General features: G+C 39.8%; 3 protein-coding genes across 3 annotated transcripts; 1 reads left to right on the forward strand and 2 right to left on the reverse strand.

Moving 5' to 3' along the window:
- The first annotated feature begins 2,458 nt into the window (after positions 1-2,458).
- On the forward strand, positions 2,459-31,330 carry CLEC1A (C-type lectin domain family 1 member A). The gene is made up of 6 exons (XM_075553349.1): positions 2,459-2,576; positions 15,644-15,742; positions 17,768-17,944; positions 26,897-27,048; positions 29,972-30,090; positions 31,180-31,330. Exons 1-6 carry the CDS (start codon positions 2,459-2,461, stop codon positions 31,328-31,330), a joined length of 816 nt encoding a protein of 271 aa, XP_075409464.1.
- An 8,815-nt stretch (positions 31,331-40,145) lies between these two features.
- On the reverse strand, positions 40,146-50,495 carry CLEC9A (C-type lectin domain containing 9A). Its single transcript, XM_075553350.1, has 6 exons — positions 50,405-50,495; positions 48,642-48,722; positions 43,802-43,948; positions 42,381-42,532; positions 40,913-41,031; positions 40,146-40,257 (listed from the first exon to the last, which is right to left on the reverse strand). Exons 1-6 carry the CDS (start codon positions 50,493-50,495, stop codon positions 40,146-40,148), a joined length of 702 nt encoding a protein of 233 aa, XP_075409465.1.
- A 4,827-nt stretch (positions 50,496-55,322) lies between these two features.
- On the reverse strand, positions 55,323-64,675 carry CLEC1B (C-type lectin domain family 1 member B). The gene is made up of 6 exons (XM_075553351.1): positions 64,612-64,675; positions 63,902-64,000; positions 62,945-63,064; positions 62,620-62,771; positions 58,785-58,882; positions 55,323-55,479 (listed from the first exon to the last, which is right to left on the reverse strand). The coding sequence occupies exons 1-6, from the start codon at positions 64,673-64,675 to the stop codon at positions 55,323-55,325; spliced, it is 690 nt and encodes a 229-aa protein (XP_075409466.1).
- Between the last annotated feature and the right edge of the window lie 7,414 nt (positions 64,676-72,089).

Consider the following 72,089-nt stretch of genomic DNA (forward strand, 5'->3'; position numbering starts at 1 on the left):
CCTTGGGGGCTGTCATATTCCTTGTATAACCAGTGTCTATGAGCATCATAGTGCTTACACCATGGACAGTGGGGTGGAAATGTACTCGAAGTGCTGCCTACCTAGGACCATAAAACCAGGTTTATTCTTACTTTAGGTTCCCTACAGTGATTGTTTAGCATCCCTTCCATACGTGAAGTTGCTCCTCCCCCTTTACCATACCCACCAACAGAAAGATCAGTGCCTCTACTGGAAGGTAGTTGCTCCCTTCCCCTGTCTTAATTTGATTTTCAAGTAAGGTTCTCTCATTTCTATGGAAGGCCTGTTGTTTGGTCACACCCTTGTCTCAGAAAGTATTGACTCTTTTGAAGTTCTTTTGGAATTTAACTGTGAACTCTTGTTGGCAAGTGTCGCTTATCTTTTCAGTTGAATATTTGAACTCATTTGGAGATAGATTCTATTTTTAAAATGTTGTATTAGGGGCTCATACAACTCTTATCACAATCCATACATACATCAATTGTGTAAAGTACATCTGTACAATCATTGCCCTCATCATTTTCAAAACATTTGCTCTCCACTTAAGCCCTTGGCATCAGGTCCTCTTTTTTCTCCCTCCCTCCCTGCTCCCCCTCCCTCATGAGCCCTTGATAATTTATAAATTATTATTTTGTCATATCTTTCCCTGTTCAACATCTCCCTTCAACTCCTTTTCTGTTGTGCATCCCCCAGGGAGGAGGTCACATGTAAATCCTTGTAATCGGTTCCCTCTTTAGAGTCTATTTTTATTTGAATACTGAGTACTTGTTTTTTGTAAGCTGTATAAAATACACAAATCACCCAAGCAGGAAATACTGTCTTCTTGGATTTGACATTGTGTCATGTACACAGTGTAGCCTGTATTGATATGTTTTATGTACTATGTATAGAGCCCTAAATATGGAATCAGGGCAACTTTCTAGACCAGGTTGACTAGAGAAAGAAATCCAGAGACACTCATATGTGTGTAAGAGAGTGCTTTATATAAAAGAGCAATTGTATTTTAAGAAAACATGCCAACCCAGTCCAGATCAAGTTCATAAGTCCGATATTACCCATATGTCTGATACTAGCCCATAAATTCCTCTTTAGATTCACATAGCACATGCAATAGTGTACAATGTAGGAAGATCACAGACTGGTGGGTGAAAAGTCTTGTGGATCCAGTGGTGGTAGAAGCATTTCCAGGGCTCTGGCTGCCGTCGGTGTGGCTCCATGTAGCTTGTCAATAGTATTGTATAACAGAAAGAGTGTGTGTCCCGCCTCCCAGGTGAAAGAAAGCAGAATCCACATGAGAAGGAATCATCAGGCATCACCATTTGATTGATAGGCTGAACTCTACCCCTTGACTCTTAATGTCCTCGAGTTGACATAGAATTATGTAACTACCACAGTAAATGAACTTGAATTTCTATTATATCATGGATTTTGTATTTACTGGGGAAAAAACATACATCCTTTGTATTTCAAGGGAATCATAATGCCTGGCTCTATTGGAGTCCTTTCTTGTCCTCAAAAGCACAGCACTATGTTAGACACTGTGTCAGTGTTGTGCTTTAACTTCAAGTAGCATCTCATACATAGGTGGAACGCAGACAATTTCTGACTAGCTAAATGAAGAAATGGGAAAAAAATCTTGAGTATAACCAGAGCGATGTTTTTGTGTTCTATAAGATCGTGACTATCATCAATAAACTGCAAGGCTGGCCTCTTTTTCTCAATTCAATATCTCAGAAAGTATGGGTGCACATTTCTGATTAACAGGTTCCTGTACAAAGTGACCCACAGGGGATCGATATGGATTGGCATCGACTCAATGGCAGTGAGTTTGGGTTTGGTGTTTGGTATCATGTGAAATGAGCCCTGACAGTACTGTGAGCTAGGCAGCAGGCTGTTAACCAAAAGATCAGGGTTTCAAACCCATCAGCTGTTCCCAGGGCGACCAATGAGGCTTTCTGCTCCTACAAAGATGTACAGTCTCAGAAACCAGGGAACATTTCTCGTCTGCCCTATAGAGAGTCGCCATGAGTTAGAATGAACTAGATGGCAGTGGGTATATTGGGAAGGAATCCTGGTAGCATTGGGCTGCGTGCTCATCTGCTAATTGAAAGGATAAAAGTGGGAACCTCCCAGGCTGTGTTCCGCTCACCCAACATTGTCTACTTTAGATTCTATAGCTCACTGCCATGGCCACACACATCTCAGAGACAATATTCATAAAAACACTTGCTATTTCCCCTCAGCCAGACCTATTTGGCATTCAGGGTATGAGCTCACTGGAAAGGGGCTGGGCCTCAGCAGGCAGGAACTTGAGCCAGAGATTCTCCCTGCTACTTTCAGGAGAGGCAAACATTGGGAATGTCTTTCAGTGCCTGGGCTCCTAGACGCTCTCACAATACCCACAGGGCCACAACTCTGTCTTAGCCCTGCCAGCTTCCAGATGCATGCCAAGTACAGCAGCACAAGGGACATGCTAGATGATGATGGGGGCACCACCCTAAGCCTACATTCTCGCGCTTCTACAGTGACCCGACGCCTGGAAGGACCTCAGCAAGCAGGTACGCTGACTCCCTGAGTCCAGAGAGAACAGAGCTCTTGAGAATAGCGAGAGCTGAGGATACGTCTCAGTGAATTGTAGAAATTGGAGGGAAGGAAATGCTTTTATGGTTTATAGTCATTGTGTGACTGTGCACACTTGATAATCTGTGTGCCACATCTATATCCATCTGAACACTGAAGCTGAGCGTGCACAGACGTACCTTCTACTGAGATACCGTGACTGGCATTGTAAGGACACATTGCAGCAGAGGATTTGTTGCTTTCTCTATCATGCACGTTTAGCATATAAACATGAGACTGTATAAAATTAAAGCAAAATCTTCCCCTTCCCGCCTCCCAGTGAAGAACAAATCTCATGTTTCTTCTTACCTTCTGGTATCTGATTAGGAAATAGAGTTTCATTAAAAACTACCTTTTGTGTAATTTTGAACTTAACAGTGTCAGAGTGAGATTTCCAGAAACATGGTTCTTTGTTATAATAATCCTACACTTTGAAGTTACTAGTCCTTGAGATATTCATATCACCGCAGGTGGTCAGTTTTGTCATCTGTGATATGAGATTAAAACAAATGCTTTCTAATGTCCCTTCAGCTCCGATGTTCTGTGATTTGATCATAAAAAAGTGGTCTCAGATGAAAGTATACCTAATCTCTATATCCTTTAGCTCTATTAAGTCCTCCAGAATATTAGTGGCATGATGGAATCAAATTATGATAATATTTTATTGATACATTCAGTCTTCAACTATTCATGTCTTAGTAATGAAAAGTGTTTCTCCACCCCCACCCCCACCCCCATTGATGGAGAAGAGAAAATTGGCATTCACAGTGAAAGGGCTTATTTCTTGGGTAGCTCAGTCAATCTAAGATGGAAATTTCACTTGAACTATAGTGAAAGAACTTTACACTAGCATATAAGCAGGTCTAGTTTCTAATAACAAGTATACTAATTACTAAGTGTAAACTGAAACAAGTTATTTATATACCCTTGGGTTTTAGGTGCCTTATTTATAAAATATATATGATGGCAAAAGCTTATTATGTCCCACATAGTTTTCTTCATATTAATTTGAACTACTGTAAATGAAAAAGGAGTATGGGTGATGTCGTGGTTATGCATTGTGCTGCTGAGTTCCAGGGCAAAAGTTTGAAACCATCAGCCATGTACCTGGAGAAAGATGAGGCTTTCTACTCCTGTAAAGAATTCCAGTCCCAGAAACCAAAAGGGGCAATTTTACTCTGTCCTATGGGCTCGCAATGAGTTGAAAATGATTCTTTGGCCGTGAGTTGGGTCTTTATTGTAAAGCAGAACTAACCAAACCTCTGGTACCTGTTGTTTATGACAGCAATGGTGGTCCAGTGATAGAATTCTCACGTCCCATCTGGGAGAGCAGGGTCCAATCCCTGGTCAGTATACCACATGCTCAACCCTCATGTGCCTGTCAGTGGAAGCTTGGGTGGTCCTATGGTGCTATAGAGGTTTCAGATGACTTCCAGACTAACACAGACTGGGGAGGAGGCCTGATGATCTACTTCTAAAACCCAGAATGGATCACAGTGGTCAGATCAACAACAGATTATTGGAATGACACAGGAATCGTTAGCAGTGTGTTCTGTTGTTCAGAGTCAACACGAGTCAGGTCCTACTCAAGGACAACTAACAACAACAATAAATATTTAATTTGGAAAAGTATGCGAAGTGCTGGATGCATCAGAGACACTAAAAAAATGCGCGTTTTCTTTCACTCTATTCCATTACCAGGATTCCTAGTGGTTCAGAGGTTAAGTGCTCAGCTTCCATCTGAGGATTCAGCTGTTCGAAACCACTATCTGTGCTGTGAGAAAAGAGATGGAGCAGTCTGCTCCCAGGACAATCAATCAGAGCCTTGGAAACCCAGGAAGGTGTGCTACGCAGTATGATAGGTTCACAAGGAGGAATTCACCCTGTGCCAATAGGCTTTTCTGGTTGTTTTTTCTATTTCTTGGCAATTCCTAAAGCATTCTTTTCTGTTGATAGAAGTTTGGTTCCTAAATTTACCCTGTGGCAATAGGTTTTTCTGGTTGTTTTTTTTTCTATTCGTTGGCAGTTCCTAAAGCTTTCTTTCCTGTTGATAGAAGTTTGGTTCCTAAACTCCCAGTAAGCTGTCCGAGGTCCTAGGGAATTTCCAGTGTTCTTAATGTGAAGCAGAGTGACAAAGGCAGGGATGTCAGCTTCTGTGGGCACAGGATATGTGTAATAGGGTACGCTGTGCTTTCTTCCAACAGCTCTTGCAAGGGGTCAGTTCCGTAGGGTGTGGCTTGGAATAGCCTGTGTATAGCTTCATTTTTCATCTTTGGCCGGAGGCAGGAACTCCCCCAGAGGTTGGTGATCAGCATTACCAGGGAACAGGGTGTACAAATGAATTATGCTAAGGGTGGAGAGTGGAGAAGGAGTCAGAACATGATAGAACACTAGCTCCAGCAGCTGGCTGTCTCTTGTAAGAAATGGGAATTGAAGCAGTAGGGGTGTTTTCAAAAGGGCACACATCTGGAAACGGTTATCTTCCACTACATGTGTGATACCTTGTTTTCATTTAAAACTCACGTCCATGGCTATTGAGATGATTTTGATTCATAGCAACCCTGCAGGACTTAACAGAACTGCCCCTTGGGGGTTCCACAACTATCAGCTGTGACAGAAACAGACTGCCTAAGTTTATACTTACAGAGTGACTGGTGACTTTGAAACCCCAACCTGCCCCACCTGGCTAGCAGCCCATGTGCCACTAGGCCTCTTGGGTGTTATTATAGGGACCTATTTCTTTCTTTTTTAAAAACAGTTTTATTTTATTTTATCCACATCATACAATTTCGCAGTTCAATCATCACCAAGGAGAGTTATACAAGCTTTACCACAATCAAGTGTAGGACATTTTTTTCTCCCTGTACTCATTGTTATTCACGTAATATTTTTTTCGATTTTGGCAAAAAATATACACATCAAAACATTCACCAATCCAACAACCTCTACATGTATAATCAGTGACATTGATTATCTTTGTGTTGTACAGCCATTATGGTGATCCCTATCCAAATTCTTCCACCGCCATTAAAATGAACTCGATGTCCCGGAGTAAAAGCTCTTTCTCCTTCACCCATGGTGACCATGGTGTCTTTTCTTTCTGTCATTTTTAATAGTAGCTTTCTTAAAATGATATTAAAATGTTATAAACTTCTATAGTTAACCCCTTCTAAAAAGAATTATACATACATCATCACAATCAGCTCTAATGCCCTCTCCCCATTCTCACACCCACTGATAGCCCGCCATTTCCCTTCCCCGCCTTCCTGGTAAACCATTGCATCAGTTATTGTCTCTATGCACCCAGTCCTGCGCTTCCTAATCTGGGACAAACACCCAAAACAATAAATAAAAGGACAAAATAGAAATAAGAAAACACCAATAATAAAAAGATAAAAATGACAAATAAGAAAGAAAAATTCATCAGCGATATTATGAAAGCTAGAGAAGAAATGTATTTCTTGGAAGAATCAAGAAAATCTGAGCATAGAGCAAATTCAGGCTGGGTCAAGAGAGAGGTCAACTGACTATATATCATATTGACCATAATCAAGTTTACAATGACCTCTGTCTGATATCTGAGAGTAAATCTGTCTTTGCCTGTGGCCAGAGTGATCTGCCAGAGGCTCAATCTGACTACATAGTCTTTAGATGGATTTTGGCTCTGTAGGCTGCTACATCTTGGCTGTTCACAATTTAAACTCTGATACTTTTGCTTTCATCATATTTGAATTTTGTTATTGGATGACACAAGCTGATGTGTTTTCCGTGAGAACTTCCTTGACACCTCACTTTCATGGCTGCTTGTTTGAAGACAAGCCTTTAAGCCCCCTGACACTATTCCAATTGATAGCCAGGCACCATCCGCTTTCTTCACAACACTTTCTGTAGCACCCTTACCTTCAGTGATCTCCTCATGAAGGTGAGTATGGAGCAGGGCAATGTTATCAGCACTAACTGCTCTTAGATTGGGGATGGAATTAGGTGGGAGTCCAGAATCCATCTGCTTGTCCCCAGGTACAAATGACTCTGGTTTACTTTGGTGGTCATATAATGACAAAAACAATAAACAAAACCAGAACCAGCAAGATCATCATCATCATCATCAAGAGCAACCTATCAAACAAAGAAACAAAACAAACACAAGAAATAAAAAACAAAATAAACCAAATAGGAAAACATTGTCAATTGTCCCCTTAGTGTATAATGTGATTGCATTGATAACAACAGGAATTTATCCAATCACATAAAATTTAAGGTACTGTTGATATTAGGGGTGTGTGCAAGTCCAACTGAAACCTGCAATCCATCAATTGCTGCTTTGTACAAATTGATTTATTAATGGATTGAGCTCTGTTTACATTGAGCATGGGGATTGGTGCTAGAGGAAACTTTCCTGCATCATCTTCTACAAAGGCAGACCCTTATGTCTCAGGCCTAACCTTGTCATATTAATGCCAGTGGAACATCAAGGGACCAACTAAATGGTGGTTCTGGGTCTCCTTTCTTTGGGGTGGCCACCCATTGCATGCTCTGCCATCAGGGTATTTCAGTCCTAAATTCAAGGGTCTAAGTAATGTTGAGGTAAGGCCCAGTCTGTTCAGTCAGCCTTCCACATTGACTCCTTCTGGTGTGGCCCTTGGGAGATGCTATGTTCCCTGTAATACCCACATCTAAGGTCATCATAGTGCCCAGTCCATGGTGCTGATGACTGATAGTTGAGTAGTGACATATTCAAAGTGTCTGCCCATAGAACGAGATTTATTCTCCCCTTAGGTTCCCTGTGATCATGGTTGCTCCTCCCCATTTACCCACCAAATCTACTGTAGAAACATCAGTGCTTCCTCTGGAATGCAGAAGCTCCCATTTCCTGCTATTTATTTCTTAGATAAACAGATCTGCTATAAATTTACTGATAAAATAACGAGCAAAGATATCACTCTGGGGATTTTTTTGCAACATGAATTATTCAGCCTTAACCTAAAGTTGTGGCAAATTAAGATTGGATGATCTAAATTTTTTTCCCTTTGGAGTTAACGGAAAGAAATTATTTTTCTTTCTTTCCTTTATGTGTATAAAATATCCTTGAATCAAAATATGTTGAAAAATTCAGAAGGTGGAAAGTAAAAATGAAAGTCAATATCCTGTTATCATCTTTCCAAAGACGTGTTTGGAGTGATGTCATGCCAAGTACATTCAAAGTACTCAGAATCGAGTGCTATTTATGATATAATGGATTTTTATGAGACAGCTTGTTGTCCAACACAATTCTCTCCTAAGAAAATAGAGGGACTAAGATGCTACAATAAAAACGTGTGTGTTTCCACAGATAGTTTGCTCAGTCCTAGCTTTATTGATAGAAGTGGAGAGGAAGTCAACGTTTTCACAGAGGGAAAGGCTGCCAAGAGGAGCTGGTTTTGACATATGGCAGGAATTGAGGGGTGATATGAGGGAGCTGGGGGATACCAGGGACAAACAGACACAAGAGGGAAATCAGGGTGGTTAAAAATAACCTCCAGGTCTTCAGAAAAACATAAGTAACATTCTTTGGTTCATTCTAGACTTTGAAGGAGCAATTGGAAAGAAGTAAAACTGGAAAGTTAGGAAGGGGGAAGGGGCTTTGTTGTCCTATTGAGTCTATGTGTCTATGCATTATATAAAATTGAAGTCTTTGGGGGATTTTAAACTGAGAGTAACCATCAGTTCGTGTCTTGGCTGCGATGGGGAGGACGAATTCAAAGACCATGAACCTGAAGGAGCTGATAAGTGGTTTTTGACTTGTTGAGGCCTGATATTGCAGGATTATAATCTGAAGTAATATGGTAGGAATCTGATATGAAAACAAATGATGAGGAGGTGGAGTTGATAGTATTAGAGATGGGCTGCATGTGAGAAGATAAGGGAAGGGAGGCCTTAAATTGACATAGCTCTGCCTGGTGTGATGCAGATGCTGCTGCCATTCATTGGAGAAGGAACTATGAGAGAAATAGAAAACACTATACATTTACTTTCATTTGAGGTGCCTGGGAGTGGAAGGGCACGCAGAAGTCAGAGCTGCGTACGTATAGGGAGTTTGTGGTTTTATGTAAAAAGGTAAAAGGACCAAAGTGCCAGGAGAGAATCTGAGGGAGCGTCCACGATGGAGAGGAAGAGAGGCCTATCAAAGTTACCGAGAATGATTCTCAACCTGTGGGTCACGACCCCTTTGCGAGTTAAATGACCCTCTCACAGGGGTCACCTGAGTCATAACAGTAGTAAAATGACAATGATGAAGCAGCAGTGAAAATAATTTTATGGTTGGGGGCTCACCACCACATGAAGAACTGTCTGAAAGGGTCGCAGCTTGAGGAAGGTTGGGAGCCACTGAATTAGCATGATAGAAGAAGGACCAAGAGGGCAAGGCAGCAGACAATAAATTAGCAAGAAATCAAGAAAGCAGCAGACAATACCTTTGAGAATAATAGATGGGTTAATGTTAATAAAGAGGTCAGTGGGCTTTTTTTTAAGGTTCAAGTAAGCATCAGGCAAAAAAAATTATTTTGGCAGTAAGGAGAAAGGAAATTATCGTGATTTTTTTATTAGTAGCAGTTGAGAAGGTGAACTAGTAAAGTATGCTGTGCAATTTACTTACTTTCTTTCTTTTCTGAGAAACCTGATTGTAAAGATAAGAGGTGGTTACTACTGAGGTATTACAAGGTTGAGAGAGAGGGCTTTTTTTTTTTAACTTGTCAAACTCAAAACTCACGGTCATTGAGTCAATTCTGATTCATCACAATTTCTGTAGGGCAAGCTAGGAGTCCCTGCGGGTTTGTGAGGCTACCAAGCTTTACAGGAGCAGAACAGACAGTGAGATCAAACCACTGATTTGTGGCTAGCAGCCACACTGGTAACCTACACCACACAAAGTCCTTTATTAAAGGTCATTTTAGAGCTTAAAAATAAATGCCGGCACACTCTATCTTAACAGGATAATGGAGAGAAAGCATGGATTGTTGTTCCCAAATCCACGCTGAAGGTCAGATGTGACCCTATTAAAAGGACATGAAAAAGTGCTTGGGTTAAAAAAAAGGCAAACAAAATTTAATTATCAGTTCAAGTTCCATCTTTGCCCTGTTCAAATCAAATGCCAATATTATTCCATTCCTCCTCGATTTTCAGCTCCATTTCCTCAACTAGAGCATAATCCCCTAACTCAAATCTGATTAATGCAAACCTATGGACTACTATGATATATGGATTAACTCCCAATTAATAATAAATTATTACATAAAAGTATCTTTAAAGCATATCCATTAAGTACCAAACATGTAGGCACAGAAGCATCCCTGTTTCTGGGGTGCTTATGCAATGAAAGTGATATTCTAAACCAATAGTTGTAATAAATTTTATTTAAAGATATTGAAGACATGGAGGGGGCACTGATGCGCATAGGAAAGAGTGACTGAACAGCTGACTGGCTTTAATGATGTGGGCTTTCCTAGAGCAGGTGCTGCCTAACCTGGGTCTTCAGGGCTGAGGCCAGGTTTTCCGGACAGAAAGAAGGTCACTGGGTGAACATCTGGTTACAAGGACCACATGTGCAAAAATAAAAGCTGAGTGTTAAGAACTAGCATGGTGTACGTGTAGAAGGATAGTGTTTTAAGAAGTAAAGTTAAAGACAAGAATTCGCTTAGAAGAGGAGGACATGTCAGTTTGGGATTAAATTTACATCGGGATTAAATAATTCATGGATTTATCTACTGAAAAGGCCATTGAGCTGAGGAATGAGATCCTCAATGGGAAGAGGCATATGAGGAGAATTTGGGAAAATGCTCTAAAAATGGGACTTTATACCCTGGCAGCATGATCAAGTGTATATCTTAGGAAATTAAATGGAGGATGTATGGCTTAATCCAGCTGCTACTGAGATGAAAGTGAAAAGTTGGATATGTAGCATAACATAACGTCTTTTCGATTGTGCCATTTTGTGGACTTCCGTGATGACACTGCCAGGCAGGGGAGACCATTACCATGAGATTTGTTCAGCAGGGCGGCAAAATGACTTAAAATTCTCCTCTTTGGAATCAGAATGCTCGGACAACACTTATTGTTCTGTCCGTTGTTGCCTTTGCGACATTGAACAAGTTGATTATTTGGTGCTCACAACGTTGCATCCAAATTAAGAGCAAAACTGCTCCCTTTTGGGATGATTTTTAGGAGAGCCCAAAACACGTTTCAGCATGTAGAACACACTCAGTAACATTTTTAGTAGTACCTCCGTGTCCTGAGGTATAGCTGCCCCTTCTAGGACTCAGTGACCACACTGTCAACTGGGGACTAATGGTACTGTTTATCTCTTAGAGGCAAGAGGAGAGATCATTCACAAAAGGCATTTAGCTCCAAGACTCAAGGATGTTATCAGTTATTAATAATAATGCCATTTTTAACTGTCTCTCAAGAAATGTAACTACTTGATTGAATTATAAAATCAACTTACCTATGTTTGGTGCAAATGGAAGAGAGAATACATCTTCTCATTGCTGTGAGCTAGACATCAATGGCATTCTAGAAAGAGCTCTTACATCCTGTGTCTGTGCTCTTGAGAGAATGGGGAAGATAAGGGGCACTTTTTAAATGGCATGAAAATGGAAATCGCTTGGAATGCCCTTTGAAGGGAGGCGGACCTGGATTTCCAGGCACACGGACTAGCGCCCTCAAACTACCGAATCCGAAACCAGGGAGAGGTAGACTTGACTTGGGTGAGGCTTTCAGTGATGAAGAGAAGCTGCTGTAGAGAAAAGATTTTAAAGTTAAAAGATTAACAGAAGTCAGCTGTAGATGATCAGTGTCCTTTGATTGGAAAGTGTTGAAAACACAGCGATCTCAAAGAATCACATAAGTGTTTTTGAAGTGGGTGCCTTGGCCACCAAAGTGTTAGACAAGATCAACAGTTATGAACCACCAGCTGCTCCCTGGGAACAAGACGAGGCTGCCTGCAACTCTTTATAGATTTACAGCTTCAGAAACCTAATATGGGGTCACTGTGAGGTGGAATAAACTACATAGGAATGTCTTTGTTGTTATCTTTGTTGTCTCTGGGAATTCTGATTCGTAAGGAATTGAGCTGGTAAACACAGAAACCTCAGGATCAAATCCTGGCTCTGTCACTCACTAGCAATGTGGCTTGAGCAAACTATTGAAACTCTGAGTCTTTTCAAGTTTTAAGACCCCGTGCATTTCTGACATACCAAGAGATAATGTCTGCGTCATGTTTTGTCGGCCCTGGGCATAAAGGAAGCCAAACGTTTCCCTCTCTGGTGCATGATGCAGCGTAAATACTTAGAATGACATCTCTCTTTATCTGTACAGTTTCATGTAACAACAAAGGAGTGGGTATGCAGAATTTGACCCTAGGAGTATAACCTTTTCTAGTATGGTTACCGTAATAGGATACAGGAAAGGGATGTTGGTTTTCTCTATATATCTAATTATTCCTGGGGATGTTTAAACCATTCCTAGGCTTGTCCACACCTCTTTGCTAAACATGCCTCAGGAGACAGCAAAGCGTTCTCTTCCCCAAAATAAAACCATAATAAAGCCAAACCAAGCGGGAGCACATTTTTGTGCAAATCTGTCTTGTTCTAGGGAGGGGTGGTCCCTTGAGGGAGACCTCCTTAACATCCAGGGCATTTGGAAGAAAACTCTCGGAAACAGTAGACCCAGAGCAGGAGAAAAACATCGCTCTCAAGGGAGAAATGCCATCAAAGAGAACTAAGTAAAGGAACTTTGATCTCGTAGGCTTTGGCTGAGACCTGGTTTCGTAGGAAATGGTCACACCAGTTTAGCAACTCCCTGGAGTAGTCTCTGCAGATGTCTGTAGATGAGACAAGGTGGAAGCCAGTGGGAGGGGAAGGGAAGGGAGAGCAGCCATCCAAATCATCCAAAGTGGGAAAATCTCTGAATTTAACCAGGAAAAGAAGAACCTTGGAGGGGAATTTGAAACAATGAGGAATCATTTGAAATGAAACATTAGTATGAAAAGGAAAACATTCGTAGGAGTTAAGCAGTGTCTCTTTTTCTGTCCTAGAAAAATACACCCCATTGAAGAGGCGTGTATTGGTTTTTCTCCTGGATGTAATATAATCTCTATTGAATAACATTCTCAATGTCCAGGCCTCATGTCTGAGTCAAGTTTGGATTCACTCTCTTTCATCCTTTGGCCACAAAATTACCTTAACACCTGGATCACACAAGGAAAAGCACTTCATTTTAACCATTGAGAAAAACCCCAAAGCCAACTCCCTGCCATCGAGTCCATGCTGATTCTTAGTGACTCCCTGGGGTTTCCGAGAGGTAACTCTTTACAGGAGGAGACAGCCTTGTCTTGTTTCCTCAGAGCTGCTGGTGGTTTTGAACTGCCGACCGTGCGGATTGCAGCCTAACACATAACCACTATGCACCAGGGCTTTTTAGGGCTTGATAATTAATTTTAACGGAGTTCTTCTTCTCCTTTAACTTCTTTATACTATTTCTCTTTTGGGCCAGGAGAACATTAAAGAGACAGGGTTCTTTGTTTTTTCTATCTTTACAAATAAGCTGGAGAAATTGTATATGTATCCGTATACGTTGCCACGGAAGCCATTCTGATTTATGGAGACCCGTGCACGGATGTTAGAACTGTGCTCCATAGGGTCAGTGTCTGGATTTTCAGAAATGGATTTCCACGTCTTTCTTCTGAGGTGCCTGTGGGCAGATTCAAACAGGCAAGCATATTAACTGTACCGCTCTTTATAACAGACATCTTGGTTTATTTATTAGTCCAACATTGATTTAGCTCTTATATTTCAGCCAAAGCTTTCCATTCCAGGATACAGTAGCAATTAAACAACCTATGATTCTTTTAAAGAAGGGACAAGAGATACAACTCAAAAGAAGCAAATCATAGATGTCATGTAGTTGATGGTTGGTGCAATGGAGAAAAAGCCACTGTGGACAATGGGGTCCCAGAAGCACTGTGTCGAAGGACATCATGCACATGGTAACTTTGAAGGGGCCATGCAGAATTTAGAAAAGCCTAGGGTTTGTGAAGAGGCCTAACTTCAGCTAGATTCTGCCTCTGTTTCCATTCCTTTACATTCTGATGGTGCAAAATGCCTCGAGGGCCAACGCATGGAAAGGAAAATTTGACCTCTACCCTAATAGGCTACTCAGAGGAAAGGAGAGAAAGCAATTCTCTTTCAGATCTGTTCGTAATACAAACTCTCATACAATGAGTGTATAGAAAATAATATGGCTTGGCAATGTGTTTAGCTGAGTCTGCCCTGTGCTGACAGAACAAACTGCTAAAAACATCAATAGATTTTAAAAGTCAAAGTATAAACTTTCATTTTAGAGAACGCTCTGTCTCTTTAAAACATACACACTTTGTTGTTGTTGTTGTTAGGTACCATAGAGTCAGCTCCGACCCCTAGAAACCCTGTGCAAAACAAACAAAGCACTGCACAGTCCTGCATCAACCTCACCAGTATTCCTGAGCTCAGTGATGCAGCCACCAGGTCAGTCCAGAGCTTAGGAAATGTGCATCGTGAAGTTTGGTTCTCTGGCTGTCCCCACTGGGGAACTTCCAATCTCAGGGTCCAGAGATAAGCTGATCTCTCTCTCTCTCTCTCTCTCTCTCTCTCTCTCTCTCTCTCTCTCTCTCTCTCTCTCTCTCTCTCTCTCTCTCTCTCACACACACACACACACACACACACGCAAAGCCTTAAACCACAAGTTACTTAAAGCACAGAGTCACCTCAAAAGAAATGGAGCAATCCCCCCTGGAAAGGTGAGAGGGCACCGTTGCCTCGACAGTAGTTGAGATACTCTTCGCTCTGCGGTCACCCCTGAGAGTGGCGATGAGGGCTTCGTCTACGGGAAATACTTGCATTATTTAGATGACACTTTCAAAGGGGAGGGGATTGCCACTCTGCAGATGGTCAAGCCACTTGCTACTTAGTTCCTCCTTGAGTCTCCTCATACATCTTTTCTTTCTGTTTTTTTCTGGGCTGCTGTTCTGGTCAGCGTGTCTCAGAATGATCTTCCAGGACAGTCCTGGATCAGAATTTTGCGGAGGCCTGGCTTCACAGTGAAGGTGGTTACCACGCCCGTCTCATAGACCCCATTGCTCATCACTTGTGTCACAGGGCCCTTTGTTCATCCCCTTAGCAGAGAGGCAGAAGCTGCTCTGTCCCTGTTATTAATCTTTCTCGAGTTAAGTACTCATCCACCTACTCATTTGAATATGTATTCATCCTTCATGTGTCAGGCACTGTTTACAGTGCAGACAATATACTGTGGTGAACAACACTAACCAGCCCATTACCTTTATGGAATATATATTCTATGAAGAGGGGACAGATAGAAACCAAACAAATAAAAGCCATGTAAATATCACCAAATGAAATTAAAAATCAAATGTAGAAAAAGATGATATGCTATAAAGGGACTCATCACCTCACCCAGGCATGTGTAATGAAGATGGAAATTGAGTAACAGGAAGTAGCCCACCAATAGTTGGTGGGTGAATTAATGAGTGCAGAGAATGCAAAGGTGCCAAGACAGATAAAGACAAAATAAAAATTCACTATAAGCAGGGCATTTATCTGAGAAGAGACAGAAACTGGTCAGAAGTTAGACCGGGTACAGGGTCATACAGTACTAATTCTCTGTACAACTATGGAGTTACCCATTTCTAGCTAATCAGTTCTCACAGCACATCTCTAATTTTGACGAAAATAAGGTTTTGCAAGCAATCATATAAAGATAATAATATATAACTTGATCCAGAGCAAAATTGGACTTAGAGAAGAGGAGGCACGGGTGGTATGAAAAACACACACAAAAGAATCGAGTTATCCGAGAGAATTTGGCATTGAGCTGATGACAGAGGGATGTTCATTTTCCATTCATTCTCTGTTTCTGTGTAGAACCAACTGCTCCACCTGCTGCTGTGAACTTAGATCTCTATCTCTCTTGTTCCTTGCAGATCACAAGGCTCCTTCTTCCACCTGGCGACCCATGGCCCTGACTCTGCTGGCTTTGTGTTTGGTGCTCTTGATTGGCCTGGCAGCCCTTGGGCTTGTATGTAAGTTAGGGCTCTGATTTAGGGCATGATCCTGAGATCAACCCAATTAATGGATTGTTTTTACTTAAATCCTGGAGCCTGGGGACAATTTGATGCAGCTGATTCAAATGGTACTGATTTAAGCGAAGACTCAAGTCCAGGAAGAAGCATTGAATTCCAGTGATCACTAGACAAGTAGGCCCATCCATCCTATTTTGAGTTAAGATTTTTTTTGTGTGTGTCTGTTCACACATATTTAAATTGAAAATAAGTTTAATGAATCCATGACTTCACCTTCTTCCTTATCACCAAAGAGCGGGACTGCTGTAGGATTTGCTCTCCTTATCATGGCTCAGTGGGCCAGTGCCAAGAGACAAAGTTTTACTTAGATGCCATCCAGTCAGTATAAGGAAGGCAGCGGTTCGCAACATGTGGGTCGCGACCCTTTTGGGGGTGGAACGACGCTTCACAGGGCTCGCCTAATTCATAACAGTAGCAAAATGACAATTATGAAGTAACAATGAACATATTTTTATGGTTGGGGCGTCAACACAACCTGAGGAACTGTATGAAAGGGCCACGACATGTGGAAGGTGGAGAAGCACTGGTCGAAGGGAAGGCGGCCTGGTGGGACAGTGGATGGCTAACCACCAGGTCAGCCGGGAAGCATGCTGGGACCTAAATCATTATGCTGTTTGCTCAAAGGGCCTGGAAGTTTACAGACTCATTTTTGCAGGAAACTTCTGAAAATAAGAAAATAAAGATGGTAAAGGCCAGTGCAGAAATTTTTACTTTTCACCCTAGCAAAGGCAAGGTTTGCCTCATGAGATTGAGTCCCAACATCAATGTTTCCTAAAGAGTCGAACAGAATGGCTCAGGAAAGTAAGTCCTAGAAAGTGTTTTTGTTTTTTCCCCTTTGGGAAAAAACATGCTTTTTAAACGGAGCAATTTGAGTATGCAGGAAAAGTGTACAAAAAAAGATACAGATTTTCATCCAGCTTTTCTCCTTCCTCCACAGTTTCTCCTATTATGAATATCTTGTCTTTCTGCGGTACCCTTTTTACAGTGAATGAACCAATCTTGATACATTGTTATCTGAGGTCCATAATTTACCTTCAGTTTCCTTTGTAGGTGTGCCTGTACTTTCCTATGGGGTTTGACAAATGTATAACGTCATATATCCATGACAGTTGCATGTCGATTAGTTTCACTGCTCTTAAAATAGTTTATGCTGCACCTATTCATCCTTTCTCCCCTATCCTTGACCTTTGGAAGACAACTGCTCTTTGGCCAGATGACTTTGCCTGTTACCGAAAGTCATATAGTTGAAATCATACAGTATGCCTCTTTTCTGAAATAGTATTTTTAAATCTATTAACATGCAAAGTATGTCTTCCATATCTTTTTATAGTTTGCTCATTTCTCTTTGTTGATGAATAATACTCTATTGTGGGATGGACTGCTCTTTATTTATTCTTTGACGTGAAATTAGTGTAGCTTCTGCAACTTTCTTCTATTTAGTATTGCTATTTGCTTTCCCCATCTTGCAAGTTTTAGAGCTTTTGCTGTTGTATCTTATATCTTAATATTTAAAAATAAATATATCTACACTAGTTTCATGTTTTTCTCTCAAACCCTTTATTTTCTTTAATTAATTTTTATATGATTAACTATTGCTTTACAACTAGCATTTTATCTTTTTAAAGAAATGTAATGATATATAAGTTTGTGAGTTTAGCCTAAGTAATCATTTGAGAATGTGCATAAAAATATTTATTAAGCAGTAACATTATCTACAAATTTACTCCTGAAATCATATTCTACTATTATGACTCCACATTTTCAGGTGAGAAACCAGATTTAGAAAAGTTAATTTGCTTCACTTCATAGAATTTATTATGTATTAGCACACAGATTTGAATTTAGACAATCTGAGATCCTGCAGTCTGAAATCTTAAGCAATATAATACTTATCTTCTCCATATGTAGAAAAAGACAAATTTATGACATATAAGCTGCCCAGTCTGACTTGGTGACTTGGATTAGTTTTTCAGTTCTATCAGCTATCCATTTCTCAGCAAGACAGCATCACTCAAATGGAAGAAAGATTGGGGAATCTTTCCCAACAGTTGCAATCTCTTCAAACCAAGAACCGGAAGCTTTCAGAAACGGTGCAGCGTGTGGCTGAAAAACTCTGCCGCGAGCTTTATAACAAGACTGGAGGTAAGTGGACCAGGGTCACCAAGTCTTGCCTTTGGCCTCACAGTATCCTCCAATGGAGGGTGAAAAATGTTATCAGTGTATATGACAAACATGCATTTTTTCTTTTTCTTGTTTTTTTAAAAATACTTTTATTGGGGGCTCTTACATCTCTCATCACAATCCATACATTCATCCAGAGTGTCAAGCACATTTTGCACATATGCTGCCATCATCATTTTCAAAGTGCAAAAAGCAGGAAAAGCCAAATAAAACAACAAAGGAAGTCAAAACCAACAAAATAATGCCAGCAGCAGCAACAACAACAACAACAACATAACAATAACAAAAAGAAAGCCACTGACAAAAATGGAAAAGCCTATAAATAGTTCAAGGTCTGTTTTTTGGACTTTACAAGTGTTTTCCAGTCGAGTCTGATGGGGTGCCATACTCTGTCTCCCAAGTCTATTTTTGGTCTTCCCTGGGAGTTTCATCATTCTACTCGCCCTACTGCTCTGCTGCATGCCATCAGTGCCTCCGACACTTGTTACTTTCTGAGTTTCTTGAATTGAGCTATTTTTGAGGGTGTTAGGTGGTATCTCAGAGTTGTTTTAGTTTGCATTTCTTTTATGGCTAATGATCAGGAACACTTTCTCATGTGATTATTGGCCATTTAGCATTCTTCCCTTGTGAAACTTCTGTTCAGGTCCATTGCCCACCTCATTAGTGGGTAGTTAGGTTTTTTTCTAATTGTAAGCTTGCAAAGTATTATAGATTTTAGTAATAAGGCATTTCTCTGATGTGTTATTGAAAAAGATGTTTTCCCAATCTGTGGGATATCTTATTACTCTCTTTGGTGAATTCTTTCAATGTACACAGGTGATTTATCTTCAGTATATTCCACTTGTCAGTTTGTGACTCCTGTATTTGTATCCTTCCCTATTTCTAATAGACTATGTATTCCCTGTGCCAAGGTTCTCAGGCTTGTCTCATTTTCCTTATTAATGGCCCTAAACATTTGCAGTTTTACCTCACGATCTGTGATCCACCTTGAGTTTAATCTTGTGCATGGAGTTAGATAAGGGTCCTACTTCATTTTTTCTACAAATAGATATCCATTTTTTTCCAGCATCACTTATTGAAGAGGACATCTACTTCTCATTTGATATTTTTTAACCCTTATCAAAAATCAGTTGTCTGGATGATAATGTTTTTATTTCTGGGTTTTCAGCTCTTTTCCATTGGTCTGAATCACTGTCGTTATATCAATACCATACTGTTTTGACCACTGTGGCTGTATAATACATGCTAAAGTCAGTTAAAGCAAACCCACTTTGTCCTTCTTCTTGAGGAGTTCTCTACTAATTCTGTGCTTCTTCCCTCTCTCCATATGAAGTTGGTAATTGGGTTTTTCCAATTCTTTGAAGAAGGATGACGGTATTCATATTGGGATAGCATTAAACTTATATAGAACCTTGGGCAGAACTGACATCTTTACTATATTGAGTCTTCCAATCCATGAGCATGGGATAGTCTTCCATTTGTTGAGGTCACTCTTGGTTTCTTATAATAGTGCTCTGTAGTTTTCCTCATACAAATCTTTTGTTTTTCAGTCAGTGATGTCCCTAGATATTTCTATTTGTGTTTGTCTATTGTAAAGGGTACTACCTTTCTAATTGCCTCTTCTGTGATCTTGTCTGACGTATACAGCATTCCAATAAACTTCTGTTTGTTGATTTTGTATCCTGCCCCTCGGCCATATTCCTCTATCACTTCCAAAACTCCACTTGTGGAGTTTCAGGTTATTTTCAATATATAAATTCATATCGTCTGCAAATAATGATAGTTTCACCTCTTCCTTCCCCATTTGAATACCTTTGATGTCTTTTCTTTGTCTTATGTTGTTAGCAAGGACCTCCAGTACGATGTTAAATAGGAGTGGGGACAATGGGCATCTTTGTTTGACCCACTTTTTCAGTGCAACTGTTTTTATCTTTTCTTAATTGACTACCATGTTGGCTCTTGGTTTTTCATATGTAGCTTGTATAATATTGAGGAATTTTCCTTCAATTCCTATCTTCTTGAGTGTCTTAAACAGGAATGGGTATTCAATGTTGTCGAATGATTTTTCCACATCTATCGATATTATCATGTGGTTCTTAGAATTTTTCATGTCAATGTGGCGAATAATACTAATGGTCTTTTATATGTTGACCCATCCCTGCATCCCTGGTATGAATCCCACTTGGTCATGGTGAATTATTATGTTTATATGCTTTTGTATTCTATCAGCTATTATTTTATTTGGTATTTTTGCATTGATGTTCATTAAGGATATTGGTCTGTAGTTCTCAATTCTTGTGACATCCTTTCCCGCTTTAGGTATCAGAGTTATACTAGCTTCATAGAAAGAGTTTGGGAGTTTTCCGTCTTTTTCTATGTTCTGGAAGAGTTTGTGTCAATTCTTCCCTGAATGCTTGGTAGAGAGTTCTCCTGTGAAGCCATCTGACCGGGGGATTTTTTTGGTTAGTAATCTCTTGATAACCTTGTCTATTTCTTCTATCGCTATGGGTCTGTTGATGTTCTCGACATCCATCTGGGATAGTCTAGGGGGGGATTGCTTTTCCAAGTATTTGTCCATGTCTTCCAAGTTGTTAAATTTGATACAGTACAGGCCTTCAAAGTACTGTGTAATTATCTTTTTTATTTCATTAGGGTCTGTTGTAATTTCCCCTGATTCATTCCTCATCATTGCTATTGAAATTTGTCCATTCCTTTCTTTGGTTAGGTTTGCCAGTGGTCTATCAATTCTGTTAATTCTTTCAAAGAACCAGCTTTTAGCTACATTATTTTTTCCATATTTTTATTGTTTTCCCTCTCCTGTATCTCAGCTCCGATTTTTATTATTTCTTTTATTTTCTTATTAGTAGGATTGTTTTGTTGACCGCTCTAATTGGTATAAATTTTGTGCCAGCACATCAACCATAATTTTTCTCTTCCTTTTTCATGTGAGCATGTATTGCTATCAACCTTCCTCTCATAAATGCCTTTGCTGTATCCAAAAGATTTTGGTAAGTTGTATTTTCATTCTAATTGGTTTCTAGAAACTTCCTAATTTCATCTCTGATCTGAGCCTATATCCACTCCTTTTACAATAGAGAGCTATTCATCCTCCTATTGTTTGCCCTTGTTTTCCTCAGCATCCTCTTTTGATTTCAAGCTTTATGGCATAGTGGTCGGAGAGAGACATCTGTGTAATCTCTATGTGCTTGAATTTACTCGTTCGGCTTGTGTCCCAGCATGTGGTCTATCTTCAAGTGTGTGCCATATTAATTTGAAAAGAATGTGAATTTTTGCATGTGGATGGAAAGCTCTGAAAATATCCATCAGGTCAAATCTTCCAATTGTGCTGTTTAGATCTGTAGCTTCCTTCCTATATTTCTTTTCCTGTCATCTGTCTTTTTCAGAGTATAGTGTATTAATGTCATCTATTATAATTATTGAGTCTATGATTTCTTTTCTCAGCTTTTGGAGTGTTTGATTTATGAATTTTGTAGGTCTCTCATTGGGCACATCTATTTAATATGCTCACTGGTTCTTGGTCCACTGTTCTCTTGAGCATTATATAATGCCCCTCCCTGTTTTTTGTTATGGCTTGTACCTTGAGATCAATGTTGTCAGAGATCAAGATTGCTACCCCTGATTTTTTTTTTTTGCATCGCCATTTGCTTGGTATATTTTTCTCCACCCTTTAATTTTCAACCTGTTTTTGTCTGCTAGCTTGAGATGTGTCTCCTATAGGCAGCAGAGCAATGGGTTATGTTTTCTGAGCCAGTTTGTTAGCCTCTGCCTTTTAACTGCCTGAATTCAGTCCACTGATATTCAGTGGTATTACATCCATCTGTGTGGACTCTGTGATGTCATCTTGTACCTGTTGTGTTGGGTGTTTTCCTGCCTGCCTATCTTACCAGTTTGTGGTGTGTGTGCGTGTGTGTGTGTGTTTCATTCTTGCCTTCCTTCCACTGTTGAACTAATGCTATCTTGATGGCTGTTTTCTCTTTGCTGCCCTCTTGTTGGAGTTGCTTTATGTGATGGTCTCTTATTTGAGCTCAGTTAATGTTAATATTCTGCCCATACTGGGTCAGCAATGATCTTTTGTAAGGCTGGGTTTCTTTTTATGTATTCTTTGCATTATTCCTTGTTGGGAATACTCTTACTTCTTCATCTATCTTAATAGATAATTTGGTCAGGTATGGTATTTTTGGGTTTGCATATTTTCCTCCAATTTTTGGAATATGTTACTCCACTCCCTCCTCTCCTTCATCCTCTCTTCTGATAGGTCTGATCACATTCTTATTTGTGTTCCTTTATAAGTAACTATTTGTTTTTCCCAAGCTGCTCTTATTATGATTTTCTCCTTTACCTCATAGTTGGATAATTTAACTATTGTGTCTTGTTGACTTCTTTTTGGGATTCAGTGTGGCTGGTGTTCTTTCAGCTTCCTGAAAGGTTGCCTGATTTTCATTTATTAAGCTGGCAAAGTTTTCCTCTAAGAATTCCCTCACTATTTTTGCTGTTGACTTCTTTGTTGAGTCTTGTTCTGGTAGTCCAATTACTCTAATATTGTTCTTTAGCTTCTCTGATTGTCTTATTTGATTATGTTTCCCGTTTGCTAAGGTCTGCTTGGTTAACCTCTAGGTCAGTGGTGTGATTCCTCTGCATCCTCAAGTCTGTTGGCAAAGTCTGTTAATTTGCTTCTGGATTTTCTTATTTCATCCCTTAAGTCTTGTATTTCCATTTGGTGCATTGCCTTTGTCTTCTCTATCATTTCATCCTTTTTCTGTATTACTTCCTCATATCTTGTATGACTCCAAGAAACATTCTGAAAATTTCTTTCTGTGGAAGGTCAATGTCTGCTTCTTCTATGCATGTGATTAGGTTCATGACTTCTTTGGCATTGTCTTTAGTTTCTCCTGCTTTTCATTGAGGCTGTTGGGGTTGGTTGCTGTTTATGTGTTATTTTAGAGGAGCCTTGTGCCATCTTCCAGAGTTGAAGTTGGGGGACTCATATGAGTGATTCTATGAACTATCTTCAGGTAGCTGCACTGGGGGGTCAGACTACTGCTATATCTTCCTATAGTTTCATTCTTACCATAGGCAACCAGTATTCCACTGTTTGGAATGTGAGTTGGATAGTCCTCTTATGGGAAGCTGGTCAGGTGGTTGTAGGCCCATGAGGGTGATGTTTCACTTGCTGATCTCTCAGTAAGCCATAGTGGTATGTCTCACAGGGCTTGGAGTACCTTGGGTGGCGTGTGGTGTTTCCCTCTCCATCTGAAGTGCCATGCATGGCGTGTGGGTGTACCCTCCTTCGTGTAGAACACCATAGATAGCAGGCAGAATTATCCTAGTCATAGAGATAGCTGTGGACATTGGGCAGATGTTCCTGCAGCAGAATGGAGCACCACAGATGGTCAGTAGGAGTTCCCCCAGTCACTTGAAGGGCCTCAGGGTGTAGGGAGGAGTTCCCTCACCCCCCAGACATTTGAAGGGGAGTTTCCCCCGGCTGCTGGGTGAAACATACAGTTTTTTTAATTTACTGCTTGACAAACTCTATAGTGTTCAGCTCTCAGGATCATAACCAGATGTTGAAATCACGTGGTTAAATTATGCATGAATTACATTATGTGAATGGTGTTGTTGTTGTTAGGTGCCATTGAGTCAATTCTGACTCATTGCAACCCTAGGCATAATATAATGAAACCTTTCACAATCCTACCCTGTCCTCAAATTTATTCTTCTGTTTGAGTCCATTGTTGCAGCCACTGTGTCAATCTCATCAAGCGCCTTCATCATTTTTGCTGTTCCTCTACTTTTCCAACCATGACATCCTTCTGTAGGGACTAGTCTATCTTGACAACATGTCCAAAGTGTGTTAGATGAAGTCTCACTATCCTTGCCTCTATGGAACATGAACTGTATATATTTAAATATGAGTATATTTAAATACATATTTAATATATGAATTTTAAAAATTGCCATCAAGTCAATGCAAAGCATAGTCCCTATAGGATAGGATAAAACTGCCTCTGTGATTTTCCAAGCCCGTAAGTCTTTGTGGGAGTAGAAAGCTGAGTCTTTGTCTCTGGGAGCAGCAGGTAGTTTCGAACGGATGATCTTGCTGATTGCAGCCCAGTGCATAGTCAGTACACCACCAAGGATCTAATACATGAATCATTTTTTTTAATTCAGAGATTTTAAATAGAAGAAAGTAACTTAGAAGAACTGAAATAACACTGCAAGTAAATAAAGTATGGAATGTTTTCCATTTATCTTGGTACATAGAGATATAATAGTAATTCACACTTCATAATGTGGTCATAAATTCTTCCCCTTAAGAAGTTAACAATCTCAATTACAAGTTGACAAATGTAAGACTTATAGAGGGTTCAGGTAGACTGAATCTAATTTATTATAAATGAGAGAACACATTTGAATATAGGTAATATATGATTTCAGAGCCTGAGGTTTAAACATAATATTTAAACTCAGGACAGTGTGACTGGGTGACCCCAAATTGTATTTCAATAAAGGCCACAAAAATCGCAATGCCAAATTGGAGTTGAGCTAGTCTTTAATGAACAAAATGGGGGGAAAAAACAACCTAGAAGCAATATCTAAGTCCTATGTTTGACTGTTTTTTTCTCTTAAAATTAGTGCTTCTCCTTTTTGGGAGGTTTGGGGGTCCATAGTTGTCTATTCAAGTCAGCCTACTTGATACCTTTAACATAGGTGCATAGGAATTGATAGGTGCTTTCAAGTCTCCATATTTAATTATTTTTCTGGAACTCTAAAATAAGTTAAAGACTCCTCGTCTTCCAGGCATCTCTTTCATCACAAGCAAACTTTCTAATTGTGTGGCTACCCAGTAAATAATACTACTATTGATACTTCTGTCAGTGGACCCATATTTCCCCCCACATAACTATTGACCTCACTGGTCCCAATCTTCTGTCTGACAATGCTTAAAAATTTTTTTTCCAACATAACTTATCACCAGGAAGTAATCTAGGTTTTTCTAAAACAATGGTCTTTGACTTTTACACCCAATTGTATAAAAACAAAACAAATCAAAAGCTGCTCAAATAAGCAATATCTAAATTAAAAATATCTAAATAAAAAAGATATTTTCAAATGTAGTTATGAAATTGTACATTTTCATACAAATTGTTTATACATTTAGTTAGATACTAGTTATCAGTTTTATTTTACCAGTTTCCCATTCTCACTTCCTTCTTACCCATCATATATATATATCTTCCTATTCACTCATCTACTCATCAAATGTTTAATGAGTGTCTATTGATACATACAGTATAAAATATATGACGATTTCTGTTCTCCTAGAAGTATTATTCTGAAAGAATCTAAGTTGTCAAAAATAGCATCAGTCCCAACAGAAATTAGCATTTATAGAGTTCTTTATACAAACATGCGAATATACTAATTGGATTTTTTATCCTTTATTTTTTCTTTACAATTCTCCTCTTAGGTGAAAGTATTCCCAGTCCCGGTTTGGGTTTTACAAAGGCTTACGCTGGTCTTCACTCACCAATGATTCTACCTAGGTTCACTCTTTTCCTTCTGGTTGAATTTTGGGGCAAACAGGGTCTCAAATAGCTCAAAAGCTATTGTCAGTTTGGTTTATCATTCAGGTTTTAATATGTGAATGTTTGGAAACTAGATGGCTGTTGGAATAAGGAATTATTATAATTATGGCAGAGTTTTCACTCCATCATATGCTCACAATATTTTCAATATCAAGTTCCTAACTGTCAGCATTCCAAGGTCTTATACCCACATACGTACTGAAACTATAGCTTGTAGGACTTAAGGCCTTTATCTGCCACCTTTGTGCACACAGCTCATCTCATCTTCAGCTAGTACGAATACTTCTCTGATATCTACCTTAATTTCTGACAGTGAAACAATGGGCTCAAACAACAATGATTGTGAGAATGACACAGGACAGGTAGTGTTTCAGTCTGTTGGTTCATAGTTCCAACTGTGACTTGAAATTGACTCAACAGCACCTAACATCACCAACAACACCAATAAATCCATGCTTGGCATTTAATTTTGTTTTCAAAATTCTATTTATTATTTGTGTTTAGAATGAGAATAGGACCCATATCATGTAGGTCTATAATAAATGTGTGTGTACGTTGTTTATTATTTAATTTTTTTCTTTGTAGAGAACAATGTAAAAGGGTCAAATTTGAGTGAATGGACAACAAGGAAAGCAGACAATTTTGATTATATACATAAAAGCCAAATACTATAACCTAAGAGTGTAGCCAGTCTCCCTTCCATTATTTCTTTCATGGATCACTTTTAGGATGAGATAAACATAATATTAAATGCATCTGGGTAGATTCACCATAGCTCTTCTTTCATCCATAATTTTTGTGCTATAATCATATTTATAATTAGTTGGGATTTAATACATGTATCATATCATTCTATATATCATATATTTTAATTCATGTAACTGTACTTGAAGAAGATTTTTTGGAAGAAAGCAATAGAAACATAAGTTGTTTATTAAATCCAATGCATATTGACTTTAAAAACACATGAAAAGCTGTTTATGCAACTGAACATCATATGTACATAATTACATAAGCAGAGGTCAGGTAAGTTTCAGTTATTTATTACTCCATTGTTTACTTTCTGCTTTTACATGGGCAATATGTGTTTTCCTTTTTACTGTATACTCAGCACTAATGGGGATTCCTGGCCTATAGGAGCTACTCAGTTAATATTTGCAGCAAATGTTGCCTTGATGGTTAAATACTAACAAAAATGGGAATACATTCCTTATTAGTTCATCAAGTACTATTGCATTTCAAGAAAGGAAAGACTACAGATGCAAGTAGACAGGAACTCTGTTTCTGAATTTTGTTTCTTTCCAAGAACACAGATGCAGCCCTTGTCCAGAAAAATGGAAGTGGCATGGGAATAAATGCTATCAATTTCATAAAGAAAGCAAGAGTTGGCAGGGATGTGAATATTTCTGCATTTCTGAGAACTCTACCATGTTGAAGATAAACACACAAGAAGTTCTGGTGAGTAGGTCCTGGGGCTTTGTGTGAGAAATTCTCATTCTGGCAGGTCTTAAAAGAGCTAGGAAAGATTCTTAGGAACCAGGGATATTAGACCACTGATTCTTCCACTTACTAGTGGTAGTCCAGGCCCAAGGTATATGCTCATTACTTTGCTTGATATCGTCCATATAAAGATGAGACTGTTCACTCCCTTAATGATTTACAATCTTATAGAGCCCTAAGGAGCAGGTCTACTCTGCCCCATGTTGCCATTATGAGTTGGAATTTACTCCACAGAAGTGGATTTCTAGGAAGGGAATACTATCATGCAGTGCCAGAAAGATAGAAGCAGAATTATTTTCTATTATAAAATGAATATAGCCATCAATTGAAAAAATTAGCTGAATTATCATGATAATCATACATTTTGATTTCTATCATGTACAGCTTAGGATTAACTAGTTAAGACAAAAATATTGTGTAAATACCAACTCACCGTGACCCAGTAAGTTTTACAGGTTGAACATCTTGGTGGGAGCAGAGAGCTTCTTCTGCAGAGCAACTGGTGGCTTCAAACTGCTCACTTTTGGGTAGCACCCCATCGCATAACCCACTAGCCCCACCCCCCCTCTGTGCTCCCTCCAAAAACTGAACTCATAGTCACTGACTTGAGCCCTACTCATCGCCACACTGTAGGACAGTGTAAAACTGCCCCTGTGGGTTTCTGAGACAGGAACACTTTACGGAAGAAGAAAATCTCCTGTTTTTACTTGCAGAGTAGCTGGTAGCATCTCTAATTGAATTAAGATATGTCATTCACTTCATTGAGTGACTAAGAATTTTTTAAAAAGAATACAACATAGTATATTTTCTTTTAAACTTCATAGTATAGTTGTAAAAATCTGTCAATGGAGCATTAAAATAATAAATAACATATTCTGTATTTAGATCAAATAACAAATAGCTACTAAGTTAAGAATATGAAGAGGCCTTTTAAAGAAAAATAGGACCCCTAATTCTAATATATTGTATAGAGACCCCTTTATTAAGTCTTAACCAGAACAAAGACAAGGAGGGAGCCCATGAGCATGAAGTCATAATGTTATCCAGAGGAATTGTAGCAACATGGCTAACGATAGATGATAGAAAACAAAGTACAAATCACAAGATCATGATTGGCAGCAGATCAATTGATCATTGTTGCAGGCTGGAGAATAAAGCTGACCCTCTCTGGGCTGGCTAAGCCACACCCAACACACTGCCATTGAGTCACACTCTGACTGAAGGCAGAGCTTTCTACATCATTGGTTTATGGTCAGAGAGAGCTTATTCCTTGTGGGCTCAATTGAAGTCACAATAACAGCAGAACTTTCTACATTGCTGATGTGTGGTCAAAGAGAACTCACGGTAGGCTGAATCGAGGCCAAAATAATGGTGTTAGGGCTTCCATTGCAAACTCCAGGATTCTGCAAATCAAATGCTTACAATGTAAGCTCTAATAGGATAGAATGAGGAGCCCCGGCAGCATCGTGGACATAAGTTGAGCTGTGATCCACATGGTTAGCAGTTCAAAACCACCAGTGACTCCACAGGAGAAAGACAAGGCTTTCTACTCCCATAAACAGTAAACAGTCTCATCATAGGGACAGTTCCGCCCTGTCCGATAGGATCATTATAAGTTGACTCTCCACAGTGAGTTTGACTTGGAACATAGAATAAGACGAGCTGGAAGGGAGTAAATAATTCTCTGAATTGCACTGTGCATGTTAGAAAAGGAAACATTATAAGTATTCTATGCCAATATATGTCAGAGAAATTTTTATTTTAAAGTTATCTTTCCTAGTTTAATAAACCTTCTTTCAGATTCTTTCTTCTTTTGCACTAAAATGCATCTACTGCTTTTCAGTTTCCAAGCATTTATTGTCATGGGCGTCCATAAAGTTTACTGCCTGTCTTAGTTACCTCGAGCTGCTACAGCAGAAGTACAAATGGGGGCTTTGGGAAAACAAATTCATTCTCTCACAGTGTAGAAGCTGGAAAGCAGAATTCAAGGCACAGGCTCTGGGATCAGGGTTACGCTTCTGTTTTTCTGGGCCTGCTACTGACTTCGAAGCTTCTGTTTCAGGGTGCTCTGGTGAATACGTGGCATGTATCATCCCTCTCACTGTGTGCATGTTGACGTAATCTGGTCTTCTACATTTCAAAAAAGATTTACTTAGAACACATCCTAAGTTGTTGAATGTAAAATTGTTGAACTGCTTTGAAATTTTCACCTAATTCACCATCAAAAAGTTAAAAAACAAACACAAAAAATCCTTACACAAATACTGCCTCATTAACATAACAAGGAAAGTCCATTCCAAATGGGATTTAACTACAGGCTTTAATTTAGAAGTTAGAACTCATTTTTTGCCTGGGGGGGGGATAAAATTCAATCTACATCACTTCTTAGTCCTTCCTTTTTCCCACCATGTTCTCCTATTTTCCTGAATAACTCCACATTTGTCTGTAATTCTGCCTACTATATTTTTATATTAATTTTAGCATTTAATGCTGTAAATAACAGGTCAAATATAAATCTTGCCAATATAGCAGATTCTGCGGCTGTCCACTCTAGTAAATATTTTCAGTGCTTAGATAGGATCGCTATGATTCAGAGCTTACTCATGGCAGTGAGTTTGGGTTGTGTTGTACGTGTTAATTGTTATAGTTCTTTGTTTCCATGTGTTATTAGCTAAGGTCCCAGGCTCCCTGGGCAACAGTAACTGCTTTAACTTGATGACTCTCTAACTGACCTAAGCGCACGCTTTTCCTCTTATGAGGGTTATTATTTATTTAAGCAGGACCCATGTTCTTCTCTTAAGAGTTGGTGTGTCCCTCGCATTGCTCAATAGACCTGCTCTGACATCGGGAAGCTAAAGGTTTTCTTGTGTGCCTCCCACAGGAGTTTGCCATGCCTCAGAGCTTCTCTGAGTTTTTCTACTCTTATTGGACAGGGCTGTCCCGCAACGGCAGTAGCAAGGCCTGGTTGTGGATGGATGGAGCCCATTACTCCTCTGAACTGTAAGTCTTCAGACTATCTTCTGTGGATGGTATGTAATAGGGAGTGATTTTGTTTGAATGACTGAGCTCAAGAATTTTGGTTGAGTAAACATGAATCATCCATCTATTTTGTACTGTGCTTGTTGGTTTAACACATTCATATTCTTGAATCACCTATGAAGCAACAAAGGAGACAGATCCTCAGTGTTAGCAAAGATATCAGGTACAGTTCTCTGGTGCTTTCAAATCTGTGTGTCTCAGGATCTGAAGTCACTAGGAGTGTAATTAGGAGTGTTTGATTTACCTTTGAATGAGAGACATTTAAGAAATACAGGGTGAAGAGGAGGCTGCAAGAGAATGTGGGAGCTTTTTCTATAGATGAGTTCAATGAAATACAAATTTTACTGAGACTGCTCTAAGATCATACAGCTTGTCAAATACCAGAGAGATCACTGGACCTCAGATGTCTTGGCTTTTTGTGCAGTGAAATTTGAAACATAACTCAAGAAAAGACTCTTGGATGAAATTGAGTTATAATATAAACAGTAGTATTTTGAAAAGCTAGTTTTTATAATGATTATTTTATCAAAGACACTTATAAAGTAGATTTTAGAAGTGTTCGCGGAATTTTTGAAAGAGCAATGTGATTTACAAAGCAAGAAGTGTATTATAATTTAAAACCCATGTTTTAACAAACACCTTTCCGCTTTACATGCTATATAGCAGTTATTCCCCCAGGGGAAAGACACATTTCATTTAACCTTTCTTAGTTTAAAAATTAAGTAAATGGAGTCACAGAGAAGGTAGGTAACTTTCCAAATGCAGGAAAAACATGTGATGGGTTTATGTGGGAGTATGTATCTTAGATTTAGTTTAAAATAACTTGCTATTTTAAAGAAACAGCATGTAAATGGAGGGTTAAGAAGAAAGCATTTTATGATCAATCTTTCCAGTAAATTAATTTTGAGTCACTAATAAGACAGAATTAAGACACTAAAATGATAACTTTATCATCCTGAGAAGATTGTCCATGTATTTGTGGGTACTAGATATTTTGCTTCAGAAATAAATTGTGACTAAATTGGATTCCCCCCCCCCCCTTTCCCGAAGGTTTGACATTGTAATAGACGTTGCCAGCTTCAGGAGCAGGGACTGTGTGACCATCCTCAACGGGAAGGCTTTCTCCAAGGACTGCAGAGAGTTGAGGCGCTGTGCATGCCAGAGGGCGGCCGCAGGAGTGAGGCCCGAGCTGCTCCCTTAGTTTTCCGGAACCATCAGGCGTAGCTACAACTGCAATCAAAGGCGAATGAGACCAACAAAACGGATTCTTGAGACACTTCGAAATGGGAAAAAAGCAAGAACAGGAATCCCTGTGTCTAGCTCAAGTAGGCTTGGTTGTCACATTTCCCATTCAGGATCACCAGGCTCTGAGTTTGAGTTGACACCCATCTTTGCCAGTCATTTAAAAAGCCATATTTCTATAACGCCCAGAGACCCCAGAAGACTATACACTGCTTTCTTTTTGACTTTCTTTGCTTTTTCTTCTCAGCATCTAATATCATACCCTGCTTTCTATGCTCAGAAACCCCCTGAAGTAAAAAGAAACAAAGGTGAAATGGCTTCCTTTGCCCAACAGTCGTGTCGTTGTTGGTGTTGGGTGCCATGGAGTTAGCTGACTGTGCAACAGGAGGAAACCCTGCTCAGCTCTGTGCCATCTTGACAACAAACAGTTGCTCTATTTCAGGCTCTCATTACGGTCACAGTGTCAATCCATCTGGTCCAGTAGTTTCCTCTTTTTCACTTGCTCTCCGCTCTACCAAGCATGATGTCCTTCTCCAAGCACTGGTCTCTCCTGATAACATGTCCAAAGTGCGTGCGATGAAGTCTTGGCCTCCTTGGCTGAAAGCAGGGAATATGGCGCTTACTTGTTCCTTATTGACTCTGCAAAGGCCTTTGATTGTAACACACTATGGATCATAACACACTGGGTAGCTTTGAAAAGAATGGGATTTCCAGACCACTTGATTGTGCCCACACGGAACCTGTGCATGGATAAAGGGGCAGTTGTGCCAACACAATGAGGGAATAAAACATGGTTTAAAATCAGGAACTGTGTGCAGAAGGGGTGTATCCTTCCGTCATACGTATTCAACCCATACGCTGAGAAAATAGTCGGAGAAGCCGGACTATATGGAGAAGAATGTGGTCTCAAAATCGGAGGAAGGCTTATTAACAACGTGTGATATGCAGCGATCCCACCTTACTTAACGCTGTACGTGAGGAAAACTTGATGAAGATTGAGAATTGCGGCCTTCAATATGCATTACAATCTGATGTAAAGCTAACCCAAATCTTCACAACTGGACCAATCGGCAACATCATGAATACCTTTATGTAGCTCATGAGACATTAGCAATTAGTCTTCACTCTGTGCTACCAAACTCGCAACTAATTCTGTGTTTGTTTCGGTTCATACGTTTCCCCTTTTGCTCTATCTAGGACTAACTCTCCATTAGAATCCTGATTTCTTATATGTCTATTTAGGATACCACTAATTTTCCTAGGAATTTCTTCCAGAAAAGAAATCCTCCCAGTTCAGCTCCCTATCAGAATTACTGTCTTCTTTTGAGAACATGGCGCACAAATCTCCTCCAACGTAATGCGGTCAGTGTGAGCTGGAATCAACTCAAGGACAGTTTTTTTTAGGGTGTGTGTGTGTGCATATTTTTTAATGCATCATTAAAAGAGAATGAAGACCAATCAGGAGCTCTTCACGGACTCCTATAATAGTTGTTTCAGTTCCTCTTTTCTTTCATTTGATCCATGTCTGTACATTTCTGGTACGGAAAACTTAATAATAATAAATATGTATACTGTGAACTGTATATGACTTTAAGATGAATGTGTGATGTGGTGAAAACCTGCCATTCAGACAGAATAGCACTCAGCACTATTTCTTCTTTGGTTAACTGGGGGTTGTGAGAAAGCTAGGAGGCTTGGATATTTGGGGAAAGAATTTCTTTGACACACATGCCTTTTTCAATAGGTCACTTATAAGTAATTATTTTGTAGACAACACCCCATGTGAATTTTTATTTCAATTTCATCCTCCGTTGATTAGCTAGGAAATTTCTTCAGTGTCAAGCAAATTCTCTCTTCATATATTGCTTAATTGAAACCATGTACATTAGGGATCAGAAGATGAAGATTTACTACACTGAGTTGACTGGCTGAGGCATAAAAATAGAAATTTTTTATAGTTTCCTCAGAGTTTTACTATTGACTGAAATGAGGGATGGTAAATATGAGACATTTCTCATAACCTATAGTTTATCTAAATTGGTAGCAATGTCCTGCTGGTGGTATCTAACCTCCTCTTACTTTACACGCGAAGAAGGAGAGGTAAGACCAACAGTCTGTGGCAGGTGAAGGTCACGTCTTATCAATTCTAAAAGCAACCTCCTTCTTATGACCCTCTGTCCTCTTCTGCTGCGTTCATTAATTCATTGCAATGTACACGCAGAATCCATAGACCATACTTAGGATTGTGGGATTGATTAGGGAAGTCATTGGACACAATTTCAAATCAGGATCAACTTAGAAACATCAGAAACAACTTGGAAGATAGTTCTTGACCAGGACAGCTTCATAGACTCCTCTCCCACTGGACCCTGGTCAGGGCTTTCTCCAGAAAGTGTTACAATTCCTAGTTCTGTGGGTCAGAACCTGGCTCCAACAAATGCCCAGAGGCACTCCACGCTGCCAGCAAACCTCCCGTCTGAAGGGGTTCAGCTTTATTTAGCTGCTTTATTTAGTATAAAGGAAGGAGAGGACACACATGCATAAACAACCTTCTTTACAGGTCCATGTCCATAAACAAAGAGATGCATTTACTTTATGTGTGTATATGTATTATTAGATGTTATCTTTGATGAGTGCAGGTTTATATACGATGATATAACTGACATGAAACAATAAATGAGGATTACACAGTTAATTATGTATTTATTATTTAAACCTTTTTCCATGCAGAAAGAAAAGGGATAACATGAAAAAGTTAAATACTCCATTTTACAAATGACTTTGTAAACTAAATTGTAAGATAAGGACATAGACAACATTCACTTAAGTGGCTGGCCTTCCATTAATGTAGGCAAGTTCAAGGTGATGACGAATTTTCTTTAGATTGAGACCTGCTCAGAAGAGACCAGTTATGAAGGGTGAGTGTTGGACAGTATTCTCTTTCCAAAATCTGGGACTTATGGGAAAATTCCACAGTTGATGATGAGAAAGGAAAAAAAATCTTATATCTTTATTCTTGAGCTACCTTTTCTGAATCGTTACCCTCAATCTCCTCATCTGTATTGCAAAATTAGCAGAGCTGATCACAAGATGAGCAAATCTTTCCAAAGAACAGAAGGTTACAATGGCACAACACTGTCTCCACAAGCATCGCCATCCCCGTCACCGCCCCCAAATCATCATCATTTTTATTATAACAGAAAAACAATCACAAAATCACCTTAGAAACACAATTTGTTGAGAGCAAGTTTCACATAAGAATCATTAGAAAGGGCAGCATCACATGAAGTGGTTTCATAAGATGGGGCGACTGTTTCTCTCCCAAGTTTACGTGCCTCGTGGGTAATTCTGAAGAAACTGCAGGAAAAGTCAAATGAGGATCGCAGTCTTTCCTGTTACCGATGAGTTCCCCAAAGCACACAATGAGCTACTTCTTTTCCTGAGGATGCAGAACTAGCTCTCAGGACTTATCTACAGGAAACAAGCCTTGAGCCCTAAAACAGCAGGAAGTGCGAGACGTGTGATTGGCATCTTTTGGGGGGGGGGATACAGGCAGATTAAAAACTGAGCACAAGAGCTGAGTAGGTTGTCTGGGGCTGGCCTTGACAATTGGGTTTAAATGCTCTGTAAGGGGATCTTGTGGTTTATTAAGAAAACAGAAAGCAGAGCAGTATAATATATTTCAAGTGTTCATGACTCTGTTACAAAGTTTCTTCTTTGAGTAGACTTTTTGAATCTAGTACTATTTATTATTATTATACTGATATCATTATGACCTTTTACTTTTTCTATATTTAAAGTATCTTAAATTTCTTCATATCTGTAGGAACATTTTGCCTTCCTCAACTTCCACAGCCCCACCTTTGTCCCTGGCTTTTTTTTTTTTTTTACGCTAACTGGGAACTCAATGAGATAAACCAATGTTATGCTATTCACTATTGATGCGACTTGGATATAGAACCGGTTATGAAAATGCTAAAGTTCAATCTCTTACCTTGATACGAGCACTGTTTTCAGTAGACTAGTGAACTAAAGTTTACTGGTTCAAATCCAACCTGTGGCCATGGAAGAAAGATTCTAGAACCAAAAAGCTCTAAAAGGTTCTAGAACCCAAACACTTACTGCCATTGAATTCATTCTGACTCATAGCAACCCTATAGGAAAGGATAGAACTTCATCTTTGATTTCCAAAGATTTTTTTTGCAGGAGCACAAAGCCTCATCTGTGTGCTCAGGAGCCCCGAGTGGACTGGAACAGCTGACCTTCTGTTTAGAAACCCTACTCCTAATTCACAGCATCACCAGGCTCCTTCTACAAAGCTGGTAGCAAAGACAGTCCTCTGCTGCCATTCTGCTTTATAGTACATGGAGTTCCCATGAATCAGTGTGGACTTGATGCTAATGATTTTGGTTTTTAAAAAAATATCTAGGGCCAATTCCACCCTGCAGAGAAAAAAAAAAATCTCATCCAGAGCATCCGCTTGCATTGTAGTATGGTCGCTGAGGGAGTATGTAGGAACTCACACCAGCTGGACTGTTGATAAAATTCTGACTTGCAAATACTGCATCACCTACTGCTAGGATGACATCAGCTGAAGGATGTTTGCCTTTGGGTTCATTGTACTTTCTATGAGAGTTATAATTGCTTCCTACCCTTTTTATAAACATAGCTCCATGACAATACTTTAAAGAGTCTTGAAGACAGTCCTTTTTTTTAACCAAAGAAAATAATTATTGTTTCTCCTCTACTCCAGGTTGTTATGTCCAGCTGCCAGCTGTGTGGAAAGCAAGTACAGGAGACACCTTATCCTATGCTTCTGTTGCTATTTTTTTCTAGGTTCAGTAAAAACTGGAAAGAATTCCATTTATTGTTATTCCTTGCACTTAACCTCCAAGTCAAGGGTAAATAAGCACACACACACACACACACACACATGTATATTCTTCCTCTGTTTAAAGGGACCTATATTTAGTGACAGTAGATGACCTTTTACAAAAACACTTTTAAATTCATCTGAATTATTTCTATTGCTTTATTGAGTTGAGTTTTACTTTACTTAAGTTGTTTATTATAAAGAGGGAGAGATAAGAATCTAATGTGGCTCAGGTATTCCCTGTGTGAAAGGAAGGATTAAGATAGAGGATAAATGACATTGGATTCAGCAAAGGTTATTGAGAAGTTACTGTTTGCTAGAGTGTTATTACAAGGATTTTCAGTGATGGAAAAGTGACACAGTGATCATTAGGAATTTCCCCCCTGTGGATAATGCAAACGGATAAGCACCTGAACGTAAAGAACAAGGTTGGTGGTTCAAACCTAACCAGACTCTCCTGGTCTGGCAGCTAGTTTCCCAATGATCCCAGCCTTGATAGGGCCTGATGACCCAGTAAACAAGGTAGGCATGGGCTTAGATGTGCTTCTTTATTATTTTATAGTGCATAAATACACCTGTTTTCATCACATATCATGTGACATTGTACACTACAGATGAGTAAAAAAGCACATTTAAGCCTGTGCTACCTCACTTTCTGTACACTGATGCATACCATGCTTTCTGGTCAGCCTGCCCCAAGCTTTGAAAACCCCATGCACTGGCTTAATTAACTCTGTTGATGTGGAGTAACCCCCAGACAGTAACTAGCAACAGTAACATAGATCACAAGCTACTTTTGGACACACTGTCTCTTGGGGGCAAGAAAGGCCATGCTTCAAGCACTACAAACCTAGTGCAGACATTCTCTATAGATTACAGATTTTATTTATTTATTTCACTATCTGCTTACTTAGTTTTGAGATGATCTTGTTTGTCACTAGTCTTCAAGTCTACTTCATTTTTACTTCTCCTCCTCCTTTTTGCTTTTTTTAAGCCACGGAGACCACTATTTAGGTTTGAGGGATAAGGAATCAGGAGGGATTTTTGCTTTGTTTATAAAGAAATGTTCTATACATATTCCATACACAGCTCTTCTTTAAAAATGAAATCAGCAATATTTTGCTAAATCCTCCATGCATGTGTTTTTTTTTCTTACCCACCCGTCCCCCATCCCTCCTCACTTAGCAACCCCTCCCTCCATACCCTCTCTTCCTGCCCCTACCCCTGGCCTTCTCACAGCCATTAAAGTCTTGTCTATTGGTGTATAAACCAAGTTTCTTCTTCTTTGTTTTCCCTATAACAATGGTGTTGTTAAATATTTATCTTTGTGAGATGGACAGTTTGCGAAGTATAATGTTTGCTAGCTTTGTCCACATTTGCAGTGTTTAAGAGAGATGTCATTGGTTTGGGTTGATGAATAATGTTCTTAGTATAAATGTCCCAGAGCTTGTTTATCTGGTCCTCTATAATTGAGGTTTTGGGTTGTTTCCACATTTTTGCTATTATGGAAATGGCTGCAATAACGATAGGGGTGCATACATCTGCTGTTAGAATTGTGTTCTTGCTTTCGTTAGGGTATGTACCCAGGAGCGAGATTGCTCAGGTACCTGTACTTGCATTAGTTTAAGAAAGTGCCAGATTACAGAGTCGCTTAAGGAGGACACCCTAGTGCTTAAACATATAATGTTTTCAGAGAACTGCTGGAACAATACGCATTTATCTTCTTAGCTGTGCTTTTCTTGACCAGGAAATGGGGCCACCTTTACTGGGATGCACAGATAATGGCAATGCCTAGAGGAGATTGATGATTTATTTCAGATAAAAATAGTGAGTACTAATGAAGTAAGCACCTTGTGCAAGTCGGTGTTCTCAGCAATGTATAGTAATGATTTAAACCTGCAGTTATATCTTCAAGTAAGCCCTATAGTTATTTTACAGGGAGAAAATTGAGGCAACAGGAGGATATAAACCTGCCAAATTCATAAGTGGCAGAATGAATCTTCTGAGTTTATGCTCATAATTACTATATAAATGTCCCCTAAGGAATCAAGATGGGGCTTTACACTCCCGTAAAGAGTTACAGTCTCGGAAACTCAGGGGCAGTTCTACTGTGTCTTTATAAGGTCACTGTGAGTCAGCATCCACTCAATGGCAGAGAGTTTGAGGAGAAATCAGGAAAATCATTAATACTGGAACCTAATCTTCCAAAATACTATGGATTTATAGTACCTTTTTCCAAGCAGGGATTGAAGCACAGACTTGTGAAGTCTTTTCAAGGTCACAATGCTTGGGCCAGCATAAGCGAATGGACAAAGAACATTCACCCCTTTGTAACCTTAGAAATCTCGTTTTTCTGTTATTTTCCTGATGGGATTCAGAGGATACTTTAATTTGATGATAATATTCCAATAACCTGTGCTTAAAGTTTGGAGACCATTGAGTTAGGCCAGTGGTTCTCAAAGTTAATTGTGCCTACCAAACTCCTGGTAGGGGTCTTTATAATGGAGTCTTCTTGGGTGTCATACCGAAAGATGCTGACTTAGGGGTTCTTGAATGGAGCTCAAGAAGTTCTGCTTTCAATGTGCACTTTAAATGGATTCTGATATCCTTCAAGAAATACTGAGGAAGGAAAAATGGGAAAATCATAGGGCTTCTAGGAAAAAGTTTTTCTCTGCTATATTTATTTAAAATTCCATTGCATAGTTTTCCTTGAAGTAATTCAGCTGGGAATAACCGAGATGGTTTTTATTATGATTACTATTTTATAGTGTCCCTCCTGCCTGAGGGACAATTTCATCACCCTCTAGAATACAATATGGATGCAGAATTGGCTGTAAGATAATGTAGCTGCTTTCCCCATTCTTTTGGTAAAGGTTCAATGACAAGATCTAGTGGGACTTTAGAATTAAATATCTCCTCTACATTCTAACTACTAAGGACCATTTTGGTGTGGAGAGAACTCCCCAGAATTTAAGGCAGGAAGCTGTGTTTCTTCACGGATGTCTTACATCACAGATAGAAGCGAAGCATCACTGAAGGTTGATTATCAGTCTATTGGTGATGGAGAGTGCAGCCAGCTGTCTCGGTTAGGGAACACTGCCTACAATTCTCACAGCATCTGTGCACCCTCCACCATCACAGCATTGTATTTATGTCTTTGATTAGAAGGTAAACCCATAAGTTAAAACTGCTAGTGTTCCGTGACAGTTCAGGCCTTGAGGTCGTTGATGATTGAATGGTAGGGATGGCCTGTGAGGGAAGGAAGGGAACTTAAACTGGCCGTGTACTTCGGATAGGTGGATGCTGGAACCCTTTTTTCACTGGTAGTTCACTTCTCTGGTAAAAGTTTGCAATGGTAAGAAGGCTGCAAGTGCGAGCCTGCCCTCCTTACAGTTTCAAACCGGTCTCTCTGTCCTCCTACCTGCTTGCTCTCAGCCTGATAAACACACTGGAAACTTAGCAAACTCAAAGAAAGTTCTGCTGGAGAGTGAGTTTGAAAGGCTCTTTTAATTTATTCATTTTGAAATACTTGTCGGAAGTGTACCCTTTCTGCGATGATTTGCAGATTCCTAGGTCAAGGGAGTAGCGACTATAGAAAAACAAAAAACAAATCAGCAAATGGAAATCATTTTCCTCTTGCTCGTTCTCAACTCTTCAGGGTTTTGTTCCCTTTGACTCGAAATCAAATGTTCTTGGAAATTTGAGTTATGTCAGACTTGACTGGACCGGAGTATATATATTTTTTTATATCTTCCAAAGGTAAATGCAACATAGAGTTAGGCTCACAGTCCACACGTTGGTTTCCTTCCCCACTCGCTCTTAGGCATTTGGTGGCAGGTACTCTAATGGCCTCTTCAGATGAGTGTGAACACAATTAGTCTCAGACAGTGGATCACAAAGTTTACATCTCACAGATAAAGTATTTCCAACTGCTGCAGTCAGCTTTAAAGAGGGCTTTGTCCTTGAGGTATCCACACCCCTGGTTAGCTGATTGGAGTTTCTGAATTGACCACCTGTAAAGACAAGTGGTGTTAGATTTAAGGTTACTTAGAGGGATGACCTTGATGTTCTTGTGGTAATTTGAGAGCCATAAAGTTCTGGACTTATTTTATTGATGTACCCCTTTTAGCTTTCTTCTTCAAAAAAACAGAGCTGTTTTCTCTCAATAAACAATATATTCATATAATGTCAACATGAACACATAACACTGACTCTACAAATAAATGATCAAAATTAGAGTTTCTTCCCTAACATTTAATTCTCAAAATGCATGATACCTGATTCTCCTCATCCATTTCTCCAATTCTATTTGAAAAGTTTGGTGTGGAAATTGCTTAATGATCACCACACGCTCTTTTCCTTAGCACCCCATTAGTTAGTTGTTCCATGATATAAAGAACACATACTTGGTAAGCATGCTATTTGAAATTGTCCAGTCAGGCACTCAAACTTTGCGTGAAATTTCTAGAGAATAATGGAAGTCGAGCTGAGAAGGAACAAGATTTAGCAGGTAGAAGCTTTTCACCACGTTGGCTTTTCACAACTGAGTCTGTGACATGAACATGTTGGCTAAGTCACTTGGAGGAAATCTAACATATAAAATATAATAAACCTTTGCATTCTCTAATATTTCTACTTTTCCTTGTGATATTTATTTTAGAGACGTACAGGGCAGGAGGAGGAGAGGAGCCATCTTGCCAAAACCAAAGTCCACTGCGTTTCTCCTGAGACAATCCCACCCAGTACTGGTCACTGTTTTTGTTCTTCAAGATGTTGGTGATAAAATCCTGGAAGAAACAAGACTTGGACTATGAATTTCAGGGAAAGAAAGCAATAAACAAACTACTCTGAGAAAAAAGGGTGGCATTTTGCCTAGAAATTAGGGAATCATGAAGCTAGAGGAAGAGGAGGAGAAGGCTTTAAGAGAGGCAGAGAGGAAATCTGTTTTAGATTCGTTGTTATATGATTGATGTGCTTGTGGAAAAATAGGGAGCTGGTGTTAAAATGCTCAAAGGATTGAGAGTACAGCAGAGATATAATGTCATTAAGGGCCGATGCTGTACTGGATTCTCATTATTAGAGGAAGTAAGACTATCTTGGTCACCATAGAATCATATGGGCTATTCATTTCCAGTATATTTCAATCCAGGGAATAATTTAGGATATGCCAGAAGTCACTTGGCTGTAAGCACAGTTTTTCAAAAGTGTTTAAAAACCCATAATTGTTAGAAATTATTTCAGGTTGTCTTGGTTTGCTTTTGATCACTTAACTGGACCTCCTTCTATTCATAGACATGAATTTCAACCAGTTCTTGAATATCATATTCATGCATTTATAATAAAGTCATAAATGTATCATTGTGAATCTATCTCACACATATGTGGAAATGAAAGAATGATTTCTAAGAAATCGCTTATTGTTTTCTTGTTAGTAAATAAGTAATGTTTAATGTCAATTAACTAAACATTGTCTTGGCAAGTGCCCATTTTTGAAGAACTATTTGTTTCATGATTCATCTCACCTTTTATGTCTCTATTTTTCCTTCATTATTACAAGATTATTATAGGTTATACTTCCCTACAGCATCGAATGGAATAAATGTAAAACATATTTAACATTATAATGTATATATAGTTGAGTACACTGGTCTGGCCCCAAATTATATTCTTTTGTAGTGACCTCCCTTCCCCACCCCTTGGTTTTACTAACAAAAGACAAGTAAATAATATAATCTCCTTGTTTCTGATAACTATCTTTTTGTTTGTTTTTTAATTCACCCAATAAAAGAAAATCATTATATATCTCATCTCATTTAAACCTCTAACAAATACACTACAGTTATAGGATATTAATGGGGCCCTGCTGGTGTAGTGCTTACACATTGGTTTGGGATCTGCATGGTCAGTGGTTAAAAACTACCAGCAGCTCCACAGGAGGAAGCTGGGCATTCTATGCCCCCAAGGAGTTAGTCTCAGAAACCCACAGGGCGTCACTATGTGTCAGCATTGACTCAATGGCAGTCAGTTTATTGAGTAGAGAAAATGAAGGTTTTTTCTCTTGTAAGAATTAGTGCTTAACATCACCGTTTAGCTTGACATTTTCTGAATGACGGGAGGCCCTGGAAAGAGTGGTTACCATTTCTTCTTTGGTGTCTATTTGCAGAAGCTTGGAGTCCTCTTGGAAACAAAGCTCTTTACTCCGGTGCCAAACCTGCCACTGTCGGGAGAAATAGTAGCAGCTTCCCCCATTCTGGATCCAGTTGTCGGGACAAGGGCTGCAGTTACGGGCTTGGAAGAGAAGAGGCAACATCTGACTTTACTTTGACCACTATAAAAATAACAGAAACACGCCCCCTAAAGCGACTCCTGGCATCAGTCTCAGTGAAGCTACATAGGCCAACCCAATGGTCCAGTGAGACAGCATTCGACAATTCCACTTTCTCTGAAATTGAATAGAGTAAAACTTACATAATCATTTCCAATTGCCAAAGGTCTCTAGAAGCAGTTCAAGATACAATTAGCTTTAGAAGCTTATCTCAGAGCTTTCATTTTCAATAAAAGTTCATTTGATTTAGTGGGTATCAGTAAAACCTTTTATTTCTTTTTTAGCTTATATGCTTTACAGACACTACTTGCTTGTTTCTATGTCTCATTTCTTTTCATCTTATGGCTCCAACCTTTTTCTTTGAATCTCTCATTGAATGTTACTTAAATGGTACACCTACCCTACCGGCAGTTAATTTCTAATTAAGTAACCATAGCATATTTATTAAACAAAACATGAGGCAAATGTAGACTACACAATGGTTATAAGAGGTTTAAAAGATAAAATGGAAATGACTATATATGATCTTGCATTCTAACAACTTCATAGTATAAACTGTAATTTTTTTTGGACTTTTTTTTGACTTTTTTTATCTTAAACATTTATAAACTGTAATTTTAAAACTAAATGTTCTGCTCAAAAAGTTCTCCAAACTTGAATCTATAGCAATATAGAAAGTAGATATTTGGGGAAATTGGGAGCAGAACTAAGGATACACTTATAGACTTGTGTGATTGGATCAGAACCGAATGCTGGTTTTACAAACCTTCTGCCCTACTAGTCACATGGATTCCAAGTCAACACTTAGTGCCACCTGTGTTGGTAAGAAGTCCTCCTCCGCGCTTCTGGGAACATTCGTTCAGGAGGAGATATGCAACAAAGAAGTGCAGAGTGCACCAAAGTCATGTAGTTCCTGCCATCAAACCCCAATAAAAACTTTGCAAAAAAATAAAATGGGCGTGTCATAGATTCTTGTGAAGAATTGGCCCATACATTTAGCTCTGCATTGAAAAATAATTTTCTTTTTTTAAAAGTATATATATATGTATATTAATCAATTCAATCAGGGAGTAGTAAAGTACCAATGAAACACATCATTCCTCTAGTCTCTGAATGTTTCCCTCCACCCACCCTTCCACTCCACTAGCATGACTCATTTCTACCTTACAAATCTGGCTAAACCCAAGTACATCCTTCGGTACAGATAAGAAAAAGAATTTTCTATCAATTACCTGAACTGACAGAGTTTTCCACCAAGGTTTGGCAACATTTCATCAGACGGTCCTGCTTTCTCTTCCACTGTGTAAAGTTTAACAATTGTCTGTCCTGTTGGATGAGGTTTTCTTGCTGTTTTGCTGCAATTGTGGAAATCTGAAACACTTCCAACAATGACAATCATTTCACATATAATACTGACATACGTAACAAATAATCTTTCCATATAGAATAAAGTAAATTACAAGTAACATTGGGTGTGTGTGACTTGAGTGTGCATTGTTTTAGATTTTTCTGCTGAAAATTCACATGGCCAAAGCAAAAGCCACAAGGATGATACAGAAAAAAAAAAACCAAATCAAACTTTAAAAATTACCTACTTGTCAGCTCTGATTCTTTTTTTGCCCAGTCCCTGCCCACCACCCCAAAAAAAACAAACCCCAGCTAAGTTTGTTAATTCATGTTCTATGATTCCAGAGACATTTTGAATTTTAGAAGAAAATGAAACAAAATAGCTTGCTCTCCTTTACTTTAAGGGTCACAATCTGTTCACACAGCTCTGCACCTTGAATTTGATCTCAAATGCATTTTGGACAGAAGAACATCATGCTTGGTAAGATGGGGGAAAGAAGAAGACATACAGGGAGATAGGCTGACACAGGAGCTCCAACAATGGGCTGAAGCTTAATAACAATGGTGAGGTTGGTAGTGGACAGGGCAGTGTTTCGTACCCCTGTACATGGGTCTGCAGAAAATGGAACCAACTCAAAAGCATCCAGCAGCAGCAACAACAACAACCTCGACAGAGTAGTGAGTGTAACGATGAACTATAGGAAGAAAAAAAGGGAAAGGACCGTACAGACAATTCTCACTAGTTTTTGGTGTAGAAACCTTGTCCTCTCTCCTTGTGAAAGCTCAGATGATGCCAACCTACCACACGGGACATTGCAACTGACAAAACCCCAAAGACGCCCAGTTCTTCTTCATTGTCAAAATAAGCGTTTTAGGATTTGTGTATTTTTTAATGTATGTATGTGTGGTGAAATTAAATGCCTTAATATGATTTTTCTATCCATAATATTTGTAACTCCCGTCCAAAACATGAGTGGGAGGATGTTAATAAGGTGTAGAAGACTCAAAGTTGGGGACTGGTCAGGTTTGCATTCTACTGAGGACACAAATATGGCATCACAGAAGCAGGAAGAGGGACTCTGTGGCTACTGAGAAAGAAGAGCCACCAGGAGAGCATGTATGACATTTCTGTTTGACGTGATCGAGGCTGTAGTCGTAGCAGAAGCTATAGCACGGAAATGATGTGCCAGAACAGAGCAGCCTCACTGAGCCTGTGAAGCCAAGTGGTTGCTCACAGAGTCAGGGAGAGGCCAAGGAGCCATGTGGCTGAGATTCTGAGGATCAGACAAAGACATGCCTGCCAGCATGGCTGGTAAGTGGACTACAGACAAACGAACGATATTCTTACAGTTTTCTAATATGTTATTTGCCTTAATGAAGCCTCATTCTCATGAATTTTGCTTGTGAGCCTATGGGGGCATTGCCATGGGTTATTGAAGCCGCTTGAAAAGCACAATGCCATGGGAGGGATGATTGGTGTCAGAATAGGGTGAAGAAGGTGGAGGGTAGGGGAATGTCTGACTTAAGCCTTGGGGCAATTGGCATTCTTGGAGAGTTGGACTCTTTCCCCAGGGAAAATAATCAGGGAGATCAGATGTGCACCCCATGCCATTTCCTCCATATCTACGTATTAGAATATTCCTAAATATTTATATGTAATGTTTCCAAGCCCAAAGACAAAGATTAGGTTTAGAGAGATATTGATAACACAATGCAATAATCATAAAAAGTTAACAATTAGAAGTATTCAACTTAATCAGAACCGACGTAATCAATGTAGTCATCAGAGAGGGGCTCTGTCATAAGTTGAGGACAACCTGTAATTTCTCTGTTATTCTCCAAGTTGTTATTGGTTTATTTTATGAAGAGATGGGTGATCAGTAGAATAGCCCCAAATAAGAAATCTGCCTCTTAAAACTGAATCAGAGTTTATTTAATGCCTTAAGCATTCCATATTGCTTTTTATTTATTATTATTTACTTTGTCTTCTTTCCCAAGTAGTTAATACTAGTAAAAGAAGATGGAAATCTGTTATGTAGAGTTCAAATTTAAATAATATTTTCGATAGCTTGCTGCTGTCTTAGTTACATATGTATTCTGGAATTAGAGAATTAAAATGGAAATTGACACCACTTCATTAAAATTCCCTACATTTCATAGAAGAAATTGGATTGTTGACGTTCAATGACTTCTCAGTTAGTTCTTTCAACAATGCAAATTTGTCAGCTGCGTGTTTATTTGAGACTTACATATTTAAGGTCGGAGTTGCTTTAAACCACAAAGAGAGGAAAGGAAAGGTTCTAGTATTTGATTAAAGTGTCTTAATAAGGAGATGGTTGATAATCGGGATCACATTTGCGCTAGGTTATGGCATGCTGAAGTATAGCACAGTCTTGAGAAGGAAGGGTGGCGAGAGCCTGCCCCACCTGCCTCACCTGCCTCACCTTCCTCACCTCCCTCACCTGCCCCACCTGCCTCATCTGCGAAGGCATACATTTGGTAAGGAGCGCCATGCATACAGTGACTCATATAGATCTCTTCTTAATCACATTACTCAGTGCTAGCATGAGGGCACCAGAGGTTCTTGTCATTTGTCTGGGACTTTGGAGCTGTGTAATATTTTTGATGTCAAAAGTTTACTTGTCTGATATGGAAACATTTGTCCAAATTGGATTTAAGGGAGTAAAGTAATTTGCTTACATATAATCAAAACAAAGCAAACTTTCAGGTTAGCATTAAACATCTTAAAATTGCACCTTGCCTATCACAGAGTAAAGCACTTTTTATCAAATAATCTGCATAAGGGAAAGCTTGGCATAAATATACATAAGAAATGCATTGAGACTTAAAAATTTTTTTTTAGTGAGTGATTGTGAGAGTGAGCTAGTGAGAGAGTAAGTGAGAGACTGAGAGACTGAGTGAGATAGAGAGTGAATGAATCAGAGTGAGTTAGAAAATGAGTGAGAGAGCGAGTGAGTGGGTGAGTGAGTGAGTGAGAGTAAGGGAGTGACTGTGTGAGTGAGAGTGAGTGAGAGAGTGAGAGAGTGAGTGAGAGTTAGAGAGTGAGTGAGTGAGAGAGTGAGAGAGAGAGTGAGTGAGTAAGAGAGTGAGTGTGAGAGTGAGTGAGAGAGTGAGTTAGAGAGAGAGTAAGTGAGACAGTGAGAGACTGAGTGAGCAAGAGACTGAGTCAGAGTGAGTTAGAATATGAGTAAGAGAGTGAATGAGTGGGTGAGTGAGTGAGAGTAAGGGAGTGAATGAGTGAGAAAGTGAGAGAGATAGTGAGTAAGAGTGAATGAGAGAGCGAGCAAGTGAGAGTGAGTGACAAGGGAGAAAATTAATGAGAGAGTTAGTGAGTGAGTGAGTGAGTGAGTGAGTGAGTGAGTGAGTGAGGGAGAGTGAGAGTGAGAGAGTTAGTGAGGGAGTGAGAGAGTAAGGGGGATAGTAAAAGATTGAGTGAGAGAGTCAGTGAAAGAGTTAGTGAGTGAGAGAGTGAGTGGGTGAGAGTGAGAGTATGAGTTAGAGAGTGAGAGAGTGAGTGAGTGAGTGTGAGAGTGAGAGTGAGTGAGTGAAGGAATGAGTTGAGGGAGTGAGAGTGAGATAGCGAGTAAGAGAGTGAGTGAGTGAGAGACAGTGAGTGAGTGAGTCAGAGAGGCAGTGAGAGTGAGAGTGAGTGAGAGAGTAAGTGAGAGAGTGAGTGAGAGAGTGAGTGCAAGAGTGAGTTAGTGAGAGAGTGAGAGGATGATAGACTGAGAAACTGAGTGAGAAAGCGAGTGAGAGAGTGAGTCAGTGAGTTAGTGAATGAGAGAGTGAGTGAGTGAGAGAGTGAGAGTCAGTGAGTTCATGAGACAGTGAGTGAGAGTGTGAGTGAGAGAGTTAGTGAGTGAATGAGAGAGTGAGTGAGAGAGTTAGTGAGTGAGAGAGAGTGTGTGTTAGTGAGTGAGAGTGCGTGAGTGAGCAAAAGAATGAGTTGAGAGAGTGAGACAGTGAGTGAGTGAGTGAGTAAGAGAGTGAGTGAGTGAGTCAGAGAGTCAGTGAGAGAGTGAGAGACTGAGAGATTGAGTGAGAAAGTGAGTGAGAGAGTGAGTGAGTGAGAGAGTGAGATTGAGTTAGTGAGTGAGAGAGTGAGTTAGTGAGTGAGTGAGAGAGTGAGTTAGTGAGTGAGAGAGAGTGAGAATGAGTGAGTGAGTGAATGAATGAGTGAGAGAGTGAGAGTGAGAGAGTAGGTGAGAGAGTGAGTGAGAAAGTGAGAGTGGGATAGTGAGTGTGTGAGTGAGTAAGAGTGAGAGAGAGTAAAAGTGAGTGAATGAGTTAATGAATGAATGAGAATGAGATATTGAGAGAGAGTGAGTGAGTGAGTGAAAGTCGTGTTTTTTCAAATTCCATGTTTTCTCATGCTAACATGGCCCATAAATTGAATTTCATTATAAATAATTGCTTGAATTATTTCCCAAAGAGACATGACATTGGATTTAATTTTATCATGCAATTGAACATTTAACATTATCAGTTACATGTAAATGGGCAGATAATTATATTTAATAACAGTTATTACATATAAATTAAGAAGTCATAATTTTGCATCATTTATATACATTCTGCTATTTCTTACTGGATTTTGTCGTCACAAGTTCATAGCTAATGATATACATATAAATTATTATATACAGAGTTGTGCATAATGTAATTTACATATTAATTATTTTTAAACTATCCCTTTGTACTTACACTTGATGCCCAAGTAGAAGGAAGCTGCTAATGAACCCAGGCATAAAATACATGAAGCCATCACCACAACACACCACGTCCCTAAACATGCAACAGAAATGATGAACTTGAGTTAAACATAGCAGGACGAAAAGATTAAGAAGATAGGGCATTAAAAAAAACGCAGCCGTAAGTAACCCTAACTGGAGAATTATGAGACCTGGAAGATGTAACTAGTACTAAGAAGAATCCAAGAGCCTTTATTCAAACTCTTTAAGATCTGCTAAATTGAGCAGAGTTTATAATAAAGTTCTTTCATCTTTAGGGACGAAACCACAACCTCACTAACCAAATCTAATTAGATACGTATGCTATTTTCCAACAATCTTTTAGGGATTATTACACACTTTAGTTTTTGAGGGCAAAAAAGCTGTCATATCTCCCTCTCTCTCTCTCTCTTTTAATCATTTTATCGGGGGCTTGTATAATTCTTATTGTAATCCATACATACAGCCATTGTGTCAGGCACATTTGTACATTTGTTGCCATCATCATTCTCAAAACATTTGCTTTCTACTTGTTGAGCCTTTGGTATCAGCTCCTCATTTGCCCCCCACGTCCCCGCTCCCCCTTCCCTCATGAACCCTTGATAATTTATAAATTATTATTATTTTGTCACATCTTACACTGTCCAATCTCTTTTTAATGTCACTTCAATCAACCAGTTCAAAGATATTTTCTTCTAAATATCCACTTTGGATGAGGAACTTTTTACTTCCCAGTTAATTTTGCTACTATTCAGAAGGAAGAATTCAGAATTAATTTTTTTCTTAATACTAATCTGAGCAAAACATAGCAAGGTTATCCTTGGACATTGTAGTAAGCTGAATAATGGACCCTAAAATATCTACGACCTCCTTCTTGAAAACCGTAAATGTGAATTTATGTGGCACGCTGGGTTTTCAGGTGTGTGTGTTCCAGTGAATGTGCACGGGAGGAGGAAAGCACTGTGGGGTTCCTGGCATCTTATAAGAAGGAGACAGGAGAGCAAAGGGACCAGGTGAGGTCAGGACAGAGTGAGAGAGATCTGAGGATGGGAGCCCCTCACTGCTGGCCTTGAAGGTGAAGGAAGAAGACATGCATCAAGACAGTCAATAGAGTCAGCCACAGAAGCTGCACCGCAGCTGCTCCCAGGGCGCACAGCCTGCCTGACACGTTGGTTTCAGCCCCAAGAAACCCTGTGTTAGGACTTTTGACCTCCAGAAGCATTAAGATAATCAATCTGTGCTTTGTTTTGAAGTTTCTAAATGTGTGGTCATTTGTTGCAGAAGTAATATGAAACTGATGCATATAGCAAATGTTAAGAATGCATCTATCACTTGTAGCAGACAATTCAAGATCATTGACATTTCTCCAGTTTTTCATGTATCCGCCTATTTATTTCTTACCGTTTACTGTACCTAGGACCTTTGAGACAGGTGTACAATAAGAAAATTATATGATTTCCTTCCCTTATCTTCTAATCCCATGTATTCATTGTCCTTTCCAGTATAAAAGACAGAATGAAATAAAACATTATACAAATATTTTCAAGTCTATTGCTCTTTCCCCTTTTCATTGTTATTTACTCCTCTTCTATTTTATTTTTTTATATGACAGAATATCAGGCACATTAAAATACTATTAAATGTATTGTCTCCTATTAGAAAAAAATCATCTTGGGCTTATCAGAAACAATGCTACAAAAACAAAATTTGTTGTCCTGGAGTAATTGATGTGCTTACCTGAACATTTGCTGGAAAGCAGAGGTTTTTCATAATGGTTCGGTGGTGAACTATCCCACTGCAGAGAGGTGTATACTTCTTCCACCTGCATATTTGAACGTGAAGTTTAATAAGTAAGGCGTAGACTCTTCTTCTGGTCAGGAGTCACTGGTGGAAGAACTGAAATTGGGTAGTTTTTCACACAGAGTGGGTAAATATGTTTGGACTTAAGGAGTAGGACGGATGAATCTTCATCCAGAAAGTGGAAGTTTATGAATTTTAGGTGGGAACATACCTTAATAAAAGAGGAAATGAGAAAGAAACTGACCTCAAAATAGCCAGTGCTAGAATATACCATTGCTCTGATTTTCAAAATGTAGCAGATGTTGAAGGCAACAGCACGAGATTAAAAATAAGATGGAAAGAATATCCCATATCTCCAAACCCAGGTTCAATATAAACAGAGCTCAATCAAGAAATCAATCAGTACAAAGCAATAACTCATGGATTTCTGCTCACAGTTGGATTATACATGCATAAACTCCTCATATGAACAGTACATTAAATTCTATGCCATTGGATAAAGCACTGATGCTATCAATGCAATTGCCTCCATGGGAGATAATTGACACTGCTTTTCTTTTTTTGGGGGGGTTGTTTGTTCATTTTTTGTGGGGCTGTTTTGGTTGCTGTTGTTCTTGTTAGTTTTAGTTTTCATCGTGAAATTACTGCTAAAGTAAAACAGAGTTGTTCATAACCCATGGACAAGCATATGAATTCTGGGCTCCTACATCCTAGCCCCAACCCCAGAAGTTAGTGCTTATAACATGGCCCTGCTCCATACTCGCCTTCGTGAAGAGATCACTGAAGAGAAGAGTGCTTACCTCAACGTGTGGTGATGAAAGCAGATGGTGCCTGGCTATCAGCTGGAATAGTGCCTGGGGTCTTTTATTCAAACAGGCAGCCATCTAAGTGAGGCATTGAGTTAGTTAGTTTATTGTGCAAACCTGCCCAATAAAGACATGTGGGGTTAATCAAAGGGCAAAGGGAAAAATGGCTCAGTGAGCCTTGCCTTTCTAGTGCTCAGGTCTCTTGCTTTGTGATGGTTGCACCAGGCTGCAGCTGCCTTAGCAGTTCCCTGCTTCAGCTTGTGAGGCTGACTTCCTACAAGACATCCTCAAGAGAAGACACATGGACCTACCCCGATGCAGCCCTGGGTGCTGGAGCAGCCATGTGGAGACCCCTGTCAGCGCGGAGATGCTTACACATTCACTGACTCAGCTTTCCTCCTGAAGTCGGCATCATAGTGTGTGTTTTGTGAGATGGAGGAGGACTTTGTGAATTGGTGTTGGGCATATGGGTTAATGTTGGACTTGTGGGCTTGGCCAATACTGGGTTGGGAATGTTTTCTTTATGCACACTTAACCTTTATGTAAAACTCTCTGTTATACATGAGTTGCTGTGGATTTGTTTCTCTAAAGTACTCAGACCAATATAGGCACCAACTAAGTCCACATTAAAGAAGCACATTAGCCTGTGATCAAGGATGCCCAAGTAATGCTGTGTATTTGAATGGAGCAGCCTCCTAAGGCACAGAGTAGACACGAGAGGCTCTGAAAGGACCCACAGGGCACTGCAGCATATTTTCCAAGTATTTCCTGAGATTCTGATCTGAAAAGTAATGAACCTTAGCTCCTTTGTTTTTAATGTGCTATTTAGTCACTTTTCAATCACAGCAATGAGTGCAGTAGAGTAGAATTGTTGGGTCGCGTTTGCTAAGCCGTAATCTTTTTCTCCCATGGGTTGACTAGAGGGTCCATTGGCACCTGACAATTGCACTACCAGGATTTGTTTTAAACAGCCTAAAAACAAAACAAGGCAAACAAACAAAATCTCACTGCCATTGAGTTTCTTTTAACTCACAGGGCCCCTATAGGAGAGGACAGAACTGTCCCTGTGGCTTTTTAAGACCAAAAATCTCTATGGGAGTAGAAAGCCTTGTCTTTCTCTGGAGAAGGAGCTGGTGCTTTGAACTGCTGAGCTTGTGATTAGCAGCCCAGCTCAGAACCCACTTCACCCCCCAAGTCCTCTCCTTGAACAACATAAGCCCTTTAAAATGGACTCGTTTCTCTGTAGAAATAAAGAAGCCGTGATCATATGCATGTGCACTGCCTACTTATATTCAAGTCAGGAACCTGAGGACGGACTCTAAGTGGTTAGTTTGCAGTTGTTCTTGAATTTTATCAGCACCAAAAGTCAGGTCAGGAATCATTAGGCTTTCCTAGTAATTCATAAAAAAATCACTGCCATGGAGTCACTGCTGACTCATAGTGACTCCCTGTGGGTTTGCACGAGCCTAACAGTTTCCGGGAGTGGAACGCCCAGTTTGTGCCCCCACAGAGCACTGGTGGACTTGAAGTGTAGGTAGACCACCAGGGTCGCAGGCCAACGTGTAACCTTGGCACCACCAGGACTCCTGCCCAGGAATGCATACTCTGCCAAATTTCTGGGTGAACAACCGGATTTTCTAATAAAAAGGTGAATATGTTAATCATATTATTTAGTATGTATGTCTCATGACAGTCCACATATTATACAGAAATGTTTAATGGCTTATTTTAATTTTTATAGCAGCTTACGGTGTATGTTAGTGTAACTCAGAGACACAGAGAAGTCAATTATTTGCTAGGAGGTGGCAGAATTAATATCTGAAATTAGGTAGTCTGATTCTCTCACATGTGCTGCTAATTTCTGAGTTATTCTGGTTTCACTTAGAAGTTATCTCAGTGATGAATTCTAGGAAAAAAAGGGTCTTGGAAGGTACAAATTTTCGTTTTGTGGTTTTGGTTTTCAATCGAGTGTTCACTAGGCACTAACATTAACCTTCCAAACTTCTTTGTGCTATATATGATGTATAAAGATATGTTTCTCTGCGTTTTCTATTTTGGTGGGATGAAACATTGAAGTACAGAGATATGGCTGAGTTGTTGAGAGTTTTCCAAATTTTCAGTTCCTATGTGATTTCCCTGAGCAGTCCTGCCAGTGCAGTCACTAAGTACGTGACTGCTAATCCAAAGCTTAGCAGTTTGAACCTGCCAGCTGCTCCACGGAGAACGATGTGGTGGTCTGTTTAGATGTAGAATTCAGTCTTGGTAGACGAAGGGCGTAGTTCTGCTCTGATTCACAGGGCCATCATAAGTTGAATTGATCCGATGACTATGAATTTTGAATACATTTTACTAATGTACCATGAAAAATCAGGAAGTGATGATATTATGCTCCCAATGCCAAGTTCTTTAGTCATTTAAAATGGCCATCAGAATTTGATATATTTTTCTTATTCTTCTTTAGCAACCCAAGTCTGCTTGTTTATTGAATGACAATACTGATTCATTTTAGTATCTTTGGGTAGTAGTGCACAAAGTGTTAAAGGGAAAATACATTTATTAAATATTAGACAGTATTTTTCTTGATGCTCCATGTCATTATCCGAAGTGATCTTCACAATAACCTTATGAATTAGGCAATTGTATGAAATTCATAGATAAGGAAATTGAGTTTTAAAGAGTCTAAAGCATTTACTCAAAATCACACAGAAGAAAGTTCTAAAGTAGTGGGGTTTGGGGGCTTCTTTTTTTGAAATGTATTAAAGACCACGTGCCTCAGAACCATGTGGAGCTGCATGTTTTAACACAACAGGCTCATTCTTCGGATTGTGTCCCACCAGGATTTACCGATATGCGGGCATCTGAAAGGTTTAACACACACCTCACTTAAGACGTTTGAGCATCACTTATACAACTTTTAATCACACTGGTGTTATAAATAGAGAGTACCTTCTTGTCTGTGGGTAAGAAACGCGATCACTCACCAGCTATTCTGTTCCGGGGTGCCTTTCCACCTGGCTACAAACACTGAGTTATTCAGCAAGAGCAGGGGCATAACTGCTAGGAAGAGAACTAGCTAAGACACCTTTACTTACTGGTACAGTTACTAGCCCATGGTTCTCGAGAAAATAATTTTACTTCCTATTTTTCTACTAGCTCACAGATCTTGTTAAGAAGCATTTATTCATTTAAAAAAAACCCATTTACTCATTTTACAAATAGTATGGGTTTCTTTCTTTTTTAATAAACTTTGCGTTTCCTTCTGCTCATGAAATCATTGCTATTGAGTGAGCACTGCACTGGTACATGTGGAATTATAATTATATTTATCTAGTGTTTTTGCTGATTGAGACACTTTGTAGTGAATTTTCTTTATGGTGAGAAGCGAATGTTTTTCTGTTTCTGATGAGCCAGGCACTCTGGTGCTGGACACAGACTAGTGACGAAGGAAGACATAGTGTTTATCGTTACAGACAGTCTGATATGGCTAACGATCTAAGCTTTAGGTTAGGTTGTAGATGGTGAGGAATATGAGACTAAATTATCAGTCCACTTTAAATATGAGAAGATGGAAGTTAAAGAGGTCACATGGTGAGGTCATGATTGTATTTCAGTTTAGTGATTGCATCATCTAAATGTATTCTACTAAATTCAAATTTAGTGGTTTTTTCCCCACTATGCTTTCAAACACAGACTTTCCTTCCCCCCCCCCCCCCCGCCCAGCTTAGGTCAATTAAACCTTAACTTTTCATCTTCCAATTTTAATTTTATATGTATTTATATGAAGATAGTTTAAATCCTATGAAAACCAAGTCACCAGGGATAGAAAACCAGAAGAAGAGAAATTAATGAAATGCAGAACAATCACAAAATAATCCACTATCAGAATTGACTTATGGATGCATGAAGAAAAGATGAAGTGATGGTGAAAGCCAAGATCACACAAAGATCTCGCCATGGTGAAGAAAGGGAGAAACGAGTAATTTGATGCTACTGATTCTTTCATCAAGTCTTTTTATTGTACAATCAAACACTGGTCTGTGACATCCTGTTCAATTTTCTTGTGGAAGTAGTGCCGCCACTTTTGCCACGCCAGCCTTCCTCTCACACATTAGATACTGTTTGCGCTCACAGGGAGAAGGGATGATTTTTCCATTATAAAAGTAAGCACATTTCATGTTCTCTCTTTCAGCACCAGAAAGCTCAATCCTGTAAATGGATAGGGTAGAGTGAGTTTATTTGAAAGTTAAATCAATAATCAGTAATCTAGCACCATGTGTAGAATTCCATGGTAGAAAGTGTAAACAATGAGGGGGAAATCTTAAAACAAGATTCATACAATTGAGAAACTTCCAATATGCTTAGAAGCCCAAGATATATGCATTTGAAAAAAATCTAAGTAGCAATTTGAAATCATTTAAGATTAAATAAGTTAGCACCAGAATCTGTAGACATTCATAGCAAGAAATGGATATAGACCTGAGATGGTGACACTTTCCACTGAATTATCTCATGCAGGGAGAAGAAAATATTTTTCTGTTTCCTGTGATTCGGCCACAGGTTTTATCTTGAAGTCTGGGGATTGAGTTCTGCCAATCCCCTTAAAGGAAGAATAAGATTTAGATTAGTGGTGACAAGAAGGATATAGATAAGATAGAAGTACTCTACAAAGCAAATAACTATATAAGATGGGAATGTACTTAAGGAAAAATGAGTTGTTGAATATTTTTGAACATTGGATCTTGTTATAGGGTACTTGATAGAAGGCAACACATTGTACTATAATTTACTATTAATGTGTATGTATTCCTCACTTTTTTGTTTACAATGAAAGGTCAAGGTGTATGTATCTTTTCAATCATTTGAAACTTTTTATGCATCAACAATCAATGCACCTGGAAGAGTCAAGAAATCGAGTGACATGTTGCATTGGACAAGTTGGCTGCACAAAACCTCTTTCAAGTGTCAAAGGCAAAGCGATCACTTTAAGTGTGTTTGACCCCAAGCGATGTTATTTTTTAAATGTTTCATATACATGTGAAAGCTGGACAATAAACAGGAAAGACTGCAGCAGAACAGAGACATCGGAATGATAGTGTTTGCAAAGCATACTGAACATACCATGAACTGCTAGAAGAATAAACAAATCTGTTTTGGAAAAAGTACAACCATAATGCTCTTTAGAATTGGGCCTAACAAGATAGCATCTCATGTACCTGTCATCTATCAGAAGAGATCAATTCCTGGACAAAGACTTCATGCTTAGTAAAATAAAGGTACCATGAGAGGGAGGGACACTCTCAAGGATGTGGACGGACACAGTGGCAGTAATGATTGTGAGAAGGGCACAGGACTAGACAGTGTCGCATTCTGCTGCCCCAAGGGTAGCTGTGCATGTGGCTGACTTCGTGGAACCCACCAAAGTGAAACACTGTTGCCAACATTGTCCACGTGTTCAGGCAAGCACAAGGTCCTTTTTCTTGTGAATCATACTTTGTAGTGCTAAGATTTTCCAAAGCCAAACATTAAAATAACACAAGAATTGATAAGATTGATGAAGAATCTAATATGGCATATCTTGATTAAAGTAGATAGCAAAAAGCAAACAAACCCGTTGTCCTCAAGTCGATTCTGTCTCATAGCAAAACCCAATAGGACGGAATAGGATTGTGTCATAGAGCTTTCCAGCTATTGATCGTAGAATCTGAATATGAACAAGATATAAATGAATGCCATATCTTTTTACTATGGAGCAGGTGGTGGTTTTGAACTGACAACCTTTTGGTTAGCAGATCACTGCAATGGATCCATTTCTAACTCATAGCTACACTGTAGGACAGGAAAAAAAATGTCCCTGTAGGCTTCTGAAATTGTAAATCTTTGAAAACAAAATTTTAAATTAATTTATTCAGGGCTCATACAGCTCTTATCACAATCCACACATACATCCATTGTGTCAAGCATATTTGTATGCATGTTGCCATCATCAAAACTGTAGCACTTTGCAGGAATGTAAAGCCTCATCTTTGTCCCACAGAACAGCTGGTAGTTTCAAAACGCAGACCTTTTGGCTCACAGTCCAATGGTAATCCACTATGCCACCAGGGCTCATTGTGTGGACACCATAGTTTGAGTGATTAGAGTTGGTCTCCCTGGGGAATGGATGTTTACACAGAGGCTTAAGTAACAAGGGGAGCCAGTTCTAGTTCTAGAGACAAACCATTCTAGATGAAGGGAACAACAAATACAACACATCATCAGACAGCAAAGCAAGATAGAGTTGCTGAAAGTTCAAGGAGGGGAGTTAGCTCAGAATATTGTGAATTAGCTGATGAGTGCTCCTAGGATCCTGATCTGCTGTGGTTGTTAGGAGCCGCTGAGTTGTCCCTACTCATGGTGACCATATGCACAACACAGTCCAGCCCTGTCTGGTCCTGCGACACCCTGACAATTGTGGTTCTTTTAGCCCCTGCATTGACACATAGCCACTGTGTCAATCCATCTCAGTCAAGGTCTTCCTCTTTTTTGCTGAATCTCTGTTGAACCAAGCATGATGTCTTCTTCCAGGTACTGGTCTCTCTCCAAAGCGCACGAGACAGTCTTGCCAGCCTCGCTTCTAAGTAGCATTCTGGCTGTTCTCCTTCCAAGACACACTTGTTTGATCTTCAGGCAGCCCACAGTACTTTCAATATTCTTGGCTAACACCATAATTCAAACTCATCAATTCTTATGTCATCTTCCCTATTCAATATCCCTCGTTTACATTCATATGATAGAATATACCATGACTTGGGTCAGGAGCACTTAATCTCAAAGTGATATCTCTGTTCTTTAAACCTTTAGTGACCCATAGCAAAAATGATGTGAATCAGTTAATTGATCATTTGAGGTCTTAGTAGGTTTATGGGGGCTGATATGTCAGTGTTTCATGATATTGTACATACAGGTTGTTACATGTCAGAAGCATCAAAATGGCACCCATCCACAACAACAATGCAATATGTGGCTGGATTGTCTAGTAGAACGGACCTTCATGTTGTAACATTAGAATTGCTCTGTGAACTATAATATGTTTGCTTCATAGAGATCTCTAGAGTGGAAAAGTAAAGAAATATTTCTGAAAAGGTAATGGCATCCTCCAAACAAAAATTTTCAGTCACAAGATGAGGATGATCACTTTGTTCAAAAAAGTAAGTAGAAACTAGCAAAGAAAAGAGAAACACAAACAAAAATACAAAATGCCCCAGTGGTGAAGTTGAAACCAGAAATAGATGTGTGAGTTGTGGTTTAGATTAGGAGAAGACTGGGAGGAGGGAAGACAGGAGTTGCTTTACGATCGTGCTCTTTTGATAGGAGAAGGCAAGATCGTCATAAACGGAGAGCCTCTGCTGCTGCTTCTCGCGCTCACTGTCAGGCACAGAGCTCGTCCGCACTGATCAGTAACTTAACCCAGGAGTGTCTTAAGAACAGGAGTTACTAGGGGTGACGTCTATTCCCATTATCTAGTAACTTACATGTTTTGGGAACCATCTTCCCACATCCAAACCCCGTCGGAGTTCTGTCGCGACAATCCAACCCAACGAATCAGACCGGTTCTGTCTTTAATATATTGCTATTGTGAAGACAAATAAAGATAATGGTCAGGAGGCTTCCATCCCTCTTGGTGATAGTTAAAGACAATGCTTTTATGCTAAAAACCATGACCAAGAAGTAACTGGTTGGATCATACGTTTATATCAATATTTAGACTATTACCAAATTGACTTAGTTTAGATTTTAAAAATATGCAAACTTGCATCTACATAAAGCATATTTTAATCTTCTGCTGCGTTCATAAGATTACATTTTCCACTGGCTGGAGATTAAAGTATGTTACCTTCAATTTATTATTTTGCCTTCTATTTCATGTTGCTCCTACCTAGAATAGCAACGATGAATCTTAAACAGGGTAAGCAGTAAAGAAGAACCGTGGTTTCTGGGTGGAGGAAATGGCTCATCTGCTCAGCGGGAGGTTGGAGTTCAGCTAGAGACACCTCAGGATGACAGTGTGGAGTTCTATTCCGAAACAATGTGGCGGGCCAGAGTCAGAATGCCCGGAAGGCAACCAGTAAACAACTCCAGAGAATGAAATCATCATTAAGACTGTGTTTCCTGGAATTTAGCTCTCTCTGAATTGATTTTACTGCTTACGATGTCTATAAAATCTTTCACGTAGAAGTAATGATTTATTACCTCAGGGGGTAAAAAAAATAACTATATGGTGTTTTGTCTCCAAAAGGATTTGTAAAGAATATTATTTGTCTAATTTTTCTGATTTAGGAGCCCTGGACAGGAGCCCTGGCGGTGCAGTGTTTACGTCTTAGACTATAATCTGCAGAGTGGACGGTTGGACACTAGCAAAACTCAGTGTAACAAAGACTGGGCTTTCTACCTCTGTCAATAGTTACAGTCTCGGGAAGCCCCAGGGGGGCTCAGTGAGTCAGCGAAGTTGGCTTGCTTTGGTTGGTGGCACAGCAGTTCCTTGTGCCATTAACTGTTGGAAATCACCAGCTGCTCCGTGGGAGAAAAACCAAGCTCATTGTTGGTGGTTTCCAACTGCCCACCAGATGGATTGCAACCCAATGCATACCTACTAGACCACCAGGGCCCTTTCTGGGAAAGAATGACAGGGCTTTCTTCTCCCGTAAAGAGTTAGGGTCTTGGAAACTCACAGGGGCAATTCTTTCCTGTCCTCCAGAGTCCCCTTCAATCAAAACAGACTTGATGGCAGTGAGTTTGGTTTTGATTTATTGATTCACCGTTTGCTTTTTGCGATGATCACTATGGTGTTTATGAGACGCTCCCTGGGGACACAGTGGTTAAGTGGTTGGTTGCTAACTGAGAGGTGGCTGGTGAGAATCCACTAACCTCTCCACAAGAGTAGGGTGTAGCCATCTGCTTTCATAAAGGCTAACAGTCTAGGAACCCTTATGGGATTGCCCTACGGTGTCCCATCGGGTGACCATGGGTTAGAATTGATTCAATGGCATGGGTGGTTTCTTCGTTGGTGTTCTAAAAAACAAATAACCCCCAAACGAGACTTTATAAGTAACCTGGAGGTATAATGGGCAAACACTCAATTACTAACCTAAAGATAAGTGGCGAGAACCCACCAGATGCTCCAATGGAGAAAACACCTGTGAATCTGCTGCTTAAAGCTCACAACCTAGGACATTCTATGAGGCAATTCTGCTCTGTTACATTGGAAGTCTATGACAGGAAGCCAACTCATGGTAAAAGGCAACAGTAACATCAACACTATAGTATCATATACTGTATCTGTTCTGTTCATTATCTGTGAAATATATATAGACATCATGAAATTTGGGAGTTTTGCTTATTAATTGTATCGCTTTAACTGATCGAAATTATGGCCTCCTTTTAATTTTGGTTTATAGGCACCAAAATTATGTATATTTACATTTTTATATATTGTCATGATTTCTCAAATAGGTAGGTGATAATATATATTGGGGAGTCAATAAATAGCATGGGTTTCTTTACATGCATGTGAGAGATAAGCTGATATTCCCCAATCATGCGTGAACGACATTGTTGATCACTTATTTCTCAAAGTTTGAGCTATGATTCTCCTTTCTGTTAATTCTTGTCCTTTCTTTAAAGATAAAGCCGCATTATATGCTTCACTATATAATATGGTAGCATAACCATTGAATATTTTCTCTCGCGCGCAATTATATTATTTCTCAGTTAGTTATGAACTTCTGATCTGACATCAATGTAGATTAATTTAGAATAAATTCAAGGAATGTGTGTCTATGACCCCATGTCCCATCTTTGTATTGAAATTGAGATTTTAGGGAATTTTCCAATTTTACCTGACTGGAAAGAAAAGTTAACTTAACTGAATATCTTCTCTTTGATGTTTGAGCTCATTCAAAGACTCCGTAGAACCTCTACAGTAAGGTAGAATGATCACTCACCTCAGTGATTATGGGCATACTGAGAGAACCTGCATATTCCAAAGCCCAATTTGAGCCTCAGCTCCAAGGAAAGCAAAAACAAACAGACTGCCTGCCATGGGGTCTATTCTGACTCATAGTGACAGGGCCAAATTTCCTGTTGTTTTCTGAGACTGTAAATATTTATGAGAGTAAAAGAAAAACTGGTATGGTGCACTATAACCACCGGCTTTGTGGCTATTAGGCCAACACGCAAACCCACCAGGGCCGTGAGCCAATTTTTGCTGAAGCACTGTAGCCGTTACATAGTATCAGTACAGTCTGAGTGTTTGAGTTCTGTTGTCTCTATCTGGGCAAAAGTCCTGATCTTCTATCTGCTTTCATTTTTTTTAATGTGAAAAATGTGAGAAAAAAATCTAAAAGCTATAACAAATCCTACCAGGAGCCCTGATGGCATGCATAGTGGATTGGATGTTGGGTCACTAACCGCAGGGTTAGCAGTTTGAGATCTCAAGCAGCTACATGGGACAAAGGAAACTTTTTACTCCCGTAAAAAGTTCCAGTCTCAGACAGCCATAGGTACAGTTCTGCTCTGCCCTATCGGACTGCTATGTGTCCACATAGACTCAACGGCCCTGAGTATAGTCCTTAGGACAAACCCTTTCAGGATTTTCTACCTTAAAAAAATGCTTTGGTAAATGTTGTCTTTTCCAGGGTTTTATTTCTGGCATGCTGCCAGGGTTCAAGGAGAGGAAAGTACATGAAATAATTGAGAGAAAGTTGATTTCCACAGAGTTGACTCGATCAGCAAGAAGAGAAAGACTTTGTTAAAGGCTGTGTAACAAAGAGATATGGAAGAGAAGTCACATGACGTAGAAAAATTTGTCTTCTGCAATCTCGTGTATTTTGAAAATGAGATTATTCTCCAAAGTGTATGTTTGGGAAAATCTGTGAAAGGATGGAGTTTGCATCAAGGAGTTATCAACACTTCAGCAGAAACAGAAATAACAGTAAAAACTGGGATAGCACTCTTATTTATATTTTACAATACTATTGGGTTTTAAAAAATACATGCACCATCGGATTCCTTCCTGAATTAGTTAAGGAGTCAGTGTGAGATTAAGTCATGTAAGAACAAGATGGGGCAGGAACTGATCGTCTTTGCAGTACTAACACAGCATTTTTTACTCTCAGCTAGTGCAATTCAATTTTTTCCTAAATTATTATTATTAGGAATTCTGATTCAACTGTTGAAATTTTGATTGAGCAGAATAAGGGTTATAGATTAGCAGAAACTGGAAAGCATAAGAAATGTTAAAAAGCCAAATGTTGCATTTGAGAGTTTCTCTTTATGAATCCAAAATATTCGACTTAAGAATCTCCTTACCAGAACGTTCCTGCTGGCAATCTTGACAAGCGCAGCCTTCCTGTCAATGCAATACTGCTTACTCTCTTCCCATGTCAAATTGTGCTTGAAAAATCCATAGCAACTATTCCCATAGTACCTCCAGTGTTTGTCACAGGGACTGCATTGATGGCCTTAAGAAGACACCGAACATAAAATCGTTCATTGTATATCGAACATAAAATCTTTCATTGTATATCAGGCTTACATTTTCTTCACACTCTGTGTGTCCTGCAGATCTCAATTCCTTACACCTAACCCTACCACCAGACACACACACGCACATTAAAAATCAAATCATACTTACTGTGAACACCTTTTTGTTCTGATTGCTTTATTAAATTTTGGCAGAAGTACTTTGCCAGTTGAGTCACAGTTTCTGAGAGATTTCCTTTCTCAGCTTGCAGGAGATTTTGTTGCTTGACAGCTAAATGTAAAAATTAGATAATAGCAATACTTTTAAATAAGCTTTCATTTTAGTAGAACTATCATTAGATGAAATGTTTACTAAATATACATGAGGAAATGATTTCTGAAAAGGGATAAAAGTGAGGGAGTATATCAAAACCATGCTAAGTAAAATATAAAACTGACACCTCCATGTTATCTAGCAGATTGAGTGAATTATCTAAGGGAGACAACCCCTTAGAAATTTTAAGAAAATCCCATGATCATATAAAACACATAAAGCAATTATTGTGGTGTCTTCTTGAAACCTGGTTTGTTTGTTTGTTTGTTTGTTTTAGCAGTGTTAATAGAATTTAATATCTCTAGTATGTTAATAGAATTTAATAGTGTTAATAGAATTTAATATCTCTAGTATGTTCTGCTGTTAATGTAATACAATGTAATAATACAATGTAATGTTAATGTAATACAAGAATATATTGATTTTATAATATACTCAAAATAATGATTCAGAAGGAAATATTCTTAACATCTTATATGAAAATAAAACCAAGTATACAAGCAAAATTAGTACAAACCACAATGTGACATTTGAAATCGAATAGATTTCTAGCAAAAGAACACAATACTTATCAATAAGCTGGGATCTGAGTGGCCTCTCAGAAGAAGTAAGCCAATCACTTAGAAAATATTTTTAGCAGGAAATAAAAGTCAAATACAATCTAGGCAGCTGCTGTATATGTGATCCTTCAAGTAGTATTAAATAGCAGGATGACGAAGAAACTTATTAGGCACACCAAGACCTTTAATTATTGCCTTCTTCAGACCAAACCCTTGTCCATGAGTCAATACTCACATAGAATTCCCATAGCCACCAGTCCAATGACCATCCCCATGCACAGGATCAGAAGAACCAATGCCATTACACGCCATGAAGAGGAGGGCGCAGAGTCAACTGTGGGCATACAATGGACACAACAACAAACAGGGATATGGCACGCCTGCAGGGAGGCAGCCCCTCTGCCCTTGCCTCTCAGGATTTTCTAAATAATGAACAGAGGGGACAGATATTGTCTGTATTCCCTTGCGGATCATCAACAATAAGCACACCCCACTCCCGCACCATGTATCCATCCCTGTTTTCATCCCTAGTAGATTTTTTTTCCCTCTTGGAGTTAAAATATAACTGACTTGGCGCATTATGTGATCGCTCTGTGTCCACCTCCTCAATAAATATTGCTTTAATCAGCAACTATTGGACCAGGACACGCAGTTAGTGGAGTCTCGAAAAATGGTGGTTTCCAAACATTCCTTCACCCGACGCTCCCGTTCTGTTGACTTCAAACATTAAATGCTAGAACACTTCATATAATGTTCCTTTTCTGTCTCCTACATTTATTTTCTTCTAAATAAGTCGGTCGGAATCTATGTAAATAGTACTGAGAAACAGCAGAGAAAGGTTGTCTTCAGAAAAGCAAAAGAGAACAACAAAAAATATAATGCTAAGTGCTATCCTGAGTATAAAGGGGGGCGGGGTAGGGAGAGGATAGATTTAGCTTATTTTACCTGCACTGAGAGCTGGCTTTCGATCTTTAATACTTATGGTTAGGTATCCATCTTCATCCATCATGGCTTCAGTGGGACTTCACTTGAACTCAGAGGTCCAGGGACTTGAAAAATGCAATGTCTTCTCTTGCAATTCCAGTGTGTCCGTCTGTGATCCTCCCCAGTGGGTAGCTTAGAGCCACATCAATTAGGACATATGCTTGCTTTGGGTTTTCTTATTTCCAGGAAGTGCTTTTATAGTTGTTCAGAGATACACGGAACTTGAACACAAAACTAAAAAAACACAAATAATAACTGTGGTAAGGGGTAGATATCACATTTGTTTCCTGTTTCCTTGTTTTCAGTTCCAAGTAGAGAGCTATCCCAGCACATGCATCCTTTCAAGGAGCCAACATCATTTTAGAAAGTTCACATCTCATCTTTCTGCTACCAGAGTTTAAGTAATATTGTCAATGAACTTATTTCAGTGGAAATAATGATAAATATCAGCAGATATATAATGTACCCATTATGAGAAAGAGGTCTAATATAATTTAATATAATACTGCCACTTTAGAAATGGCATGGTTTGTATAGAATGGAATTATTTAAAATTATAATCTAGAATTTATCCAAATTCTTTCACCTCTGATAAGTCAATTTAAATAAATTAAGATTTTACACAGCTTAGGCTGTGGCATGGAAGGGGAAAAATAATATGATATTATCCAGAGTTAAAGAGCCCTGGTGGCACAGTACATTAAACACTGGCTTCTAACCTCAAAGTTGGCAGATCAAAGCCACTAGCTGCTACATGAGAGGAAAATGAGGCTGTGTGCTCCTATAAAGATTTGCAGTCTCAAAATTCCTTGGTAGCTGTTCTGTACTAAGTTTTGTTATGGGGTAGAATGGATTTGATGGTAGTAAGTTTAGGATATAGAGTTAATGACTTGATATGGAACCCTTCTGTAAGGGTTTTCACTTTAAAATGACATTCCTGGAATTAAAAAAAAATCATTTTCAATGGAATCACATAATTTCAAGACAGAATGCCTAGATTCCTAACTCTTTGGGGGAAGGGATAGTTTCCAGTTCCCTTTCCAGCGTGATAGACTAGTCCAACATATTCACCTTTGGTAATTAGGCTTTTAAGTGATTATTTCAGCTGATATTCCAAGCAGTTATAAGAAAGAGCCATATAAAGCTAGTTAATGCATGTGTCATATGAATATTGTTGGTGACATTGTCAATTTTTCCTTAGAGGGCAGAGAGTTTATAGCATATCTTTTTATTAAGCCCTCCCCAACAGCGCCCCAGTTAGAAGAATGTTTCTTCTTCTGAGCAACTAGCAGACATTTATCTTATAAATAATCTTTGCTTCTATGCATCTTGGGTTCATAGAAATCCTACAATTTACTTACCTGACAATATAATGTGTACATAGAATTATAGAATTTAATGGCTGCTATTTTGCTTGTTAACTTCCCCTTTGCTACAGCCCCCCTGTCACCTCCCTGTCATTATAACCTTCCCTCTGAGTTCTATGCCAATTTACCATCTCTTATCTTATAATATTTCCTTGCCGATATGCCTTGTCATAGGTTTGATTGTTAGGGGCTGTCGAGTCTATTGTGATGCATAGTGACCCTATGTACAACAGAGTGAAACCTTGCCAAGGGCTAAGTCATCCTCCTGACTTATATTTGAGCCATCATTGCAGCCACAGTATCAATCTGTCTCCCTGGGAGGCTTTCTCTTGTTTTGTTGCTGACGTTCTGTTTCACCAAGTACGATGTCCTTTCCCAGGAATGGCCTGTCTTGCTAGGGGGTCTAAAGTATGTGATACAAAGTCTTGCCCTACTGACTTCTAAGGGACATTCTGGCTGTACTTCTTCCAAGATAGATTTGCTTGTTCCTCTGGAAGTCCACAGTACTTTCAGCATTCTTTCACAACAGAATTCTACCTCATTCAAAGTCTTTCTTATCTACTGTCCAACTTTCACTTGCATTCAAGATGATTGACTATAACATGGCTTGGTCCAGGTGTACCTGAGTCCCAGAAGTGGTATCTTCACTCTCCCCTATTGTCAAGAGGTCTTGTGCAGCAGATTTGCACAATGCATCATTGGATCTCTTGACTGCTGCTTCCCTGAGCATTGATTGTGGATCCAAGAAGAGCGAATTCCTTGACAACTTCATTCTTTCCTCTGCTTAACCTGGTGGTGTCTATCGGTCTAGCTGTAAGGATTTTGGTTTTCTTTATATTATTATGTAATGCACATGCAGGTTGCAGTCCTTGATCTTCAAGTACTCCTCACTTTCAGCAATGATGTGCCCCCAAAAGATATGTGAAACACTTGACCCCTGATGAGACCTTGTGTGGAAATAGCATCTTGGAAGATACCAGTTGAATCCTAATCTCATCTAAATAGAGAAGAACTACTATGGACGCACGAAGGAAAGGTGGATATCCGACATTAGAGGGAGACTTCAGCTGCAAACCAAGGGCTGCCTGAGGCCACGAGAAGCTGAAGGCACCTTGGTGTCACATTGGACACTTGCCCATCTGCTAACCAAGCCATTTGAACACACTTATGGCTCCTCAGGAGAAAAGACCTAGCGGTCTGCTTCTCTGGGGGAAGCTCTCCTGAGGCTGAGCCGGGTGAGGTCATTCTGAGTCAGAATGGACTCACTGGTGCAAACAGCAGCAACCAGAAGCTGAGAGAAACATGAAAGAACCTTCTCCTAGTGCTTTTGGAATGCCCATGGCTTTTAGACACATCAAATTCAGACTACTAGCCTCCTAAACCATAAGCTGTTAAATTATCTCCTTATAAGTCCCCCAGTTTGCAGTATTATGGTATAGTGGCCCTAGAGCACACTAATAAGCACCTCAATTTATTTTTAGACTAATGTAAAAAATGAAGAACTAAAACTAACCAGAAAGCATTGCTTAACTTTGAAAAATAAACTTTAGCATGGTTCAGATATGTTTACTAAAAAATAAAATAAATTAAAATCTCACTATTTCAAGTAATGTCAAAATCTACAAATGTACTGAAAGTCTTATAATCAAGTTTCTTCAGGACCCAAACCTATTTTTGTCATGGGATTTCTTATCTCAGTTAAAATATTCGGTAGTTCCCAATCATAAACAGAATAAATTCAGACCATTGTTCTAAGGCATCAAGCATTGCTTCTGAACTGTGATATATTCTGTCCAAGTGCACTCTACATTCTTCCTGAGGGTGCGTGACAATTGCAGTTTTGGGAGAGAGAGGAAAGATGGCGTCCAGGTAGATTTACGCGCCCGGAGCTGCTGCTGCCAGACCAGAAGAGGAGAACGGGAAGAGGAGACCAAGTGCTAAAATCAGAATCAGGGTATAAGGTTTTGGTCCAGCTCCCTGTTGTTTTGATTTTCACTTTCAAAGTGAACTGAGAACGCACTGAGATGCTCTTGGTTCATTGTGCTGGGTTTAGGACCACCTCCGGACCGAGCCCCTCTGGTGTCCTCGCCCTGCAGGCTGCTGTCTAAAAGTGGCCGTGATCCCAGACTCCAGGAGAGCCTGTGCAAGCTGGTCACAGGACCCCACACCAGTCCCCACGCTGTTGGCTGCCTTGCGCTCTCACTCGGGGGGCTGGCGTGGGTAGCCATGGATGTGCAGCAACTGAAAAGCTGTCCAGAAATTTACCCATGTCAGATCGCAGTTTGGCAGAGCACAAACTGGTAGCCGATAGCTTTGGGGGCCAAGTCAGTTCTAGGTGGCTGAGGAAGAAAACAACCTCTCTGATAAGCTAGATCTCCTCCCTTGGGGGTCAGCATGACAAGCCCCGAAACCAGAGCACCCCGCAAGCCCAATATAAAAAGGAGAAAAAATAGGTTCTTGGTAAAAACTTCAGATCCCAGCTCATTGTTTCAATCCAAGGCAAACCTGTAGAACAAGTCTACTAGCATACCGCAAGCCCAAAGGGCAAGGGGGAGCCACTGTCCACCCTCAGGGGACTTACACGCCTGTCCCCTACAGTCCTTCTTGTGACTGGGGGATTTCTTGCCTGTCCTGGGGCCCTACCCATGACTGAGGGAACTGCAACCCCCTCCCCCTCTCTTCCTCCTCCCCCACCCCCTGCTGCAGGGCTGCATATGGATGGCCCAGGGCAGCTAAACCAGTCATCTCCAGCGCTCCACAAGGCTGCAGGGACCTGGCTGACCTCCGCTGTGATCCTGCCTAGGAGGGTAATTTGGCCCAGCATCTGTGGGACCCTACACCAAAGTGGGCACACCACTCCGCCACCTTGAGGCAAGGCTGGATGCCCTCTGACCCCATGGTTAGGCGATAGGCTCAGCTATCTCCTTACTTTTTCTTCTTCTCTCTCTCTTCTTTCCTTCTCCCCGCAGTGAGTCTCAGCAGGCCCAGTTTTCTTTTGTTTTTTTCCTTTCCTCTCTTTCCTAGAGGTTCCAGGATTCCAGGCCTTTACCCTCAGCCTAGAGCAACTCCGCCCCAACAGGGGGGGGAGGGGGAGGGGGAGGGAGGGCGGTGGGCGGTGGAACCTCCAGCCTGCCCTCTGTGGGAGTGCTGCACACAGCAAGGTACAGGGCTCAGCCATCTCTTTACTTATTTTGTTTTCTTCTTCTTTCCCTTTTTCTGCATCTTCTAACTCTTCTCCCTTTCCCGCCACAGCCTCATCAAGCTCAGTTTTTCTTTTTTGTTGCTTTCTTCTTTTTTTTTGTCTCTGCTTTTTGCATGTGTTAGTTTGTGTTCAGTTTTGTTCATGTTTTTGTTTCTCCTTTCTCTCTTTTTCTCCTCTTTCCCCTTTTGTTCTTTCACATGCCGCTAATGGCCGCCAGGTTACTCCCATCCTCCTATGTCAACTCTGACTGCCCAGTTGGGGAAGCACCCAACCGCACGCGTTGGCTTTACACGCAGCTGCAGAAATTATGCCTCCCCTCTGCTGCACCCCACATGGCTGGGAGAATCTCCCCATCAAATGGCTTGGGTTATTCCCGCCCACACTCCAAGGCCCTACCAGTGACTGGGAGAACTCCTGCCCACTGTTTGTGGTGCTCCACACTGCTGCGGGAACATCCGCCCAAGCTCCACAGTAATCTCTCCGACTAAGGTAATTCTGCCTGCCATCTACAGTGTTCTACACCAAGGAGGGTATGCCCACCCTCCCGGGTATGCCCACTCTCCCTCCACCGCACTCCTACTGCAGCAGGAAACACCACACACCAACCAAGGTGCTCCAAGCCCCATAGGGCACACCACCGCAGCTTTCTAGATCAGCCAGTGTAGCACCATCCTCATGGGATCCGCAACCCCCAGACCAGCATCCAAATGTGAGAGGGCTATCCAACTCACATTCCAAACAATGGGATACTGGGTGGCTAGGGTACGAGTGAAACCACGGGAAGATAAGGTGGTAGCCCGGCTCCCCAGTGCAGCTATCTGCAGGTAGTTCGAAGAAGCACTCATAGATACTTTCAAAGAGAGAGCCCAGTGCCCTTTGACTCTTTGGAAGATTGCACAAGGCTCCTCTAAAACACGTAAACAGCAACCAACCACAACAGCCTCAACGAAAAATCAGGAGAAACAGAGAAAAATGAAGCAAGACCCTTACTTCATTCCATGCATAAGAATAAACCCAAGGTGCATCAAAGACCTTGAGGTAAAACTCCAAACTATTAGGGCCACTAATGAGGGAATTGGGACAAACCTGAGAACCTTGGCACAGGGAATAAATAGGCTATTGGAAATAAGGAAGGACACAAATACAGAGGAGGCACAAATTAACAAGTGGTATATATTGGAGATAAAATGGTGGTACATACATATGATGGAGTACTATGCATCCCTAAAAAGCAGCGATGAACACATGAAGTACATTACTGGATGGGAAGAATTGGAGGAAATCATACTAAACAAAGTTAGCCAAGTACAAAAGGACAAGTAAAACACGAGTCCACTGAGGTAAGTTTAAAAAATGGGGCATAAAGAAAAAGCTACTATATATATATATACACACACACATTCCTGGGGTGATGTTCAGCTATTAAGGGGGGGGGCAAACCCAATCCAGGGATACATATGGCAGCCAACTAAACAGGAGGGGGAAAGAGAGAGAGAAGACATGGGGAGCAGGGGAGCAGGGCACTGACCCACCTAAGGGGAAGGTATTGTTTGTTAATATCTCCACAGGAGAGGGAGAGAGAACCCAGGCTTCAACCCGGTGCACCAAGGCGTGAATACAACATCCAAGCTTGTACCAGGGAACCAATAGAGATGTCTGCGGAGCCGTCCCCAATCCCAACTCTGGGGCCAACCCCAGTACCACCACCCACCCACCAAGAAGAATGCACTTCAGAGGACAGCACTGAAGCTACAGCTTGAGGAGAGGGACACATCTGTTTAGAGCACACAGGAGAAACGAAGAGGGATGGAGAGTGAGGGGAACACATCCTGGCCCACCAAGCCTCAAGACGATATTCCTGTTCAGAGAAGACAATGAACAGAGAGAACCATCATAGGGTCCACCCTACCATGAGAACCATAGCACTACAGGAGACAACACTGGAGACACAGTGCAGGAACTGTGCCCAATCTGACCCCACCACACTGGGGTGAAACACCAGGAGCTGGCAAGAGAGCAGCAAGGGGAGCAAAGCGATGAAATCCCCGGGAAATACCAAAAATTGGCTTTGGAGACAGAGTGTGGCACCCCATCAGACTCGACTGGAAAACACTCCTAAAGGTCAAAAAACATACCTGGAACCGTTTATAGGCTTTTCCTTTTTTTGTCATCTGCTTTCTTTTTGTTGTTGTTATTTTGCTTTTGTTTTTTGTTGTTGCTATTGTTTTTGTCTTCCTTTGTTGTTTTGTTTGGCTTTCCTTGTTTTTGCGCTTACTTAGGTCTCTGCATGTCTATCTAGATAAGATAGCCCAGATAAGCCATTCGGAGACATAAACAATGGAACCGAAGGCTCTGGGGGTGGGGGATATGAGAGAAGGGGAGGTGGGAGAAAGTAATGGGTGGGTGGGGGACCAACCCAGGGACCAGGGAAGAAGAAATGAACTAAAGTCAATGGAGAGAAGGGTGTAGGATGCCCGGTAGGGCTTAGTCAAGGACAATGTAACAGCAAGGAATTACTAAATCCAAATGAATGCTGAACCTGATGGTGGGACAGGAGAAGAGTAAAAGGAAATAGCAGAAAGAACCAGGAGGCAAATGACATTTATAGAGGTCTAAATATAGGCATATACATATGTAAATATATTTATATATAACAAGAGGAAAATAGATCTATGTACTTATATCTATATGTTAAGAATTAAGGTTACAGATGGGCATTGGGGCTTGAACCAAGTACTCCCTCAACACAAGAACACTTTGTTCTAACAATCCAGCCTTCTGTGATGCTGTGTTAGACAGAGTTCTCTAGAGAAACAAAACAAGAATGCTAATAATTTTATATATATTTATACAGATAGATATATAACATA

Source organism: Tenrec ecaudatus, chromosome 6 (assembly GCF_050624435.1).
Source record: "Tenrec ecaudatus isolate mTenEca1 chromosome 6, mTenEca1.hap1, whole genome shotgun sequence".
Classification (NCBI taxonomy): domain Eukaryota; kingdom Metazoa; phylum Chordata; class Mammalia; order Afrosoricida; family Tenrecidae; genus Tenrec; species Tenrec ecaudatus.

What these genes read in the sequence shown, in the direction of transcription:
- CLEC1A (XM_075553349.1), top strand. Translation starts at nt 2,459, where the DNA reads ATGCATGCCAAGTACAGCAGCACAAGGGACATGCTAGATGATGATGGG. An exon ending in GGAAGGACCTCAGCAAGCAG is followed by an intron (nt 2,577 to 15,643) that starts GTACGCTGACTC and finishes TGTTCCTTGCAG; the next exon opens with ATCACAAGGCTCCTTCTTCC. An exon ending in GGCAGCCCTTGGGCTTGTAT is followed by an intron (nt 15,743 to 17,767) that starts GTAAGTTAGGGC and finishes GACTTGGATTAG; the next exon opens with TTTTTCAGTTCTATCAGCTA.
- CLEC1B (XM_075553351.1), bottom strand. Translation starts at nt 64,675, where the DNA reads ATGATGGATGAAGATGGATACCTAACCATAAGTATTAAAGATCGAAAG. An exon ending in AAAGCCAGCTCTCAGTGCAG is followed by an intron (nt 64,001 to 64,611) that starts GTAAAATAAGCT and finishes GTATGCCCACAG; the next exon opens with TTGACTCTGCGCCCTCCTCT. An exon ending in AGAACAAAAAGGTGTTCACA is followed by an intron (nt 62,772 to 62,944) that starts GTAAGTATGATT and finishes TGTCTTCTTAAG; the next exon opens with GCCATCAATGCAGTCCCTGT.
- CLEC9A (XM_075553350.1), bottom strand. Translation starts at nt 50,495, where the DNA reads ATGCAGGTGGAAGAAGTATACACCTCTCTGCAGTGGGATAGTTCACCA. An exon ending in GCTTTCCAGCAAATGTTCAG is followed by an intron (nt 48,723 to 50,404) that starts GTAAGCACATCA and finishes TTGCATGTTTAG; the next exon opens with GGACGTGGTGTGTTGTGGTG. An exon ending in TAGACACCAAAGAAGAAATG is followed by an intron (nt 41,032 to 42,380) that starts GTAACCACTCTT and finishes TGTTTCTTCCAG; the next exon opens with GATTTTATCACCAACATCTT.